The 72089-nt window shown below is 40.5% G+C and overlaps 1 protein-coding gene across 1 annotated transcript; it reads right to left on the bottom strand.

The window, feature by feature from the left end:
* Window positions 1-29054: 29054 nt before the first annotated feature.
* Window positions 29055-63413, bottom strand: cdyl (chromodomain protein, Y-like). The gene is made up of 7 exons (XM_017699285.2): window positions 63116-63413; window positions 51148-51946; window positions 48761-49032; window positions 41466-41638; window positions 38903-39113; window positions 34118-34261; window positions 29055-31262 (listed from the first exon to the last, which is right to left on the bottom strand). The coding sequence occupies exons 1-7, from the start codon at window positions 63140-63142 to the stop codon at window positions 31107-31109; spliced, it is 1782 nt and encodes a 593-aa protein (XP_017554774.1). The 5' UTR covers window positions 63143-63413; the 3' UTR covers window positions 29055-31106.
* Between the last annotated feature and the right edge of the window lie 8676 nt (window positions 63414-72089).

Here is a 72089-nt window from a genome sequence, read left to right as displayed (position 1 = left end):
ACAAAAGTAAGCGTGTGTGTTTTAAATGAACTGTAAACACAAGAGAATATTTTACATATATTATATTATAAACAATAAACAGATTTTTAACCCAGGCTACACCACCAAGGAGCTTTTTAACTACCTTAGCGACTTCGGCCTCAGTAATGGACAAGCCTATTCCTGTGTCCCCAGACTCTGCCTCCTCACTGGAGAACGTGTCGGTGGGATTGAGAAGGTCCTCAAAGTATTCCTTCCACCGTCCAATGACGTCTTCAGTTGAAGTCAGCAGCACACCATCTCCACTATATACAGTGCTGGTGGCACACTGCTTTCCTCTTCTGAGTCGCCTGACGGTTTGCCAGAATCTTTTTGGAGCCAACTTAAAGGTACTTTCCAAAGCCTCATCAAACTCCTCCCACACCCGGTTTTTGCATTCGCGACGACTGAAGCCGCGGATCGCTTGGCCTGTCGATACATGACAGCTGCCTCTGGTGTCCCACAGGCCAACCATGCCCGGTAGGATTCCTTCTTCATCTTGATGGCATCTCTCACCTGGGGTGTCCACCACCGGGTTCGAGGATTACCGCTCTCTCAGGCACCAACTACCGTGATGTTCTATAAGAACTAATTTAAAATTTTAGCAGGGTTGTGTTTAGTTTTTTATGTGTTTTTAGAGTTGTGCTGCATACATTTTTTAAAAAAGAATACTTCACTGAGTATTTGATTTCATCCATCCATCCATCCATCCATCCATTTTCTAAGCTGCTTCTCCGTTAGGGTCGCGGGGGGGGGGGGTGCTGCAGCCTATCCCAGCAGTCTTCGGACGGAAGGCAGGATACACCCTGGACAGGTCGCCAGTCCATCGCAGGGAAGACAGACAGACACAGACACTCACACCCAGGGGCAATTTAGCAAGTCCAATTGGCCTGACTGCATGTCTTTGGACTGTGGTAGGAAACCGGAGAACCCGGAGGAAACCCACGCAGACACAGAGAGAACATGCAAACTCCACGCAGAGAGGACCCTGGTCACCCGGCCGAGGAATCGAACCCAGGTCTATTAGGTCTATTAAAAAATGTTCAGCCTTAATTTTCTTTTAGTATAGTAAAATAGTATTGAAATCATTCCAAACCTTTGAACAGTGATTTCGAATTTTTAAACAGTAGTCTATATAGGGCTATATATAGCTGGGCACACATTTTGAATTTTGCACTTTATTTGAGCCCTGATTTGCCTCCCCGATAACATGTAAGACTGACATGAAAATCATTGCAAAATCATTGAAAAGCAAGAATGTGACTGTTTCTATAAGTCTTAAAACAAAGTGCAGTCTGTATCTGGAGTAGCTCATCACCTATAGCAGGGTTTGGTTTTTTAATTTTTTTTTAGAAAAGTGGAATTCTTTCTTCTCTTCTTGCTAAAAGCATTGTTTGACTGTTGTCCGATAGATTCAAGAGGACTCACCCGCAGAAAAGGCTGGTTTGGAGCCATTTTTTGATTTCATCATATCCATTGGTAATTCTCGTCTTGTAAGTACATAAATTAAACCATTTTTTACATATTTTTTTCAACAAAACTTTTAACAAATCTACCAGGTAGTTTGACACAAGGCACTTTCTATGCACTTAAAGGCCAATATTTGTTCAAATTGTATGATTAAATTGAACAACTGTATGTTCTGTGTTGTTGCCCTCTATATTCAGAATTTTCATTTTCAACAAATCTGTTACAGAACCCTTTACAGTAGGCTTTTCTACACCTACTACTGTTGTGTTTACCACTTTCAGGTGTGTTAAAGATAGACTGATCGTTGTTTTGTGAGGCCAAAGCCAATTACTGATTGTCTATTAGCACGATTAGCTGATGCTAATTCAGTTCAGGGGCTGGGGCCAGATGCAATGCAATCCTTGCAATGAGCTCATAATTTTGATCTAACAGATAAACAACAAAAATAAAAATAAATAACACAGAACAGTGCCATAAGCACAACCATAAAGTGCCATAAGCGTATTCTGTGACTCTCCGCCAGTTTACACTGTTTCTGGAAATTTTTGTAGCTGTCCATCTGACAAAGCAGATGCGATGCCATTGTAATCAGTTTTAGATGCACATCTTACGCCCGTCAGACTTAATAATAATTAGCTAAAATGTGATGATCATGATGGCCTAGTAGTTGTCAAGGAACTTCTGCATTGTCCCTACAGTTTGTGGAGGTTATGGTTATAATGAAATTGCTTTTGATTTTATATCTGCTTGTACTTCATGGAGTTTGTGATATCATGTATTTGAATAAATTGTCCAGGATCTTTTGGAAGAAAAACAACCACTTAAAGTACAACCCCAATTCCAAGGAAGTTGGGACATTGTGTAAAACATAAATAAGACAGAATATGATGATTTGCAAATCCTTTTCAAACTATAATCAATTGAATACACTACAAAGTCCAAGATATTCAATGTTCAAACAGAAACTTTGTTTTTTGCAAATATTCACTCATTTTGAATTTGATGTCTGCAACACATTCCAAAGAAGTTGGGACAGGGGCAACAAAAGACTGGGAAAGTTGAGAAATGCTCAAAAACACCTGTTTGGAACATTCCACAGATGAACAGGTTAATTGGAAACAGGTGAGTGTCATGATTGGGTATAAAGGGAGCATCCCTGAAAGGCTCAGTCGTTCACAAGCAAGGATGGGGCGAGGTTCACCACTTTGGGAACAACTGTGTGAGCAAATAGTCCAACAGTTTAAGAACAATGTTTCTCAACGTGAAGGAATTCAATCAAGGAATTTAGGGATTTCATCATCTACAGTCCATATCATCATCAAAAGATTTAAAGAATCTGGAGAAATCTCTGCAAGTAAGCGGCAAGGAAGAAAACTGAAAGGACCGGCCGTTTTTGGTCCGTTCATGAAGAGGAACCAGAGAGTGGATCACCTGTCCTGTGAAAAGTCTCAGTTGCAGCGGGAGCGCTCGGTGCAGGAAGACAGAACGACTCTCTTAATCAATCAAAGAGTTTATTAAGTCTTCTGCACAAAGAAAGAAGGGCACTCCTTCTTTTATACAAACACGTCCTGCCCTGTTGCGTACAAGCAAACAGGGTGGACCCAAATAAGTTGTCTAACAGTCATGAAATGCTAGGCTGACACTCACGGACCACCGGAACTGCCCAAAGGAGGGGGGCTTCTGCTCTGTGTATGATAATCTTACCTACGAAAGAGAACAAATGGTTCTGGACAGAATGTTGTCCCGATAAGAGGAGCAAGTTGTTTGTGCAAACTGCCAAGGACAGTAGCTATGCTTGCTGCAAAGTCTGCTTAGAGCAGAGTTAGAGCAGAGTTAACCCTTTCATTCCCCTCTTTTATGCCTCACAAACTGGTGAGGCATAACAGGGCGAGTCACAGTGGTGCGTGAGAACACACATACATATGGTTGGTGCTGGAGATGAGAGGCTGGTATACGGGCCGCGGGGGTCGCATCGCAGAGGCCAGCGCGTAGACCCTTTCCATGAGGCATCTGAAAAAAACAAGGACCCAAACACAACAACAGCAAAACCATACAGATAATGGGGACAGCCATGGCAAAATAAGGAGTAAGTAGTTAATAAGGAGTTAGTAAGGAGTTAGTAAGGAGTTAGTAAGGACATATTTAAGAATGTACTGCAAACATGTAGCAAGATCTGTAGTGTTGCGAGTTTTAGAACAAAAATCCTGCGATAAAGAAAGAGAATAATTAATGTGAGGGTAATCATAATGAGTAACATTCAAACAGTCAGGAGACAGACAGGTGTGTGCTACAGCCTGCAGAGTAGCAGAGAGATCCTGAGGGGCCGTGACCATGGAGTGCTTGTTCACACTGGAGGGCATCAGGTGACACACGTAGCAGGAGTCATTGGTGTACTGCTTGGCAGTCCAGTTAGCATACTGCCAGAAAACGTTATCCATGGGGGATCCGCCAGCACGTTCCACCAGGCACAGGATTAATATTAGCTGCAACATACTTCTGTAACACAGGACAGGTTAGAGATAGGAAACAAAAATATTTAGACGTCTAACATGTATATACATCACTGCGGGGCTGACTGACATCTGGAGGCATGAATCCACTGTGGAAAAAGATCGGTTAATACCCCCGTGCGTGTGACAGCGAGTACAGTAGTGGGTTCAGAGAAAGGGGAGTCTGAAAAACACTTTCTCTCAAATTTCTTGACCAATACCTGATCGCCCGGCTTAAAAGCATGGGTTGAGACCTTGGGAGGGTCTGTGATAGTTTGGTTGACCCTCTCCCAGTATTCATTCAGAACAGTTAACAACCCTGCGGTGTACTCGCTGCGACGCACATCCAAGTCCGCCGTTCCCCCCAGAGCCGTTTTCTGACGCCATGGGAGGGGGAACGGACGTCCCATGACAATTTCATACGGCGACAGACCACCCAGAGTGTCTGTGCGCGCCATCCGCAGTTTGGCCAAAACTACAGGTAAAACCTTCACCCAATTAGTGATATTCTGCGTCTGCATGGCCTTTCATAACCGCCCTTTTATAGTCCGATTAACCCTTTCGACCATACCCGAGGATTGAGGGTGATAGGGGATGTGGAAAGCCCAGTCTATGCTCAGGTGCTTCGCGAGCATCTGTGTGACTTTGGAGGTGACCGGTGTGCCTTTGTCGGAGTCTATTCCTAAGGGGACACCGTAACGTGGTATGATTTCTTGGCATAGTTTTGTCACAACTGTATTTGCATTTTCTTTATTGCATGGGAACGCCTCGGTCCAACCAAAGAGTTATCTACTAAGACCAGTAAATATTTGTGAGGCCCTACAGTCGTCATGTGTGTGAAATCGATTTGCCATTCTTGAAAAGGTGTTTCCGGTTTAGGAAGAACTTGATGCGGCCCGCCCGGTTTTGGGTTATTCTGTGCACATGTAAGACAACGGTCTAATATGCGATCAACAGCAGAGTTCAAATTGTGAATGCAAAACAATTCGGACATGTCATGCTTTACCCCTCTTCGTTCCCGATGCGAAATACCATGAAAATCGGGAACGAGGAACAGAACACAATGTGCGGGCAGGCACAGCCTGCCCCGGGCGTCGCGCATCGGTTTGACGGCTGGATCGTAGCCCGATGACATATCAGAGTCCGAGCTGGTGGCCTGAATACAGTCAAGATCAAGACGAGGAAGTAAGTCAACCTTGAGTGCAGCACAGGAGAAGGAAGCCGAATTCATAAAAGGGCAAGTGGGGCCATGAAGAGCTCCGCGTTTTGCGGCAGAGTCGGCGGTATTGTTACCAACAGAGTCGGGGTCGCTACTACGCTGGTGAGCGCGAACTTTAACAACGGCCAGTCGGGAGGGCAGGAAGCTAGCCCTGATCAGGTCCTCGATAAGCGACGCATGGGAAATGGGTTTGTTATCAGTAGTAACGAAACCGCGTTGATGCCAGATTCCCCCAAAATCATGAACTACGGCGAAAGCGTAACGGCTGTCCGTGTATATAGTGACATCTTGGTCTTGAGCCATCCGATGATGGCTCGGAACATGATCCATCAACATAAAATGCTAGGCCAGAAGGCAACGGGGTGGAAGACACGAATAGAAGTTTCACCGGCCAGACGGGTCTCGCAGTCATGCACGTCTAGAGTGGGACTGGAGGCGTCATGTGGTAACAGAAGTAAACGCATTAAAGCGGAAGAGACAGTATCTAGTGAGGAGTGCGGACGCACAGTGAGGTTTTCGGTGTTCAACAAAATGTTCTCATAGCCTGCACGCCGCTGAGCAGACAAGTGCTGTGTAGAACAGTTATTTAGGAGCTGACAGACCTGATGAGAGGTGTGTAAGGTCAAGTCATGACCTAAAACGATTTTTTCAGCATCCTGTACCATTAGTGCGCACGCCGCGACCGCTCGGAGACAGGACGGAAGGCCTCGGGCCGTAACGTCCAATGTTTTAGAATAATATGCGCAAGGGCGCAAACCTCCCCCGTGGGGCTGAGCCAGAACCGCAGCAGCAGTGCCCCCCCGACTCCGACACCCACAGGTGAAATGGCAGAGCGTAGTTGGGCAGGCCCAAGGCTGGTGCAGACTGCAGTGAGGACAGTAGAGCAGAATATGCACAGTTCATGGCTGTAGTCCATGTGAGGCGATGAGTCATGGCCTGTTCGTGAGTGAAGGAGGCACGCAGTGTTTTGTCATGCGCGGAGCAGTCAGGAATCCACTGTCTGCAGTAATTGATGAGGCCGAGGAAAGACATCATAGCCTGCTTGGTGGCGGGCTTGGGAAGCTGCGTGATGCATGACACTCGGTCAGCGGAGAGGAGGCGTTGACCTTGAGATAGTTCATGACCCAGATATTGGACCCGGGGTAGGCAGAACTGCAGTTTCTTTAGTGAAACCTTGAAGCCCAGGGTAGCCAAGCGCATGAGGACCAGTTTAGATGCCTCAGTGCACGTGGAGCTGTCAGGGGCCGAAATCAGAAGGTCATCTGCATACTGCAGGAGCACAGCACCCCCGGGGAGGGAAAGGTCAGAAATGAGGTCTCGGAGCAACGCGGCGAACGCCGCAATCGAGTCGCAGAAACCTTGCGGCAAACGAGACCACGTGTATTGGCGTTGGCGATGAGTAAAAGCGAAAATCGGCTGGGTGTCAGGTTCAACAGGAATGCTGAAAAAAGCAGAACTAACGTCTAAAACAGTGAAAAATGCGTGTTGACACGGAATGGAGGTCAATATCGAAGAGACATCAGGCACAATTGGGGCGATAGGCACGATGGCGTCATTAAGGCGTCGAAAATCTTGAGTGAATCGCCAAGAACCGTCCGGCTTGGGGACTGGGTTAATCGGTGTGTTATACGCACTTTGACATGGGACGACCACACCTAAAGAGAGAAGTTTCTGTAGAATAGAGTCTATACCACACAGTTTGTGCTCGGGCAAAGGGTATTGTTTAACATAAACAGGAGTGGGGCTTTTTAGAGTAGCCTCATATGGTTTACAGTCAACCCTGCCAACATCATCCCTATGTGCAGCCCAAACAGTGTGTGGTATGGAACGCAGAGGCTCAGGAACCTCTGTGGCGTGTGAGACAGACAGCCGAGCAGACACAGGTGATTTAAAGGATTTATTGGCGATGTTGAGATCGCGATTGAAATCTCCCGTGGACACGGTCATGCGCAAACCAGAAAAGGACAGGGATAGACCAAGTTTACTCATTAAATCCCGCCCCATAAGGTTAAAGGGACAATCTGGCATGAACACGAAAGAATGAGTAAATTGCACTGCGTCGCATACAACCTGAAGTGGGGGCGTATACGGAGATGAGAAGGGCTGTCCTGTAATACCCACAGAGCTAGTGATTCTAGATGATAAAGGCCCCTCATAGCGAAGAGAGCGTGGCGCCGGTATCAATGAGAAAATTATAATCAACACCAGATACATTGAGAGACACAACAGGAAGGTCATGATTCAGATGGTTAGCAAGGTGAAGAGCACATTTTGGTAACAAAAAGTGCAGCTGTCCTGTTATTTATCTGTCTTTTCTTAAACCTAACTTGCCTGGCACTGCTGTGGATTGAAGTCCATATTTTTAAAAAAATACACAGTAGTGATCAGACAATGCAACATTCTTAATAGAGGCTGAAATGTTAAGACCCTTTGAGATAACCACATCCAAAGTGTGACCATGGCAATGTGTGCTTCCAGTCACCTAAATATTCAAAAGATGTGAAATCACCAAGTGGTAACTGCTTGCATTGGAAAGTATCATTAAACAGCATTGCTACACTTCCGCCTTTCTTGCCGGTGCGTGAAACATTTAAATAGTTAAAGTTTGGTGGAGCCGTCTCAGTTAACACAATATCAGCACTATATGAGTTTAATGTCTCTGTTAAAAGCATGAAATCAAGCCTGTGAGTTGTAATTAAATCATTAATTATAAAACCAACATTGAATGCCCTTGACCTTCGATCCCTCAGGTGGCACTGCATTAAAAACTGTCATCATTCTGTAACAGATATTACCACATGGGCTCAGGAACACTTCAGAAAACCATTGTCAGTGAACACAGTTCGTCGCTCCATCTACAAGTGCAAGTTAAAACTCTGCCATGCAAAGCGAAAGCCATATATCAACAACACCCAGAAACGCCGCCAGCTTCTCTGGGCCCAAGCTCATCTGAGATGGACTGACGCAAAGTGGAAAAGTGTCCTGTGGTCTGAGTCCCCATTTCAAATTGTTTTTCGAAATCATGGACATCGTGTCCGCCAGGCCAAAGAGGAAAAGGACTGTCCAGATTGTTATCAGCGCAAAGTTTATGCATCTCTGATGGTATGGCATGTGTTAGTGCCCATGGCATGGGTAACTTGCACATCTGTGAAGACACCATTAATGCTGAAAGGTACATACAGGTTTTGGAGCAACATATGCTGCCATCCAAGCAGCGTCTTTTTCAGGGACGTTATTGTCTTATTTCAGAAAGATAATTCCAAGCCACATTCTGCACGTGTTATAGCATATGGCTTCGTAGTAAGAGTGCGGGTACTAGACTGGCCTGCCTGCAGTCCAGACCTGTCTCCCATTGAAAATGTGTGGCACATTGTGAAGTGCAAAATACGACAATGGAGACCCCGGACTGTTGAGCAACTGAAGTTGCACATCAAGCAAGAATGGGAAAGAATTCCACCTACAAAGCTTCAACAATTAGTGTCCTCAGTTCCCAAACACTTATTGAGTGTTGTTAAAAGGAAAGGTGATGTAACACAGTGGTAAACATGCCCCTGTCCCAACTTCTTTGAAACGTGTTGCAGGCATCAAATTCAACATGAGTGAATATTTGCTAAAAACAATAAAGTTTATCTGTTTGAACATTAAATATCTTGTCTTTGTGGTGTATTAAATTGATTATAGGTTGAAAAGGATTTCCAAATCATCATATTCTGTTTTTATTTATGTTTTACACAATGTCCCAACTTCATTGGAATTGGGGTTGTACTTTACACTGGAGATGAGGTACTTTTCCACATGGCCATCTTTATATCTGCGTTAAACTCACCTCTGGTGTTTGTTGCAAAAAACCTCTGTTGTCACCTAATCTGACCATAGAACATGGTCCCACTGAAAGATCCAGTAACCTCCAGCAAACTGTAGGCACTTTGATGGGTAGTTTGTCCTTGACAGCAGAGGCCAGGTCCTTGACGGCAGAGGCCTATTTCTGGCAACCCCAAAACAAATTGTGGTTATAGAGATGGTGTCTGTTTGTGATTTGGGAGATGTTATGACCTCAAGACCTAACTAAATTCTGTAATTCCCCACCTATTGGAACCTTGAAGGTTCTTTGTCCACCAATTTTTAAAAAATTTCTATATACTTAATAGGGATTAATTGTTATGGTTTTTTTTTCAAGGTCAATAATACAATAATGGTTATTAGTAATTAAAGGATACCGATAACCAATTTTTGGGGCTGTGTGCCACATGCCCGTTCCGGCGGGCCCCGACGATAGCCTCGAGAGCTGGCAGGAAGGCACAGCCCAAGATCCAAGAGCAAATGAAAACCTGGTATGACAGGATGATAACGGCAAGGGAATGGTTGACGGTGCACGAGTTCCGAGTCACGCCTCCTGGGCATTGCCTCTGGTCTGGACAAAGCCTCACAATCGATCCCGGTGGCTGAGCCATGGAGCAGGGGCTGTGACGGGGGAGGTGGTTCAACGAGTTCATTAGAACAGTTGCTTTAGACATTATAGGCTGCAAAAATAGTAGTTAAACATTTTCAAGGTATCTTTAAGACAATAAGTAGATGAAACAAATAACTTAAATGATGTTTTAATTGTCAGTGACATAAGAAAACCCAGAGCTTGAAAAAGCAGTTCAAAAACCTTAAAAAATTATACAAATATGTTCTCTTTGCACAATTTATATATACACAACAGATATGTCACACCAGCATCCTTTTGTGATATAGGTATTACTCCTTGCATGCTGATGAATAGTTGTCTTCATTCACATACCCTAGTTTTGCTTTGATTTGCTTTTGCTTTTCAGAAAGTCTGAGCATAAGTGTTCTGAAATCGCTCTGGTATCGCTCCATACTGTGAACCAGACAGTTTTTTTTTTTTCCCTCTTCCTCACACTGACTTTTTCTGACATGATTGCTTGCAATGACTCTACAGCTTGAACATCACTGGTTGCTGCAAATGCTACAGCTAATGCACATAATTTGTCTTGACCCATCCATTTTACTGAATGAATGATAAAGAGGATCAGGTCAAAAGCATGTGTGTTTGTGTACCCTCAGCGGTTTTCTAGATAACCTAAGTTGTTTTTTTTGAAAGATCCATAGCAGTAATACAGTCAACTGAAATGAATTATCTTTTTTTCCCTTGTTTTTAACCTTGTGAACTAACAAAAAGAGAAAGGGGTAGGAGGAGGAATAAAAAATATTACTTTTCTGAATTGTCTATATTGGTATTGCATAACACATTATAGAATTTTCTACACACAGCCCTTAAGTGAATAGTGTCTCTCAATAATATTTCAATAGGTGAGATAGCAAAGCCTCCTATAAAGTTCTTTAACATGGTATGTGTAAAATTTTGTATCTGTAGGTACCTTAGAAAATCAGACTCCGGAATGTCAAACTTATCTCTAAGCTCTTGGAATGAGAGGATATCCCCGTTCTGCACTATGTCTCCAATCACTTGTATCCCTTTTAGTTTCCTGCCACTAAGCCCAGAGTTGAGACCCGGGGGGAAATCTGGATTTTTATGTAGGGGAGTTAATAAGGAAAAGCAGTTACTGAATCTTTCTAGTCTCCTTACTTGCTTCCAAGTATAAACCATGTTCTTCAGTATCACATTGTTTCTTGTTATCTCTGCAACAGTAGCCTGAGATATACACTGCTCAAAAAAATAAAGGGAACACTAAAATAACACATCCTAGATCAGAACGAATGAAATATTCTCATTGAATACTTTGTTCTATACAAAGTCGAATGTGCTGACAACAAAATCACACAAAAATCATCAGTGGAAATCAAATGTATTAACCAATGGAGGCCTGGATTTGGAGTCACACACAAAATTAAAGTGGAAAAACACACTACAGGCTGATCCAACTTTGATGTAATGTCCTTAAAACAAGTCAAAATGAGGCTCAGTATTGTGTGTGGCCTCCACGTACCTGTATGACCTCCCTACAACGCCTGGGCATGCTCCTGATGAGGTGGCGGATGGTCTCCTGAGGGCTCTACTCCCAGACCTGGATTAAAGCATCCGCCAACTCCTGGACAGTCTGTGGTGCAACGTGGCGTTGGTGGATAGAGCGAGACATGATGTCCCAGATGTGCTCAATCGGATTCAGGTCTGGGGAATGGGTGGACCTGTCCATAGCTTCAATGCCTTCATCTTGCAGGAACTGCTGACACACTCCAGCGACATGAGGTCTAGGATTGTCCTGCAGTAGGAGGAACCCAGGGCCAACCACACCAGCATATGGTCTCACAAGGGGTCTGAGGCCCTCCAAAGAAATGCCACCCCACACCATTACTGACCCACTGCCAAACCGGTCATGCTGAAGGATGTTGCAGGCAGCAGATCACTCTCCACTGCGTCTCCAGACTCAGACTGTCACATGTGCTCAGTGTGAACCTGCTTTCATCTGTGAAGAGCACAGGGCGCCAGTGGTGAATTTGCCAATCCTGGTGTTCTCTGGCAAATGCCAAGTGTCCTGCACGGTGTTGGGCTGTGAGCACGACCCCCATCTGTGGATGTCGGGCCCTCATATCATCCTCATGGAGTTCTAACCCTTCTAACCATTTGTGCAGGCACATGCACATTTGTGGCCTGCTGGAGGTCATTTTGCAGGGCTCTGGCAGTGCTCCTCCTGCTCCTCCTTGCACAAAGGCAGAGGTAGCGGTCCTGCTGCTGGGTTGTTGCCCTCCTACGGCTTCCTCCATGTCTCCTGGTGTACTGGCCTGTCTCCTGGATGAGCTACACTACCTTAGCCACTTGTGTGGGTTGTAGAGTCTGTCTCATGCTACGAGTGTGAAAGCACCACCACCATTCAAAAGTGACCAAAACATCAGCCAGAAAGCATAGGTACTGAGAAGTGATCTGTGGTCCCCACCTGCAGAACCACTCCTTTATTGAGTGTGTCTTGCTAATTGCCAATAATTTCCACCTGTTGTCTATTCCATTTACACAACAGCATGTGAAATTGATTGTCAATCAGTGTTGCTTCCTAAGTGGACAGTTTGATTTCACAGAAGTTTGATTTACTTGGAGTTATATTGTGTTGTTTAAGTGTTCCCTTTATTTAGAAGATTATGAAGATTATGATTATGAAGATTATTAGAAGCCGCCTCAGAGCTAATCCAAGTTGAATTGGGATCGTTGATAAACCATTCTAGAATATATTTAAGCTGTGCTGACAGCTGATAGAGTTTCAGTAAAGGTGCTGCTAAACCTCCCAGTTTCGAAGGTAGACTTAGAAAGCTATACCTTAATCTTGGTCTTCTTCTTCGCCAGATAAAAGAAATTAGGGTACCATTTATTTGCACCAGATTTTTTCTTGATTGAAGGACTGGGATCATTTGAAAGGTATACAAAAACCGTGGTAGGATATTCATTTTAATTAAATGAATTCGCCCAAACAAAGATAAGGATAAATTGCGCCATCTGTCTAAGTCACTTTTGACAGCCAAAAGAAGAGGAGCGAAGTTGAGTTTGAAGAGATCTTTTAGCTGGGGAGAAATTTTATCCCTAAATACGTAAAACCTGACGGAGACCATCGGAATGGATGGGCGACGCTCGGATTTATATCAGAAGAATTCTTGAGAACCATGGCTTCACTTTTAGAGAAATTAATTTTGTACCCAGAGAATGCACCATATGTATTAATGATCTCTAGTAATCTAGGAATCGACTGCTTTGGAGAACTTACAAATAATAGAACATCGTCAGCATATAAGGAAATTTTATGCTTGTGATTCCCCAGAGTAATACCTTGAATGTCCATATTCTGCCTTATGGCTGTAGCAAGAGGTTCCATAGCAAGTGAGAATAATAACGCACTCATTGGGCAGCCCTGTCTAGTACCACAACCGATGTTGAAATTTGTAAACCAACAGCCATTTGTTATAACAGCTGAAGATGGGTAAGTGTAAAAAATCTGTATCCATTTGATGAAATTATCCCCCAAATCAAATTTAGACAAGGAAAAATTTAAACTAGAAATGTGCCTTTCCTGAAGGAAACGCAGGATACTTGCACAGCGGATACTATGGAAGTCGATACAAGGAACAAGGGTTGAAAAAAATACATATGGAAGAGTGCGGGTCAGTAACGCGGTGGATTTGACCTTGTGGACCTGCGCTGAATAAGTACATGTATATTAATCTGCCTCCTCTAATTTTGTGCTATGTTAACTGAAGTTCCACCTTAAATTTAGTGCCAACTTAAAAAGGTTCCACCTTAAATTTAATGCTATGTTATTTCAAGTTCCACCTTAAGGTTTGTGGCATCTCATAAAAAGTTTGACCTTAAGGTCTGTGCCTCCTTAAAAAGTTTCCAGCTTAAACAATGCACCACCTGAAATTTAGCACTATGTAATTTCGAGTTCCACCGTAGAGGGTCTGTGCCACCTTAATTTCAGTGTTATGTTAATTAAAGTTGCACCTTAAATTGTGTGCCTCCTTTAATTTTGTGCTATGTTAACTGAAGTTCTACCTTAAATTTAGTTCCATCCTAAATTCTGTGCCATCTTAAATGTAGTGCTTGGTTAATTGCAGTTCCACCTTAAGTCCTGTGCTACCTTAATTTTTTTTCTATGTTAATTAACGTTCCACCTTTAATTCTGTGCCTACTTTAATTTTGTGCTGTGTTATCTTAAGTTCCACCTTAACTACAGTGCCTCCTTAAAAAGGTTCCACCTTAAGTTCTGTGCCACCTCAATTTTTTTCTTTGTTCATTAAAGTTCCACCTTAAATTCTTTGCCTCCTTAAAAAGGTTCCACCTTAAACACTGCCACCTTAAATTTAGTGCAATGTTATTTCAAGTTCCACCTTAAGTTCTGTGCCACCTTAATTGTTTTTCTATGTTAATTAACATTCCACCTTAAATTCTGTGTCTACTTTAATTTTGTGCTATGTGAACTGAAGGTACACCTTAAGTACTGTGCCTCCTTAAAAAGGTTCCACCTTAAATACTGTGCCATATTTAGTCCTATATTAATAGCAGTTCCACCTTAAATTTTTTGCTATTGTAATTGAGCTTTCACATTAACGTGAGTGACATGCTAATAACCGTTCCACCTTAAACATTGCGCTATGTTAATTGAAGTTCCACCTTAAATTGTGTGCCTCCTTTAATTTTCCGCTATGTTAACTGAAGCTCCACCTTAAATTTAGTGCTAGCTTAAAGAGAGTTCCATCCTAAATTCTGTGCCACCTTAAATTTAGTGCTAGGTTAATTGCAGTTCCACCTTAAAGTCTGTGCCACCTTAAAAGATGCTATGCCGTAAGATCTGTGCCACCTTAATTTTATTGCTGTTAACTGAAGTTCCACCTTAAACACTGCCACCTTAAATTTAGTGCAATGTTATTTCAAGTTCCACCTTAAGTTCTCTGCCACCTCACAAAAAGTTCCATCTTAAAATCTGTGCCTCCTTAAAAAGGTTCCACCTTAAACACTGCCACCTTCAATTCAGAACATCATTTGAAGTTTCACCTTAAATTCTGTGCCACCTTAATTTTGTTTCTATGTTAATTAACGTTCCACCCTAAATTCTGCACCTCCTTAAAAAGGTTCCACCTTAAACACTGTGCCATATTTAGTGCTATGTTAATAGCCGTTCCACCTTAAATATAATGCTATGTTAATTGAAGTTCCATCCATCCATCCATCCATTATCTTCCGCTTCTCAGGGGTTCGGGTCGCGGGGGCAGCATCCTAAGCAATGACGCCCAGACCTCCCTTTCCCCAGCCATCTCCACCAGCTCTCCAAGGGGGATTCCGAGGCGCTCCCAGGCAAGCTGGGTGATATAGTCACGCCAGCTTGTCCTGGGTCTTCCCCGGGGTCTTAAGGGCCTTGCCTTATGGCTCAGCTCTTTCTTTACTACAACAGACCGGTAAAGAGCCCGCATCACTGCTGACCCAGCACCAATCCGCCTGTCAATCTCCCGCTCCCTTATACTATCACTCGTGAACAAGACCCCGAGATACTTGAACTCCTCCACTTGAGGCAAGAGCCTATCCCCGACCCAGAGAGGGCTCTCCACCCTTTCCCGCCTGAGAACCATGATCTCGGATTTAGAGGTACTGATTCTCATCCCAGCCGCTTCACACTCGGCTGCAAACCGATCCAGCGATAGCTGAAATTCGCGGCCTGATGTCCCCAATAGGACCACATCATCTGCAAACAGCAGCGATGTGACCCTGAGGTCACCAAACCGGACACCCTCCATCCCCTGACTGCACCTAGAAATTCTATCCATAAAAATTATGAATAGAATTGGTGACAAAGGGCAGCCCTGATGGATTCCAACTCTCACTGGGAACGAGTCTGACTATGCGAACCAAACTCCAGCTTTGTTTGTACAGGGCCTGAATGGCTCGTAGCAAAGAGCCATGTACCCCATACTCCCGAAGCACCTCCCACAGAATACCCCGGGGAACACAGTCGAATGCCTTCTCCAGATCCACAAAACACATGTGGACTGGTTGGGCAAACTCCCATGAACCCTCCCATGAACTCCCATGAACCCTCCTGGAGAGGGTGAAGAGTTGGTCCAGTGTTCCACGACCAGGGCGGAACCCGCACTGCTCCTCCTGGATCCGAGGTTCGACTATGAGCCGGACTCTCTTCTCCAGTACCCCTGCATAGACCTTACCAGGGAGGCTGAGGAGTGTGATTCCCCTGTAGTTGGAACACACCCTCCGGTCCCCTTTTTTAAAAAGTGGCACCACCACCCCAGTCTGCCAATCCAGTGGCACCGCCCCCGATGTCCATGCAATGTTGAAAAGTCGTGTCAGCCAAGACAGCCGCACAACATCCAGAGCCTTGAGGAACTCAGGGCGGATCTCATCCACCCCTGGAGCCTTGCCACCAAGGAGCTTCTTAACTACCTTAGCGACTTCGGCCTCAGTAATGGACAAGCCTATTCCCATGTCCCCAGACTCAGCCTCCTCACTGGAGAACGTGTCGGTGGGATTGAGAAGGTCCTCAAAGTATTCCTTCCACTGCCCAATGACGTCTTCAGTCGAAGTCAGCAGCACACCATCTCCACTGCTTTCCCCTTCTGAGTCGTCTGACTGTTTGCCAGAATCTTTTCGGAGCCGACTTAAAGTCACTTTCCAAGGCCTCAACAAACTCCTCCCATACACGGGTTTTTGCCTTGGTGACAACTGAAGCTGCAGATCGCTTGGCCTGTCGATACCTGCCAGCTGCCTCTGGTGTCCCACAGGCCAACCATGCCCGGTAGGACTCCTTCAGCTTGACGGCATCTCTCACCTGGGGTGTCCACCACCGGGTTCGAGGATTACCGCTCCGGCAGGCACCAACTACCTTGCGACCACAGCTACAGTCAGCCGCTTCAACAATGGAGGAGCGGAACATGGCCCATTCTGAGTCAATGTCCCTCACCTCCCCTGATATCTGGTCAAAGTTCGGTGAGTGACGGAGGTGTGAGTTGAAGATCAATCCGACAGGTTCTTCTGCTAGACGTTCCCAGCAAACCCTCACTATACGTTTGGGCTTGCCTGGTCTGACCGGCATCTTCCCCCACCACCTGATCCAACTCACCACCAGGTGGTGATCAGTTGACAGCTCAGCTCCTCTCTTTACCCGAGTGTCCAATACACATGGCCGCAAGTCCGATGACACGACTACAAAGTCAATCATTGAACTGCGGCCTAGTGTGTCCTGGTGCCATGTGCACTTATGGACATCCTTGTGTTCAAACATGGTGTTCATGATGGACAAACTGTGGTTTGCACAGAAGTCCAAAAACTGAACACCACTCGGGTTCAGATCAGAGAGGCCATTCCTCCCAATCACACCCCTCCAGGTCTCACTGTCATTGCCCACGTGAGCGTTGAAGTCCCCCAGTAGGACAATAGAGTCTCCAGGAGGAGCACTTTCAAGCACCCTTCCCAAGGACTCTAAGAAGGCTGTGTACTCATAAGCACAGACAGCAGTCAGGACCCGTTCCCCAACCCAAAGGCGTAGGGAAGCTACCCTCTCGTCCACCGGAGAAAACCCCAACATACAGGCACCGAGTCGAGGGGCTATGAGAAAGCCCACACCTGTCCGCCGCCTCTCACCATGGGCAGCTCCAGAAAAGAATAAAGTCCAGCCACTCTCAAGGAGATTGTACCCAGAGCCCAAGCTGTGTGTTGAGGTGAGCCCGACTATATCTAGCCGGTATCTCTCAACCTCGCGCACCAACTCAGGCTCCTTCCCCGCCAGTGAGGTAATGTTCCAAGTTCCAAAAGCCAGTTTCAGCAACCGAGGATCAGAACGCCAAGGCCCACGCCTTCAGACACTGCACGATCCACAACGCACCGAACCCCTACTACTGCCCCTCCCATTGGTGGTGGGTCGATGGGAGGGGGGACTCATGTAACTCCTTAGGGCTGGGCCCGGTCAGGCACCATGAGTAAATGCCCGGTCACCAGACGCTCACTGGCGAGCCCCTCCCCAGGCCTTGCTCCAGGGTGGGGCACCGGTAACCCTGTTCCGGGCAGGGTACACAAGTCCTGTTTTTGTGTTTTCATAGGGGTTATTATGGATCACACTTTGTCTGACCTGTCACCTAGGACCAGTTTGCCATGGAAGACCCTACCAGGAGCTTTTGCTCCAGACAACATAGCTCCTAGGATCATTCAAGCACCCAAACCCCTCCACCACGATAAGGTGGTGATCCATGGAGAGGTGTTAATTGAAGTTCCACCTTAAATTTATTGTTATGCTTGTTCCACCTTAAATAGATGTTCCACCTTAAAATTCTGTGCTATGTTGGTGCAGTTCCACCTTAAAAGCTGTTAACCCTTAATAGAGCTGCTGAGAATCAGGCTGGGAACTGGTGAGACATTGAGCTCCGTGCGTGGTTTGGAGGTGTTGTGTAACAGAGGGGGCCATTGTGACATCATGTCTGGCAGTCTGCCAAAAGCCTCCCCACTCATTTTCAATGGGACAAAAATTCCCACATTCCCACAGCGGATACTATGGAAGTCGATACAAGGAGCGAGGGATGAAAAACGTTCATATGGAAGAGTACGGGTCAGTAACGCGGTGGATTTGATCTTGTGGACCTGTGCTGAATGAGTACATGTACATTACTCTGCCTCCTCTAATTTTGTGCTATGTTAACCGAAGTTCCACCTTAAATTTAGTGCCAACTTAAAAAGATTCCACCTTAATTTTATTGGTATGTTAATTAAAGTTCCACATTAAACACTCTGCCACCTTAAATGTAGTGCTATGTTATTTCAAGTTCAACCTTAAAGTCTCTGGCATCTCTGAAAAAGTTCGACCTAAAGGTCTGTGCCACCTTAAAAAGGTTCCACCTTAAACACTGCGCCACCTTAAATTTAGTGCTATGTTACTTGAAGCTCCACCTTAAGGTCTGTGGCATCTCTGAAAAAGTTTGACCTTAAGGTCTGTGCCACCTTAAAAAGGTGCCACCTTAAACATTGAGCCACCATAAGTTTAGTGCAATGTTATTTCAAGTTCCACCTTAAGTTATCTGCCACCTCACAAAAAGTTCCACCTTAAATACTGTGCCACCTTAAATTTAGTGCTATGTCATTTCAAGTTCCACCTTAAAGTCTGTGCCACCTTAAATTTATAGCTATTTTAATGAAAGTTCCACCTTAAATTCTGTGCCTCCTTTAATTTTGTGCTATATTAACTGAAGTTTCACCTTAAGTTCTCTACCACCTCACCAGAAGTTTAATCTTAAAATCTGTGCCACCTAAAATGTAATGCTATGTTAATTAAAGTTCCACCTTAAATTGTGTGTCTCCTTTAATTTTGTGCTGTGTTAACTGAGGTTCCACCTTAAGTTCTGTGCCTCCTTAAAAAGGTTCCACCTTAAACACTGTGCCATATTTTGTGCTATGTTAATAGCCGATCCACCTTAAATATAGTGCTATGTCAATTGAAGTTCCACCTTAAATGTATTGTTATGCTAGTTCAACCGTAAATTGAAGTTTCACCTTAAAATTCTGTGCTGTCTTGGTGCAGTTCCACCTTAAAAGCAGTTAACCCTTAACAGAGCTGCTGAGAATCAGGCTGGGAGTTGGTCAGACATTGAGTTCCGTGCGTGGTTTGTAGGTGTTGTGTGAGAGAGGGGGCCATTGTGACATCATGTCTGGCAGCCTGCCAACAGCCTCCCCATTCATTTTCAACAGGACAAAAATTCCCACATTTTGGGCCGCTGTTCGGAATCCGTGCATCCGATCAAAAAGCTGTATACAAGCACGCATCACACAACCGGGCCGGACAATCTGGAGTTGGAACGGCATTGATATCTCGAAAAACTGCGGGACTAGTTACGTGGCAAAGAAACGGCAGAAACATAAGAATAATAAAAAGAAAAAAATAATAATATAAATCGGATAACAGTATAGTATAGTATATATAAATATATATATATATATATAACTAGAAATGTGCCTTTCCTGAAGGAACCGCAGGATAGTTGCGCAGCGGATACTATGGAAGTCGATACAAAAAACGAGGGATGAAAAAACTACATATGGACGAGTACGGGTCAGTAACGCGGTGGATTTGATCTCGTGGACCTGCGCTGAATGAGTACATGTACATTACTCTGCCTCCTCCAATTTTGTGCTATGTTAACTGAAGTTCCACCTTAAGTACTGTGCCTCCTAAAAAAGGTTCCACCTTAAACACTGCCATCTTAAATTTAGTGCAAAGTTATTTCAAGTTCCACCTTAAGTTCTCTGCCACCACACCAAAGGTTCCATTTTAAAATCTGTGCCTCATTAAAAAGGTTCCACCTTAAACACTGTGCCACCTTAAATTTAATGCTATGTCATTTTAAGTTCCACTGTAAGGTCTGTGCCACCTTAATTTCATTGCTATGTTAATTAAAGTTCCTCCTTAAATTATGTGCCTCCTTTAATTTTGTGCTATGTTAACTGAAGTTCTGCCATAAATTTAGTGCTAGCTTAAAGAGAATTCCGTCCTCAATTCTGTGCCACCTTAAATTTAGTGCTAGGTTAATTGCAGTTCCACCTTAAGGTCTGTGCCACCTTAAAAGAAGTTCCACCTTAAGCAATGCGCAACTGTAATAAATAGAAGGTGCAAATAAAAGGGTGCAAATAACAGAGCATGAACCACAGCAGCATGAGTACAAGGTAGAAGGTGTACATCTTAATACTGGTAATGTATTGACAAATTGACTGTATTGATGTATGTATTGATGTATTGATTAAAGCGACATGTATAAAGTGACATGTGTAGGGGTGATATTGTGAGGGCACTGATTCAGTACAGCAGCAGAGATAAATAAGTGGACATGAAGTGCCATTGCGGTGACGTCTAATTGCAATTTAAGAGTCTTACGGCTTCAGGGAAGAAGCTGTACCTCAGTCTGGTTGTTTTACTCTTAATGCTCCGCAACCTCCTACCTGAGGGGAGCGGGACAACAAGTGTGTGTGCTGGGAGAGTGGGGTCCTTCATGATGCGAATGGCCCTTTTTCTGCATCTGGAGGTGTAAATGTCCATGGTGGTGGGAAGGCTGACTCCAACAGTCCTCTGTGCAACCTTCACCACCCTCTGCAGAGCTTTTCTTTCTGCCACAGAGCAGCTTCTGTGTCACACGATGATGCTGGAGCACAGAATGCTCTCCACCACACATCTGTAAAATGAGGTGAGGACTGAGCTCCCGAGTCCAGCACACCTCAACCTTCTGAGGAAGTAGAGGTGCTGATGTGCCTTCCTGATCAGGCTGGAAGTGTTATTTCTCCAGGTAAGGTTGTTACTTAGGTTTACACCCAAGTACCTATAACTGGAGACCACTTCCACTGCAGATCCTCCGATTTGTAGGGGGAGGGGAGGGATGGTGTTGCCCCTTCTAAAATCCAGAATCATTTCCTTTGTCTTCTTCATGTTGATGCAGAGATTGTTCTCACTGCACTATCTCTCCCAGTGTTCCATCTCCTGCCTATAGCCAAACTCATCACTGTTTGTGATGCATCTAACCACTGCCGTATTGTCCGCAAACTTTATAATATGACAGCCTGGATGGATGGCTGAGCAGTCATATGTGAGCAGTGTAAACAGGAGGTGGCTCAGCACACAGCCCTGAGGGGAGCCGGTGCTGAGGATGATGGTGGAGGAGGAGATGTGGATCCTCACAGACTGTGGCCAGTTAGTCAGGAAGTCCAGGACCCAATTGCAGAGAGAGGTGCTCAGTCCAAGTGTATGGAGTTTGTAAGCCAGGGTCTGGGGAATCATGGTGTTAAAGGCAGATGTGAAATCCACAAAGAGCATACAGACGTAAGAATCCCGGTGGGTGAGGGAGGTGTGGACCACAGAGGAGATGGCATCCTCTTTGGATCAGTTTTTCCGGTACGTGTACTGATGTGGATCCCCAGTGACGTCAATGTTGGCTTTAATGTGGGTCATAACCAGTCTTTCAAAGCACTTTGTGACTATTGGGGTGAGGGCTACTGGCCGATAGTCATTCAGTTCTGTCACTATGGAGCTCTTGGGGACTGGGATGATGATGGTGGTCTTCAGGCAGGTGGGGACAACTGCCTGGATTAAAGAGGAGTTGAAGATGTCTGCACAGCACTTCAGCACACGCCCCGTAATGTTATCCGGGCCAGCAGCTTTGCAGGGATTAATCTTCTTCAGGATCCTCCTTACCTCAGTTTGGGTCACATTGAGGGTCTGTTCTCCAGGTGCTGGAGTGAGTCTGGTGCTGGGGGATGTGTTTTGGTTCTCAAAGCAGGCATAGAACTTATTGAGAGCATCAGGCAGTGAGGGGTCCCTAGTGCATTGTGCATCTCTGGTGTTGTAGTCTGTGATGCACTTGATGCCCCACCACATGCTCCGTGGATCCTGGGAAGAAAAATCACCCTGGATCTTCCGAGCGTATGCAGCTTTGGCCCTTTTTACGCTTGCCATCAGCTCACGTCTAGCTCTCTTGAGTTTCTGTGAATCGCCAGACCTGAAGGCAGCATCCCTGACTTTCAGCAGAGATCGGACCTCTGCATTCAGCCAGGGTTTCTGGTTCGGGTAGCGAACCAGAGTGGGTCTGGAACATCCCAGCGAGGGATGATAGGCAGGGACCAGTATGATGGAAATGTGATCTGAGAGGCCAAGGTGGGGGCGGGGCACGTCTCTGTATGCGTCACGTATGTTTGTATACACACAGTCCAGGGTGTTATTTCCCCATGTTGGTATGGTGACGTGCTGATAAAACTTCGGCAGAGTGTTTGTCAGGTCTACGTGGTTAAAATCCCCAGCCACCACGTAAAATGACTCCGGGTGCTTGTTCTGAAGCAAGCTGATGTGCTCACGTAGCTTCTTCAGTGCGTCATTAGCTTTAGCACCAGGCGGGATGTAAACCGTAATGACGAACACCGCCATGCGCTGACAAATTAAATAATGCGGCCAACACTTTACAGTGAGGTATTCTATTGCCTCGGAGCAGTGACTGTTAAGCATAACACAGTTTGTGCACCAACCTTTGTTTACACACACGCATAAGCTGCCCCCGCAGGCTTTCCCTGATAGATGGTTGCGGTCCGCGTGGAAGAGCAGCCGGTCGGCGATCTGGAAGGCTGAGTCCGGCATGGTGTTGTTTAGCCATGTTTCTGTAAGACAAAGTACAGAACAGTACCTCATCTCTCAACACTCATCCTCAGTCGCAGAAGGTCCAACTTGTTGTCCAGGGAGCGGGCATTGGCCAGGAACAGTGACGGAATCGGCGGTCTGTTAGCATTAGCTTTTAGCCTCACTAGCACACCGCCCCGCTTGCCCCTCTTCTGCCCTTCCTCTTGACCTTTGTCCTCTACACTCTGCTCCCCCACTTCAGGGTCCATTGTAGCTGCAGTCTACCTAGTGTAGCTCTGAGATTGCGGTCCATAGTTGCTGTTTCTACAGCCAAACTGTCCTTTATTATAAAGAGTTCGGTTTGGCTGTATGTCACACACTTAAGGCGCCTGAAGTTAACACTAAAAACGGGGGTCTCTCCGGGAGTGTGAGAAGTGCACCGTCATCTTGGAGATCACAAAGCAGCTTTACAGAAAAATCAGCATTACAGAAAGAAAGTCTGGGTCCAAGCCTCCATGAGCAAACCAGTGGCGACAGTGGCAACGAAAAAATCCCTATGGGCAGAAAGAAAACTTGAGAGGAACCAAGATTGAGAAGGGGAGCCCATCCTCCTCTGATAGACACTGGATAGCATACCTTGTCAGTATTATATAGTATAGTATATAGTACAAGCGGGAAAAACAGGTGGAGCGATAGTTAATTTGATTAGTTTATGATTGCTGCAGCAACTGCGTCTGAGGATGACGATTGCACAGCATTGTACAGCATGAAGCTCAATGGTGGTCAAGCCGGTCCAGAAGGCTGGCGAGCAGTGGGCACCTGATCAAGGTAGAAGAGGCAATAGCATCAGAGGCACAAAATGGGCAGCTGTTCAACTCTGCATAGAAAGGAAAAACACACAGAGAGTTCTGTAATGAGTGACTGTTCACAGATTACAGTATTAATAGAGAAGCAGAGACTCTGTCAGGTCTAGATCTGAGAGGGAAAACTAATTACCAAAAGCTTGACTATACAACTAAGTTATTAGTGTAGATTTAAAGACTGAGGCTGTGTTCCGAAAATTATCAGGAAGAGTATACCAAAGCTTGTGTAAGAAGGCTCTCCCCACTTGATGCAAGTTTAAAAATTCTAAGTAATAGTATTTGTAATAGGATGTAGATCTTGGGGCCTGACTTTAAGAGCTCTTGTCCCATGTTAGTGTTTCAAAATGAAATGTCTAATGTCTCAGGTCGGAAGTGCCCTGGGCTTTGGCCTTCAAATGACCATTTAATTATTATAGTTCCTATTCTAAGAGATTGGGGTGTTGCTTTATTTTAATGGATTTTGTGTTGGTGATATGATGCTGGGACCTGACCTTAGAGCTCTTATTCCAATTTTACAAGGCCAAGGACTCAGAGCTTCCATTCCACATTTTATTCTTTACAGACTCAATGGCTTGGTCTTTGGTATCAGATCCTTGCCTGCATTTGTTGGTGATATGATGCTGGGACCTGACCTTAAAGCTCCTATTCCAAATTTGACTAGACCAAGGACTCTGAGCTTCCATTCCATATTTTTTCCATAGTTTTGACAAGAATGTAAAAACCCCCCAGTGAGCAAGCCAGGGGCAACAGTGGCAAGGAAAACTCCCTCAGAACTGAGGAAGAGACCTTGGGAGGAACCAGGCTCACTCGGGGGGACCCGTCCTCCTCTGGTCAAACAACCTACAAGTGATTATACTACTAATATTAATAGCAGTAGTATTAGTAGTAGTAATAGCTAGGAGTCTATGAAAACATCAGTGTAGGGTGGGCAGCTAGTCCAAGGTAGGTGGCAGTAGCTGGGGCGTGGGCAGCTGGTCTGAAGTGGGTAGCAGGAGGGCTTGACAGTCAGTCGTCCTTCAGTGTCCGGCCGGATATGTGGGCGGTTGTATATTCAGAAAAAAGGCAGGGAGAGGGAATTCGTTTTATTCTGTCTGTTTGTACGTAAAACAGGGAATGTAAACATTTACAGAGTGTGGCTAATGACTCCAGCAGATCTGACTATGACAGCTTAACTAAAAGGAGAGAACCAGAAGGAGACACAGACACGAGAGCACTCTGAAACAGTTTGGTATCCCTCCGCTCCACCGTCCACAAACCTGAGTGACCGTGTGCGAGCAGCAGGACGACAGCACCAGCGTCTCAGTTTAGTATAATTCCCTGTGTCCATGGGTTCCAGAGTTTGGGGGCTTTATAAGAAAAAGCTCGTCCCCCAGCTGCAGCCTTATGAATTCTAGGAACTATTAATAAGCCAGCACTCTGTGATCTGAGCAGTCGTGATGGCTTGTAATAGGAAATAAGGTCATGCAGGTACTCAGGAACAAGCACGTGTAGGGCTTTATATGTCAATAAAAGAATTTTATAATCAATATGGAATGTAACAGGCAGGCAATGAAGTGATGATATCACTGGACTGATATGATCAAATTTTAGTTTTAGTGAGGACCCTGGCTGCAGCATTTTGGATTAGTTTTGGAAGTTTGCTTAGACTCCTGCTAGTCTAGCCTAGAAGTAATAAAGGCATGTACTAGTGTTTCTGCATCACGCAGGGATAGGGCATTTCTTATCTTGGCAACGTTCCGAAGATGTAAAAAAGCTGTTCTAGTGATGCTGCCTGTGTGTTGATCGAATGATAAATTTGAATCAGTTATGATGCCAAGATTTTTTGATGCTGAGCCAAGTGTAACTGGAAATTCAGCGAGATTTAAAATTAAATCTGGTAATTTATTTCTTGCCAATTTTGTACCCTGAATGAGAACCTCTGTTTTGTTACTGTTTAGTAAGAGGAAGTTCCGTAACATCCAGCATTTCACGTCTTTTACACAGTTCTCTATTTTCTTTAATCTGTATTTGTCATCAGGCTTGGCTGATATGTACAGTTGTGTATGAAAGTTAATGCCATGGTTACTTATAACTGTGCCTAACGGTAACATGTATAGTGTAAATAATAATGGTCCTAAAATAGAGCCTTGCGGAATTCCAAATCTTACTTTTGAATAATTGGAAGATAAATTGTTACACTAACAAACTGATATTGTTCTGTTAGGTAAGATTGGAACCATGATAGGGCTGTCCCTGTGATTCCAACCATGTTTTCTAACCTTTCTAGGAGAATATTGTGGTCTATTGTATCGAAAGCTGCGCTGAGGTCAAGTAGCACTAACAGGGATACGTAGCCTTGATCAGAGGCAAGAAGAAGATCATTAGTTATCTTAGCTGTCTCAGTGCTGTGATGTGGCCTGAATGCAGATTGGAATTTTTCATATATATGGTTCTTATGTAGATGTGAACTAAGTTGTTGGGCCACAGCTTTTTCTAAGAAGGTCAGTTAGAAATAGGCCTATAATTTGACAATATGCTAATATCAAGATTTGGTTTCTTGATCAGAGGTTTGATAACTGCTAGTTTAAATGTTTTGGGAACATAGCCCAGACTAAGGGACGAGATTACTATAGTTAAAAGAGGGTTTATAATAACTGGCAGTACTTCTTTGAGTAATTTTGAGGGAATTGCATCGAGTGTGCAGGTTGTGCAATTTGCAGAGGAGTTCTAGTTCTAGTTCACCACATTCATTTACTAATCTATTGTAATAATATATAGGTCTTGGGGCCTGATTTTATTTTATTTTATTCTCTCATCCCATCTTAATGAAATGGTTTGTACTGGGCATTATTTTGAAGATTTCATTGCAATTTCCTATGTTCCTTGGCCTTGCTTTAGAAGTGCACTTATAAGATCCTGGGCTTTGGGCTCCAAATTACCATTCAATTGTTACAGTTCGTATTCTAAGAGATTGGGACGTTGCTTTATTTTATTGGATTTGTTGTTGGTGATATGATGCAGGGACCTGACCTTAGAGCTCCTATTCCAAATTTTACCAGGCCAAGGGCTCTTGGCTTCCATTCCACATTTTATTCTTTACAGCCTCAATGGCAGATTGCTCCCGCGGCAATAAGTAATGTTGGTATGTGTTAACTTGAAGGGAACATGCCAGTATTACATGTATTAAGTATATATTTTTTCCTTTCTTTCAACAACAGTAGGGTCTATATGGGGCTTCTGAAGGAGTACTCGACCAGTGAAGTGCCACTGTATGTTTTGAGTGACTAATCTCAGCTTCTCCAGCTCATCCAAGGGTGGAGTATGATTGCCAAGTAAATAGGTATGTGTTGTTTTGTTGGGGATAGATTTTTTATTTAGATTAACAACTGCAGGTGTAATTTTGGTCTCCATATATACACTTTATGGCATGTATATGGGTGTTATGTATGTTAATAACAAGGGTGCATAAAAAACTCTCTGCTAGATAGAAATTTTTTTAAAAAATCTATTTATGTTTAAGCTCAGTTTTAACTTCAAACATGTCCATTCTGAAAGACATTGAAAGTAATTGTTCCATGTGTCTTAATTTTTTTTATAATTCTTTATAAATATTGCAATACTGAGTAACATCCTGCATAATAATTTTGTTCTAGTTTCAAGTTTATTTGTATAGCACTTTTTACAATGATGTTGTCACAAAGCAGCTTTACAGAAGTTTGAAAACATACAGTTACAACATATATCCCCCAGTGAGCAAGCCAGAGGCGGCAAGGAAAACTCCCTTAGACTGGAGGAAGAAACCTTGGGAGGAACTAAGAGTCACAAGGGGAGACCTCTGCTCCTCTGGTCAAACAGTATTTACAATTTAAGAAGCTAAATACCAAATAAAAGCTAAGAGGATCTGTGTTTGAAGTTTGCACTGGTAGAGGCAGTCTCTGACTGAGACGTTATGAAAAGTGTGAATGAGCTGAAACAGTCTCATCCTATCTCAATGCTGGTGCATCCGGATGGCACAGATTTCTAAAAAGCATATTCATTACGAATAAGATTAATAAAACCCTCAACCTATAATAAGCATTAAATTGTCATCTAAATTATTTTTAGGAACAGTATTCACCATGTGTCCAAAACTAACTGGTGCATGCTCAAATAATAATAATCACCTTATAAAAAATACCCAATTAATTTATGTCAACATGAGTTGGTGGGATTAAACAAGTGGCAAATATCGCACAGTACAAAATTATACTTATATAGCTTTATTACATGGGAGGGCTGATGCAATTTACAGCTAGAAAGAGCATAAGAACAATCCAAAAAAAGCATTCAAAATAGCATTATAACCTCCAATTATTAATACAGAAACTGCAAATGCATTTCTGTAAAAAGATGCTGAAAGAATATCAGGACAATCGTTATTAGGGGCATAGACATTCACAACAGTCATTCTTTGTGTTCCAAATTTTCCATTTACTATAATATCCAGACCATCAAGACCAGAAATGCAAATCCAGAATCTGGACTTGTGTTTTTGTTTTACTATTCAGTGATGAACAAAAGAGAATGCGTTCCCTGTTTGAGTTTTGGTTCTTTTCAAGATTTCTTCCGTTTTCTCTTAAGAAGTTTTTTATTGCCACTGTCGTCTTTGCCTTGCTCAATGGGGCATACCTGGCCAAAACTTGATTCAGATTCTGAAATAAAAAGCAGGCCTGGAAAGCTTAAAAATCTAGGAACGTCAGTCAGTCTTCCCTTCAAACACTAACCAGGAAAATCTTGGCTATTTCCCCCCATATTTTATTACTTGTCCCAATTTTTTGGCTGTTTTCAAGGATGATTTATTTAAATAAAAGGTAGGAAAGCTTATATAGCCTATGAACCCCATTTGACCCTATTTAGTCACTGTCGATATCTTGCTTACAAAACATCCTTTTAAGATATTTTAAATCACTGGCAATTGGGATACCTGTCATTTTACGTGGCCAACTCATGGCTGAGTTGCTGTTGTTCCCAATCGCTTCCACTTTGTTATAATAACACTCACATTTGACTGTGGAATATTTAGTAGCAAGGAAATTTCATGACTGGACTTGTTGAACAAGTGGTTTCTTATCATAGTACCACACTGGAGCTCCTGAGAGAAACCCATTCTTCCCCATAGCAGGCATTGCCCCTTGAAAACAGGTCTGCCCCCAACTGTAAAATTCATGAATCAGTTTATATATATCACCATAGTGTTGTTCAAACAAATATGTGGTGGCCCTGCAGAAAAGTGAGACATTTTTCATCTTAAGACTGTTAGTTTAAGGTAATTCATGTGGGTTGACTAAATGTTGGCTCCACATCCATTTTATTGACTTCTCACTCATGGGTTGCCACAGTCTGAGTTAACCAGCTTTCTAACCAGGATGGTGCCCATCACTTCTTGTTAGAATGGGTTTCCAAATGATTCTTTATTAGGATTCCTATTAGCTTCCACAAAGTGGTTGCTAGTCTTCCTGGGTTCCACATAAGAGCAACTGCAATAATAATAATAATAATAATAATAATAATAATAATAATAATAACAACAACAACAATAATAACACTGAAAATTTCTTTACAATCAACCTGTATCAAAAACAAGACAATAGCAAACAATACACAAGAATTAATCAAATACTCAACAAGATAATCAATAACCAATAATAACCTAAACCAAAAATCAACAATATCGCAATAATCTGAGGTTCATCGAATATCATTTAATTGCTTTTAAAAGAAAATATACTTAGAATCTGGCACATTTCAAGTGCAATACCTACTGGAACTAGAACATGGCAGCAGTCATTATGTACAAAATGCTGCATGCGTGAGCATTCTAAACTTGTAACTTGAGGTGCATATTCAAGTACACAGACCTAAAATTGGCCCTAAATCCCATCCATGTGTATGCATGAGACACTGACTCTGACAGCTACAGCTATAGACTGATAAGACATTTCTGTCATGTATGACTAGAAACTATTGGAGGTGAAGGCTTACTCCAGCAGCAGGTGACATCCTATCTGCATTCAGGAAAGACCAGCAGGAATTGCCCTGCTGCTTACTTGTCTTTGGGTAGTCTCTTAACTTTGTAGCCACAGAACTCCCCACAGAGCTCAATGGCTGTTGCTCACTTCTGTTATGACTTGTCCTTCAAAAAATATTCATGAAGTGCGCAGGTGTACATACATACACATACACACACACACACTTACTTTGTCTACAGTGAAATCTTCTTGACCTTTATTACAGCAATCATTGTTGAGTTGTTATAGATTATGTTAAATATTGAAGGCACAAAGTAATTTCTCTGAAGGTTAGTTCACAGAATTCTACCTCATACCTAACACAGAGCTATAAAATGAAGTATTTAATTTCTTTAGCATAAACATTTTAGATCTTCCTAATAGTATATCACAATGACACGGCCATAAGAGTAACTGTCATAAGTACACAAAAACTATAAGCCTGCAGTATTACAATCTTTTTTTTAAAATCAGGAACAGTAAAATGAAGAAAAAGAAGGCAGATTCCATTCATAGGGAATTTTTAAAAAGTTTCAAAAGCATTTTAATTCACTATATATTTTCAATCGAGAAATTGGACAAGGAAAATTATTTTAGAGTAGAAAGCATTATACTTAAGTTATACATTACCAGTTTTCTCCCCCCCAAAAAATCTATATATCACGTTAGAGACAAATTCTAATATAAAAAAATGAATAATAAAATAAATGAAACAATTAGGGGACTTATCAAATGAGAATTAAACAGAAAATGTACTGATTCAATGGGAAAAACCAATTCAAAGGGAAAAACACATAAGAAATAATAATTCCCAAATACTGGGAGTTCAATAAATACTAAATATAAAGATATTATAAATAAATGTCCACATTTCATACCCGCAAGTTTGACAAAGCTATTGTACAAACATATGACTAAAAGATTTATTTATTTTGTACAAGAGATTTGTTTTATTGGAAACTAGTAAATAATGTGTGGATGAACAGAGCTCAAGACAGAATATAAACATAGGTACTCAATGATTTTAAACATTTTCTTAAAAGGACAAATGACAGAACTGTTTTCAGTCCATTAAACCTGTTATCAGAAGGCATTTAGTGGACAGAGCCAAATCATAAAATGCTTCTTCAACTATTTTAATGAATGAATTTTTTTTTTAACTGAACCAAGCTTACATCTAGTAACATGTATATTGGATTACACATTACAGTCATTATCAGGGTACAAGGCACCTTGTTGTCTACTGAAAGAAGAAGAAAAAAAAAAACATTTGTACTTGGTAATGGCCTTAAACTCCCATATTTCAGTAAGCTACTGAATAAAAGTGGTCAATATTGGGATTTACCATGATGCTGTTTTGTTGCACTAAAAACTGTCTAAAATCCAGGCACTTGTGAATGGTGTCCAGCATATAATGGTTACTTTCAGCAGTCCTTTCACTCATTGATCTTCTTCTGAAGGTATTTTAGTATAGAGTCCATGCCCTGAGGAGAGCCCCAGACCCTCTTTAATGCTTCACACTCCCTCTCATTGGCCTGCTCGAGGGCAGCCCGGTTAATGTTCCGCACCAGTGCTTTGGACTCCCTCAGAACCTAGTGTTGTCATGGCGTCATCAGCATGAAAATAAAGTAAAATGAAACAGGGGAAAAAAAAAAAAGAAAAAAGGCAAATGACTTATGGATGAACATGCAGTGTGAAGCTATACAACTAAAATTATTAATTCACTAAAAAAAAAAATGTTTTTTTAATTTTCACTAAGTCAAGTCAATCTCTGCTACTGAAATCCAGTACTAGCATATATGATATGTAACAAAGGGACACTGCAATCGTGCATGTAACAAGCTAACGTTTCACACAAATGGCATATGGATTTGTTTTGTTTTAGACGTCTAACTTTCAATGAAATGCCAAAAGAATGAAAAATGGGGGAGGAATATGAAGTTAAGGGCAAATGTATAAATACATCCATATGAAAATCTGATAAATGGGAATATATGTCCTTATAACCCCTATAACGGCAGATATTTTTAATCTTACATTTCTTAATATTTATATGAACATGAATATACACACACATTTCATGCAATGCAGGTCTAAATACTATTTTGACAAAAGGTAACACACTATAAATGCCAGTCAGATTTTATTTTCTAAATACATTCTGGAAATTCTACATGAGCCTAATAGTACAAATATACAAATTATACATGTTACACACACACACACACACACACACATACATGTTGTAATATCTATCTATCTATCTATCTATCTATCTATCTATCTATCTATCTATCTAATATATATATATATATATATATATATATATATATAATAATATATATTATAATATAATATATATAATAATATAATATATAAATATTATAATATATATATATATATATATATATATATAAATAAAATACACACATATATACAATACACACACACACACACACACACACAATACACATATACATGTGTGTGTGTGTGTGTGTATATATATGTATGTATGTACGTACGTACGTACATATGGTACACACACTGCTCAAAAAAATAAAGGGAACACAAACAACACAATATGACTCCAAGTAAATCAAACTTCTGTGAAATCAAACTGTCCATTTAGGAAGCCACACTGATTGACAATCAATTTCACATGCTGTTGTGCAAATGGAATAGACAACAGGTGGAAATTATTGGCAATTAGCAAGACACACTCAATAAAGGAGTGGTTCTGCAGGTGGGGACCACAGACCACTACTCAGTACCTATGCTTTCTGGCTGATGTTTTGGTCACTTTTGAATGTTGGTGGTGCTTTCACACTCGTAGCATGAGACAGACTCTACAACCCACACAAGTGGCTCAGGTAGTGTAGCTCATCCAGGATGGCATATAGCAAGAAGGTTTGCTGTTTATGTCAGCGTAGTGTCCAGAGGCTGGAGGCACTACCAGGAGACAGGACAGTACACCATGAGATGTGGAGGAGGCCGTAGGAGGGCAACAACCCAGCAGCAGTACCGCTAACTCCGCCTTTGTGCAAGGAGGAACAGGAGGAGCACTGCCAGAGCCCTGCAAAATGACCTCCAGCAGGCCACAAATGTGTCTGCACAAACGGTTAGAAACCGACTCCCTGAGGATGGTATGAGGGCCCGACGTCCACAGATGGGGGTTGTGCTCACAGCCCAACACTGTGCAGGACACGTGGCATTTGCCAGAGAACACCAGGATTGGCAAATTCGCCACTGGCGCCCTGTGCTCTTCACAGATGAAAGCAGGTTCACACTTGAGCACATGTGACAGACGTGAAAGAGTCTGGAGACGCTGTGGAGAGCGATCTGCTGCCTGCAACATCCTTCATCATGAAGGAGGTTTGGCAGTGGGTCAGTAATGGTGTGGGGTGGCATTTCTTTGGAGGGCTGCACAGCCCTTCATGTGCTTGCCAGAGGTAGCCTGACTGCCATTAGGTACCGAGATGAGATCCTCAGACCCCTTGTGAGACCATATGCTCGCCCTGGGTTCCTCCTAATGCAGGACAATGTTAGACCTCATGTGGCTGGAGTGTGTCAGCAGTTTCTGCAAGATGAAGGCATTGAAGCTATGGACAGGCCTGCCCGTTCCCCAGACCTGAATCCGATTAGGTACATCTGGGACATCATGTCTCGCTCCATCCACCAACGCCAAGTTGCACCACAGACTGTCCAGGAGTTGGCGGATGCTTTAGTCCAGGTTTGGGAGGAGATCCCTCAGGAGACCATCCGCCACCTCATCAGGAGCATGCCCAGGCGTTGTAGGGAGGTCATACAGGCATGTGGAGGCCACACACAATACTGAGCCTCATTTTGACTTGTTTTAAGGACATTACATCAAAGTTGGATCAGCCTGTAGTGTTTTTCCACTTTAATTTTGCGTGCGACTCCAAATCCAGGCCTCCATTGGTTAATAAATTTGATTTCCATTGATGATTTTTGTGTGATTTTGTTGTCAGCACATTCAACTTTGTACAGAACAAAGTATTCAATGAGAATATTTCATTCATTCAGATCTAGGATGTGTTATTTGAGTGTTCCCTTTATTTTTTTGAGCAGTGTATATACACATACATATGTATGTATACACACACACACATTTTATATATATATATATATATATATATATATATATATATATATATATATATATATATATATATATATATATATATATATATATATATATATATATAATACCTATATAAATAGAGCTGATAAAATACACAATGGTTTTAATGTTATGGCTGATCATTGTATATCCACGTTTAAATACTACAGTTACGATATTAGTAATCCTGTGTATGTACTTATTTGGCAAATATTGATAATCAAAATATTATATTTTTTGACATGGACATACAAATGCTATCAAATTAACACTTCATTGTAAGTGAAGTTGGAAAGAATGACTTACAACTGAATTACAAGAGACTAGCTCCCTAATGCGAGCCATGACCTCCTGAGTGAAGGTGCCTGGCCAGAGAACCTGGGACACCAGACCTTTGGCACAGGCCTCCTGGGCTGTCAATTTCCTCCCACTCAGCAACATCTCGTTAGCCTAAAAGTAGGGGAGGGCACAGTTCAATTAAGCTTAATTGAAAATGAACAGCATATATTGTTTTCTCAGAGTAAATATGGTCATGAGAAATACAAACTAAAATTCAAAAACTGGGACAGCAGGTAAAATGTAGACAAAAAGTAGTGATATAATCTAGTTTGGTCTGTATTCAAACAAAAATGGTGCAAAGTCAAGACATTTAAAATTGAATCTTAACAACTCAATAGTTTTTGTACGATCATTTTGAAATTGATGTCCGCAACATGTTCCAAAAATCTTGGGACACGGGAAATTTAAGATTTAAGAATAAAGTCCAATGTTGAAAAAAAGCAGGTGATGCATGTTTGGGAGGAGGAGCATCCAGGAAAGGCCTAGGCTTTATGAGCTAGAAAAATTGGAGGCTTGTCACATTGTCAAAAATGTATTAACAAAAAATTAAACAATTTAAAAATAACTATCCTCACTGAGACATTGCAAAAATCTGTGAGAAATCTGTGTGTAAAACCACAAGGCCAAAAACCACAACTAAATGCCCATGACCTCCTATCCTAAGTTGGCAGTGCATTAAAAACGGCATACTTTTGTGATGGATATTGTCAAATGAGCTCAGGAAAACTCTGACAAGCTGTTGTCAATAAACACTGTTTGTTGCTGCATCCACAAATGTGAGACAGTACACTGAGCACAGTGGAAGTCTTTCAAAAATACCGCTGACTTCACTGCGCTCAAGTAATCTAAAAAGGACTGATGCACAGTGGAAATGTGTGCTGTGGTCTGACGAGTCTAACTTTGGTTATTATTAATGGATGTTGTGCTCTCTGAGCCAAAGAAGAAAATGAGCATCCATGTTGTTACCAATGTTCAAAAGCTAGCATCTGTCATGGCATGGGGAGTATCAGTGGGTAACTTTCACGTCTGTGATAACACAATTAAAGCTAAACACGTTTTGAAAGCAACATTTGCTATCTTCTAGTGAACATCTTTGCCAGGGACGTCCATGATTAACATGGCAAAGCCAAGTCCCATTCTGCATGTGTGACAACAGCATCAGCATCAGCATGAAGATGTTAGACTGGTGTGCCTGCAGTCCAAACCTTCTCTCATTGCAAACACATGGCAGAAAAGCTCAAAATGCAACAATACAGGAGCCGTACAGTTGCACAGCTGAAAAGAAAAACAGAAGAATGGCAAAAAAAATCCTCTTTCAAAACTGGATCAGCTTAGGTCTTCAGTCCCCAAATGATTGTTTATCAGCATTTCACATACTGTCCCATCTTCTTGGAATTGGGCATGCATCAAGACATAGCTGTTTACTGCTAAATGTCAGGTAAAGATATGATATTAAATATATAAAAGGGATGGGAAAGCTAAGCTGCTTATCTTAAAATTTACAGTATATTGCCTTAGATCAAAGATTCTACTATATTATTTTACAAGCACAATGATTTTAGAAGAATGGTGAGAGAAAGTAAAAGCTAAGCTGCTTATCTTAAAATTTACAGTATATTCCCTTAGACTGTCAAAGATTATACTACACTACTTATTTTAAAAGCACAACAATTTTAGCCGAATTGTGACAGAAAGTAAACATAGTTAATTCTGCTGTTTTAAGACAAGACCAATTAGAACACTTGCAGATCAGTAGTGAATTGGCAATATTAAAATGTACAATCTTGACTTCAGTGATAAGAAGAAACGTTGGCCAGCCTCTTTGATGTCATCGGTAAGGGTGTGCATTATCATTATTGTAGGCAAAATGTGTAATGTTAAAGGACATTGAATTTTAGAAACCAAAATTTTACATTGGGTTGTTTTTTTGTTTAAGGAAAAGATCATTAAAAAAAAATAAAAAAAAATTAATTTAAATCTTAAACTTAAAAAAAAAAAAAAAAAACAACCATTAGAAAACATTAAAAAAATTAAAAACTACATTTTATACAAAGGAAAAATGCAAAAAGTTTGTAGACGCCTGCTCATGCAATGCTTCCTCTGAAATCAAGTATTAATAAGGGTTTTAAGAAAAGACGCTAAAACATTGCCGTGAGGATTTGGTTGTATTCAGCAAATGGAACATTAGAGAGGTCAGGTAATGATGTTGGATGATTCGTTCTGGACCACAAATGCTTTTCCAAATCATCCTACAGATACTGGATATCACTCCATCACTCCAGAAAAAGCAGTTCCACTACTTCACAACCCAATGTTGGGGAACTTTATCCCATTGGTCTACACTCACCATTGGGTATAGCTACATTAGGCTCATACGTGACTTATTCAAGTCACGCTCTATTACCCATGCTTTTCTGTGGCAAATACACAACCTGTGTGCACACAAATAAAAGATTACTTTGAACATACAGCGCATTATTAATGAGTGTTAAAATTCTGGTGTTACGCCTGGTGCTGGTGTTGTAATGTTCCTGTCATGAGCCTTGTGCTGCCATTTTGCACATCTTCTGTCTTGTGTTGCATTGTGTGCAGGTATATAATTGATCACACGAGGACCCCCTATATAAGAGGTCCTGAGCCACTGCCTGGGAGATGTTCAGGGCTCTCTCCCCTCTGACATAATCTGGAAAAACACTTGTCCAGACCAGCCTCACTTGTAAATTTTATGAAAACTTTGTTAGACTTTGTGAAACTCTGAACATTTGTGAGATAGAGAATGAGTGCCATTTGTTTTCTGTCAGTTTCTCTCCTGGCTTTTAAAGCAAAGATATAGGTTAGCTTTTTGCAAGTTTGTTTCTTTTGCTTTCAGATTTAGTTAGGTTTTTGCAATCATTACTACTTCTGTTTGTCATTTTGTTAAGCATCTTGTAAACTTCCATACTTTTAAGAAAGTCTAAAGAAACCTGAAATTTTCTGGTTTCAGAGGGGTGTCTAATAACTGATCTAATCTGACAACTGTTAATATCAGTCAAAATGTTACATTCATTATATGATTTTAATTTTATACTACAGTACTTAACTGTAGTATAACAGCACTTTACTGACAGATATGATTGTCGGTTCTCAGGTGCTGTTCTTAGACAGCAAGAACTCTTAAATAATAACCCTTAAATAATATAAAAATATTGTATACTCTCAGAAATAAAAGGTACTGTGCTGGTACATTTTTCATTCATAAAAGTACAAACAATATAACTGTACAACCCAATGGCACAACAATGGTGTGTGGGGTGTGTGGAGTCAACTTGAAATGCAACTGCAATGGAAAATGGTACCATTATGGTCCCTACCCGAGAAGTACTAAAGACGAACCCTTAACGGTCCCACCTCACTGACAATTTAGTACCTTTTTTCCATGAAAGTGTAGTTCTGGCTGTGGAGCTACCCAGAATTCTTTGTGGTTCATGCTTCTGTTTAATTACCTCACTTTTCAATAGAAAGCTTCTTTTGTTGTTATTTTATTCTTAACATTTGATATGGATACATGTCACATGTTTGTTACTCTGAAAACGATGTGAGATATTACTTATTATATTTTCAGGTACCAAGTTGGCTTCAGGGATGCACTGTTTAAATATATCCAAGATTATATACCTATATTATAAAAATATATGTTTTATGCCTCATAATGTTTCTTCTGCCTTGTGGTTCAAGGATCCTGCTTTTGTTGTAATTATATCTTACTTCCAGTAAAACATACTGTTTCAATCCAAACAAGCATGGTCATTTGTTAAATGCAGACATGCTGTATATGTATTAAGAGTTAATTAATTTTTGAAAATTTCATTGTGTTTCTTTCATGCCTTATATAAGAGAAAAGCTGCTTATCATGCAGTTTTAACTAGCTTACTTTATTTGCACCAGTCAAATAAAATACATGAAGGATTTTTTCCCAAATGTGTTTTTCTTTCATTATATATATAATTTTGGGAGTAAGCTTTACCCATCTATCATTGATAAATGATTAATACTGCGGATTAATTTTAAATCCAGTATTCTCCCTTACTTTAAAAAAAAAATTGGTTGGAGGGGTGAGAAAACGAAAAATACAGACAGCAATTATTAGTTTGTGTGTTAAATTTTGTAATGTACAAGAGCTGTTTTCTTTACCTTAAAGCTGTTAACATTTAATTTTATTTGATTGTTGATGTTGTAAGCCAGTTGTTTGATCAGATTAATAGATGAGTGGTAAAAAGTGCACTATCACAATCTGTCTGACAGATAGATATTGTATTGTTATGTGGGCTATATCAGTATGTCATTTTGTGCATGCAGCAAACTAAATGTAACTGTAGGTACTCATGAATTAGAAATGCACATATTTTCCAAGGCTTAATCTCGAATGCAATACCAAAGTTTGGACAACCTTCTATTCCTAACTGTACTGCAAAATTTAAGTACACACTGCAACATAAAACACCGCACCCCTAAATGCTAGAGTGTAATTCAAACATTTTGTGGGCTTGCTTTCTTATATTCCAAAAGTGCTAAATATATGGCCATTTTTAATACATTTTTAAATGCATTTGACAAATATACTGTGAATATTTTTCAAAATGCAGTTTATTCTCAGACCAAAGTGAAAGTAATAATGAAATAAAATTGGTAAACTGGCAGTAATGGAATTAATCCTAAGACATTAGTAGAACTATATACCTTTTTAGTGGACAGACAAGAACAAATTGTACTAACCGAAGCAACTCCCATTATGTGAGGGAATGTTATAGAGGAGCAGGCATCTGGTGTCTGGCCAAAGGTTGAATAAGGAGTTTGGAACCAGGCCTTCTCATTGGCCCAGATAACATCACAAAGGGGCAAGATGGAAGCTCCAAGTCCAATAGCAGGTCCATTCACAGCAGCAATAATAGGCTTCTTGAATTGGATAAAAGTGTTCACAAAAGTCCTGAGGACAAAAAAAAAAAAAAAAAAATGTACATTATGTGTAATGTTTTTTAGACAATTAACACACAATTATTAACAGCATTATAATTATTTGCAAATTATTACTTATGTATTATTTTAGACATTCTTGTCCTGAAGAAACGAGAAGCATTTTTAAGAAAGTACACTCAACATTTATTCCATTCTTCATACAGAATAATTTGTGAAATATGATTGCAAAATGCAAATAGCTCCTGCCTAAACTGTCCTGAAAAAAGTCTATGGGAGGCCAAATACGTAAACCACAAATACAGAATTACACAGAGTTTAATGCTTGGTGGTGATGACTTCTGTACAAAGCTTAAAATTATTTAGATGAAGCAACCTAGGTATTCATTAATTTAGTATAGTGAGGTGCTATGCACCTGCTTCAAAACTTTCTACTGTCTTAGTTTATTAACTGTCAACGGCTAAACTAAAAAATGAATTCCGGTCAAACGACAGAGTATATGACATGGAAGATCAAAGGTTCAAGTCCTTGATATTGCAGGAATCCCACCACTAACCAAGGACTGCAAGATTCCTAATGCCACATTCACCTACCATTGTCAACTTGCTGAACAGTGTGTATTATTTTATCTTATGAGACCATTAGTAAAAACAGTGTCTTGTTTAAATTTTTAAATCATTCAATTTTTAAAATACCAGTTCTGTCAATCCAAAGTGCAAATGTTCCACTATATCAGTTTCTAATGTTTTGACATGACATTATGATCTTTTTAGTTGAACCTCAGATTGAGGAGGAACAATGCGGATTCCGTCCCAGCCGTGGAAAAATGGACCAGCTTTTCACCCTCTCGCGGATTGTTGAGGGGGCATGGGAGTTTGCCAACCCAGTCTACATGTGTTTTGTGGATTTGGAGAAGGCTTATGACCGGGTTCCCCGAGATATCTTGTGGGAGGTCCTCCGAGAGTATGGGGTACTGGGGCTATTACTCCAGGCCATTTAATCTCTATACTCCCAGAGTGTGAGCTGTGTTTGTATACTCAGCATTAAGTCAGACCCTTTCAGTATTAGCGTTGGGCTCTGGCAGGGTTGTGCCTTGTCTCCACGCCTGTTCGTGATATTCATTGACAGAGTGTCAAGGCGTAGCCAACACGTGGAGGCTAGAGGGTGGTGTCTCCACTGTTTGCAGACATTGTTGTTCTTTTGGCTGAATCACATGGTTGCCTCCAGCGCTCACTGGAGTGGTTTGCAGCTGAGTGTGAAGTGGTTGGTATGTGGATCAGCACCTCCACATCTGAGTCCATGGTCTTAGCCTGAAAAAAGGATGGCATGCTCACTTCAGGTAAGGGGAAAGGGCTTGCCCCAGGTGGAGGAGTTTAAGTATCTCGGGATCTCGTTCACGAGTGATGGGAAGAGGGATCGTGAGATTGGCCGCAGGCTGGGACAGGCGGCAGCAGTAATGCGGTCACTGTACCGGACTGCAGTGGTGAAGGGGAAGCTGAGCCATAAGGCAAAGCTCTCTGTTTACTGGTCAGTCTACATCCCGACCCTCACCTATGGTCATGAGCTGTGGGTAATGAGATCACGAATACAAGCGACAGAAATTAGCTTTCTTCACAGAGTGGCAGGCTACACATTATTTGATAAGGTGAGGAGCTCGGCCATCTGGGAGGCGCGCGGAGTATAGCCGCTTCCTCTCCCAGTGGGGGCACGGCCAGGCACAGCCTACCGGTATAAGGCCCCGGGTCGTCCTAGGACCCACTGGAGGGATTACATCTCCAAGTTGGCCTGGGAGCGGCTTGGGGTCCCTGGGAATGAGCTGGAGGAAGTTGCAGGGGACAGGGTCATCTGGGATTCTCTGCTCTCCCAACTGCTACCGTGACTATCTGGTTTAAGCGGTCAACAACGATGATGATGATCTTTCTGCAAACTCCATCTGACCTCTGCATCACTTTGCAATTGAATGCTTAATCACCACTCTCCTCCTGCATCACTTCTCCATTTTCTTTGTTTGTTATTATGAAATGAGTCAGCAACTACTCAAAGCATAGCCTGTAGGCTACTTTTTCTACATACACATCTTTAATCAGCATTATCAATCTCACACTCTGCACACTTTCTGAACACAGCATTATACATTGTCAGGACGTTGGCTTCACTGTATCTCTACAATGCAAGAAAAAGACAACATCAAGACTATTAACACCAAGAACCAGCTTTATCAACAGTACTTAATGAAACCCCGAACACCCACGGCCATATACATCTTACTCCCACTGCTTTCCGTACTTTGCGCTGAAGCTACATTTCTACATTAATAAATCATTAATGTCATCAATTAGTCATTGCAGGAATATTTATTTTTACCTGATAGTTTCTGCCATTTTGATGCTTTCTCTCTTCCGGTCATCTGTGAGTCGTCTGATAAAATAGATGAAGTCCAGGCCAAAACAGAACACACTGCCAACAGCACTCAGGAGGACCAACTTACTGTCATCAGCTGATGCTGTGGCCATGGCACTCTGAACCTCCTTCATCACCTGTAGTATCCATACACCAGAGAAAACATTCAGGATACAACACTCATTGCTAATAAAACAATATATGCTTATTCTAAAATGCTTAAACAATTCACAATAAAAATGATACAAGAAATAAATTAAATGTACCCTATCGCTTGGAAATCATTTGGCACATACAGTTTTATGCAAAAATCTTAAACATCTGAAGAAATAAATTTAAAAATCTGTTTATAATCAAGCAGCTTTTTGGATATTTTAGTAAGTGCAGCAACTGCTGACACAGGCACAAATGGAAAGTTTGCTGGTCCAATTCTGGCAGTGAGGTACATAGCCCAGCAATCAAATGGTGAGTATTTGCTCATTTACACACTAAATGGATCAGCTGTTACAAGCTAAACAGGACAGACAAAGACACTGTCTGCTGCATTCTTTCTTTTAAATTTTGCTTGGTGAGTCAGTTCTGGACATAGCTCTTAATGGACATAGTTCGTAATCGAATCTATATGATATGATTCATCACTTACCCCAAATGCAGCTGATGAGCCAAGACATGTTTGATATCTGATGTGTGCTTTTTTTATAGTGATCCTAGGTTAATGTTGTTAACAAATACTGGAGTGTCAATGAACCGCTTCTCTGTAAACACATGCCTTTAACCATAAAGACTAAAACCGAAACTACATTATCACCCACATAACGTTCTGCTTTGCATTATTCCACTTTCAAACTGAACAGCAAGGGGCATGTCATGTGTCAAAATGTCACTGCATAGGTATTGAATTTGTTTGTTTGCATAGACAAGGGGTTGCTACTGGAGCGACTGTTGGATGTTGCATCTCAAATAATGATAAAACTTTACATAAAAAAAATGTTGCATTCCATTTTATACAAACAGTAAACAAAGAAATCTAGGTGTAGCCCGGTACAATCCACTAATTCCCTAATGATGCATAAACATGCAAGCTGTAGCTTTTGGCAATGAACCACAAACTAGCAAGAATGCCTTTCAGTAAAAGTAATGAGCAAAATCTCAACGCAGACCTCATTTTTCAACTGAAGATTACAAAGTTGGTTGCAAACAGGATATCCTAAAATCTACAGCTGTTCCAAGTTAACTTTTACGTACGAGAATTGAATGAGGTAAACCTTTTCAGTCTGTTTTGTATTCTTCTAGCTACTGTCATGCCACATGCATCTAGCATGCTATATAAATGTAGCTTTACACAGTCTGACTGTAAAACTACATGTTTTATCTTCAACGCCAATTTAAGTGCTAGCATCAATAGCTCACACTACCCGCAGCATAGACACTCTACTCGGGTGGCATCCTCAACCTGACATTCAAATCCTGTCATACAAGGAGCTGCAGGTATATCTGGCAAGCCACTGGTTGATCCAGCATTGAGCAGATGTATTTCTTAATTTGTACACTCAAGTTCAAACATATATGGTTGAGGCTCATATCACGAAAATGTGGGGTAAGGGATAAAGCATTTTTTCACCAAAATATTCCTTTGTACCCCTCAGTATTCATCACTACATGGCAGACTGTACTGCTGACCTGTCAGGGAATTTGAAAGGGTCAGAATCTGCTTTTATATTAACAAAAGTTAGTGGTTAGTGTACTGACACAGTACACTAAAACAAAAAAGATCTATGACTTTGTTAATGATTATTAATAGATGTATAATTATTATTACATACACATCACTTGATGTAATTTTTTCATCATTCATTTAGTGACAACAGTTATTAATAATTATTCTTAATATTGCAGCCTAATTAGCTAGTTATAAGTTTTAAATAACTAAATTGCTATTAATGATATTTATCAATATATCATTAGCCATATAATTTATCTGATTTTATAGTTAATTATATGTTGAAGTATTAAACATTTATTTGTGCACACAAACACTTCCTAATCATGATGAATAACTCCTTATTAACTCTCTTGTTTAAAATGATGAGTAGTTATTCATAATCCTGCTACTTTGTGATGCATAAAGTTGTCCTTGGCTTAGTTCAGGGGTTAGCAACCCATCGCCATTTTGTCAAGTTTTGGGAGCCACATTTCATGTGTATTTTATTGAAGTAACGTGTCACCATTTTGGCTGTAAATATGTCTAAGTATGTGCTAACACACTAATGCAGTCGCACGCCATTCTGTAATCTACATTATGCCCATATTATGACCTCTGGGTCTAAGCCCGATTTCTCTATGGCAAGAATGAATGGGGTTTTATAAAAAAAAAAAAAAAAAAAAAAAAAAAAAAAAAAAAAAAATAAAAATAAAAATCACCTCTGTGTTAAATAATGAAGTTCAGAACCCAATACATTTTGTGCCGTGTACATTTTTCTCCCGAATGTCACTGGATCCTCTGAATTATGAGGTTTTTAAAGAGCCTTAATACCAATACTGCTACATGAGAGCTGAAGCTACTGCGCATCAATTTGATGGTCACTAAACTACACAAAAATAAGGCAGGTTATAGCGGTGTTCTGATGAATTGTGCTACCTTATCAAAATGTTCTACCGTAGCGCGTATTTACAGGTGTACCCGTAAATAGAATCTCTGGGCAGGATTAGGACTGGGTGATATGGTCAAAAATGTTATCATGATAAAAAAAAAAAAAATAGATACAGATGCATATCACAATAAATGTCAAATCATTATTTCTTTCTTCAAAGTTTGATGGCTAAGTTTTGCCTCCGAATGGTTAATTGCTATTTTTAACCACACTTTACGGTCAGAATATGACAAAAACAAGCCAAACAATGGAACATTTCACAAATTTGTCAAGGGATAATGGGAGAAAGCTTCTGGTTAGCTGCTTTGACCAGCTGAAAATGCATGGCTGTAATTTTTGGAAATTTTAAAATTTAAGAAATAAAACTTTTCAAAGTCATTAGACTGTTTATTTTCTTGATAGCATCAACTTAATATGAACAGCAAACTTAGCTGGCTCAGTATGTCAGTGATGAATCACACCGCCTTACTGCCATCACTCCTACCGCATCCATGTCAGAGTATTTGAATACTGTACATCACAGCATTCAAATAAGCCATCAGACATCTGGGTTTCTCTATCACAGTAGTTTAAGAGATGGCAGAACCACTCGGTGTTTAAAGCATTAACTGCTGTGTGATTTTCCCGCACCAGACAAACAGTGTCCTACTTTTAGGAAAGTTTAAACTGAAACTGGTGCTTTTTTGTCTTGTTTGATCTACAGTAACATCAATTCACCATGCTGGATGAGTGAGAGACAGCTGCTTCAAGTTAACCAGCTGCTAAAACCAGCTAGCCTGGGAAGCTAGCATTCTTCCACTCTCCAGTGCCACACATAAAGCATCCTCAGTTTACTTTTGTTACAATCAGTGCAGTGCTCTCTTTCTTTCACTTTTGTTGCTTGAGAATGCACTAATACTAAAATATGACTGTTTGAGTGCAGTAGTTATGAGGAGCAGACATTTAACGCTGCTAAAGACTTAGGATGTTAGGAAAGAGGTGAGTTTGCTGTAGGCCAGTATATTTACGCTACTTATCTAGTCACTCACACTTGCTCACAGGAGAACAGATCGCCAATCACTCCATTCAAACACAGACTATATAACTTCATCTCTCAGACATTACTAAAGTATATTTGTACTCATTCCACTCCTGTCAAGGGGGAATAGAGCAACCTCCACATATCATGCTTTTTAACTCTCCATGAAGCTGAAGTGAGTTACTTTTTCACCAGCTGCTTGTTCAACTTTTCTAGTTCCACCTTCAGTTCTGAATGTAACTGCTGCACCATTTAAGTTGGAAAGGGAAAGTTCAAACAAGAAACTGGCGAATGTACTGAGAAAATGTCCTCACAAAAAGTTACCAGCATTAAAATAACAATTAGGATACTTTGATAGTCTTCTGATAGTCAATTCAGCACACAGTAACATTAGTTTACTTGTAGCAATATTAATATTTCAACACTTTAACAATCTTGTAATTCAAAGGATCCAGTGGTATTCAAGAGAAGAATATTCACAGAAAAAGTGTATTGGGTTCTGAACATTAACACAGGGTGCGACAGAGGCAACTTTTCAAAAACCCCATTTATTCTGACCATAGAGAAATTGAGCTCAGACCAGGGGTTCCTAATAAGAGCAACTACAAAATGATGATACGACTACAGTGGTCTATGACCTATATATAGCCTAAAAATATAAACGAAAGCACAGACTTACTTTGCGCTGCTTTAAGCTTTAGCTATAGCTGCTTTTCTCACATCTTCCGCAGCAAACTATTCTGCAAAAGGAGAAGAGTTACTTGTAAAACGTCTCTTAACGTTCAACTTTTTACGAGGCTGAAGTCAGCTTCTCATTCGCCAATTTCCTGTTTGAATTTTCCCATTCCCCCTAAATATGAATTAAGATGGAATGTGAAAATTCAAACAAGAAGCTGTCTTCTGCCTCTCGACTTTTTAGTGTTTGACAGTTTCTCGTTGCATATTAAACCTATCAGGAAGCCAGCTGGAGTATGCAAATAAAAAGGCAAATGAGTCAGATCGCCTCAAAATTATTGACATTCCTCTTCAATCTCTCTTTGCTGTTTTGTTAGCTGCTAAGCAGGTGAGACTTGTCTGTGTGGCTGTGTGACTGCCAATCTTCAGGATCAAAGGGTGAATAAACAGTTAAGACATTTAACCCCAGCGATTAAGACCATTTATTGTTCAAACTTTGTTAGAACAAAATGTAGGGCTTTATTTTACTGCAAACAATGATTATTTTATTTGCACATAAAAATCTAATTCTGCTGTGGAGCCGCAACAAGGCGGTAAAAAGATCCACATGGCTTTGTTAAACCTTGTTAAATGCTTAGTATATCGCTGCTATCGGAACAAAACCTCATATCTTCAAAATGGTAACTTTACAGGAGAAGGAAAAAAACCTACTTTACACCTTGAAATGTACGTCAGTGGAACCAGAATTTTTTACAAGTCATTTTGGGTTATTTCTTTTGGTCCATTTATCATGAAATTACACAACGTAAAGTGTACCATGTATATTTCAAATTATGTCAAAAGCCGAAAAACAACAAGAATGAAGATATAAGGTTTTGCTCCGACAGCAGCAATATACTGCTTTAAACATTAATCATAAATTAGTCCAATATTATAAACTGCAACTAAACTTCATAATGTTGTTGTACATATACACAACATTTCCAGAAGTATTTACTCATTCATTCAAATCATTGACCTAGGCATGCAGACTGCTTCTACAAACATTTGTGAAAGAATGGGTTACTCTCAGGAGATCAGTGAATTCTAGCATGGTACCGTGATGCTACCTGTGCAACAAGTCCAGTCATGAAATTTCCTTGCTACTAAATAATCCAGACTCAACTGTCAGTGGTATTGTAACAAAGTGGAAGCGATTGGAAATGACAGCAAATCAGCCACAAAGTTGTAGGCCACATAAAATGACAGAGCAGGGTCAGTGGATGCTGAGGCGCATAGTGTGCAGAGGTTGACAACTTTCTGCAAAGTCAATCACTACAACGTCCAAACTTCATGTGGCCCTCAGATTAGCTAAAGAACACTGTAGAGAACTTCAAGGAATGAGTTTCCAAGGCCGAACAGTTGCATCAAACCCTTACATCACCATGTGCAATGCAAAGCGTTGAATGCAGTAGTGTAAAGCGCCGCCACTGAACTCTACAGTAGTGGAGATGCGTTCTCTGGAGTGACATTCACTCACATTTCTCCATCTGACAATATGATGGATGACTCTGGGTTTAGCGGTTACAAGGAGAACAGTAATTGTCTGACTGCATTGTGCCAAGTGTAAAGTTTGGTGGAGTGGGGGGATTATGGTGAGGGGTTGTTTTTCAGGAATTTGGTGTGGAAGAATTTGACTGGCCTGCACAGACTCCTGACCTAAACCTGACAGAACACTTTTGGGATGAATTAGAGTGGAGACTGCGAGGCAGCCCTTCTCCAACATCATTGTCTAACCTCACAAATGCGTTTCTTAAAGAATGGTCAAAAATTCCCATCAACACATTCCTAAATCTTGTGAAAAGCCTTCACAGAAAAGTTTAAGCTGTTATAGCTGCAAAGGATGGCCCAACATCATATTAAACTCAAGTTCATATGCGTGTGAAGGCAGATGAGCGATTACTTTTGGGAAAACATTATATATAAATGGTCACTGCACTAATGTATTAATGAAAAACATTTGCAGTGCTACAAAACACAAAAATGAAACTTATTGAAAAAACTGAATGCAAAAATTCTCTTTATTCAGACCCATTTTGAATGTATAATGCATTCGCATGCATGAAGGTTAGGGTTGGGCAAGTTGAGGTGCTAAATCTAGCTTTTAGCTAGCATACTAACTACTACATGCTACTAAAAAGGTTTGTGTTAATCAAGGACACTGTCTTGATAAGACAACAGATTCATTTGCTTACTAGAGGATCCAGATAACCAAGGCACAATTCAGATAGGCATAGATAACTGCTAAAATCATTCCATGAGAAGACTATCGGGGCAAGGCATATTTGGAGTAGAGGCAGACAGCCTGTTATCAAACATATTTACTGTAAGTAAACTTGGAACAGAGTGTCTTGTTGCATTCAGTTTTCACTTATGTTTTAATTGTCTTTGTCAAGTGTCAATGTTTTTAGTGTATGCATCACAATGCAGCAAAATAACTACTTAAAGCAATTACTATGTTTTTTTGTCAGGGTTATGAGTATTAATCAAATGATTAACTATTGTTAATTAGGTTTTAACTTTCAAAATATTTTTACTGTTATCAAGATAATGCTTAATAATTCATATGTTAGCATTCATTATTATAGTATGATTGATCATTAGCAAAGTCTTAGATGATTATTAGTTGCTATTTATTAGGACTTATTTTTAAAAATCAAATTTGCCATGATGTCTATATTAACCTAGGCATTCATGTGTAGCAAATGTCTCATTATTATTAAATTACATTGATTTTAAACTTCTGACTGGTAGTGTATAAATGTAGTTAACACACTGTATTACTGTAAAAAAAAAAAAAAAAAAAAAAAAAAAGGGGGGGGGGGGGGGAGGAAAAAATGCAATTTTCTACCTGTGTGGAAAACGTTTAAACTCACATCAGGATTTAGTGAATTGTTCTCAGAGGTCTTAGTAGAAAATAAAATATGTGTGAAGCCATCCTGTTTCTTCACCACAATGTCCCTATAGCGATATGCACTCTCAGTCTGTCGAACGCTGAAGCGCAGGCGTTTATCAAATGTAGAACGTTCCTCAACCCTCCGTTTTCCTATTAGGCCTGTTACACCTGAGCCAGTTGCTACCCCTGCCACACCTCTCTGGAAGCTTGCCACCCCATTGGCTGAGGAGGCCTCCATAACTGTAGAGGGACCTTTGTAAAAATAGCAAGAAATTTGAATGTTAAAAGCATCATCTTCATTTGAACAGCATCATCTGTATTTTTTTTAACTGCATTTTAGGGATGTGGAATGTACGTTTACAGAAAAGTGCCAAAACTACTAATAATGTCTTAAATATTTGGACATTATTAGATACATCACTCCCTAAGCATTGTGTAACATCCTTAAAGTAGTTGCTGCAAAATCTCTGTAAACCAAAGCTTGAAAATCTCTGGTCAAATTACATATTTTGTTGATTTTCTAAGTGAAAATAAGTTAACAACACAAACTTAAATGTTTTTATAATAATATGTAGGCCATATTTTTCCCCAAATAGGTTAAAGTCAGCAAATGAACAGTAATTGTGTGTTACAATGTGCAGAAGTGTGTTCTCTGCAGAGAATGTGTTAACTTATTTTCACAAAACATGTCATTTGACCTGGGGTGCAAAAATGTATACATAGGACTGCACACAATTTAATAAAAGATTTCCCACCTTCTACTATACTGTGCAAATTCACCCTTACGTTTATTTAATTTCCAGTCAAAATAGCTTTTAAGTATTATTAATTTTTCAATGTCAGAAAAAAAAAAAACGAAAATATACAACAGAAAATAATACAAAAGCTTCAAACACAACACTGCATATAACATAAAATCCATCAGTATTTCATTTGTGCAGCTTCACATTTTGTGAGGCTGACGTGAATAATCTTGAGTCCGTCCTCAGTGGTCAATATTGTATTCGAAAAAGTTTGTCCCTTTCCACTTTAAAAAAAAATATAATAATAATAATTTCCAAAAAATTATTAAAAGGGCTCCCGAGCGGCACATCGGTGATGCTACAACCTTTCATGGCAAAAAGAGCACAAATGGCCATGCTCTGTGTGCAGAATGGCCCTCCCACTCCCTTAATCTACCTGTGTGATTCTACCCAGCACAGGCGTTTGTTAGCTGATGCAATAGAACTGGCAGTTAGTGCTCTTCTCCAAGCGCATTCACGAATAACATGATTAAATGTTCTAGTTGCCCACTGAAGGCAATTAAATCACACAGGCTGCTTGCTGAATGCCACATTGAGCTCTAAGATGATTGGATCACCACATATAGCATACGCTATGATGTATGAATTTGGGAGTTAGAAAAGAAAAATACACTTTTTTTTTATATGGGAAGCTAGGATATCAGTTTCCAGCTAATAGAAATGGATTAATTATATCATTTTAAATGACATTTGTGATGTGTATTTAGTGTTTTCAGTGATGCATTTTGCAATTTCTGTAAGTTGGGGTCTTTTTGAACAAACAGCCTAAATCCTGATGGCCTCATCTCTGTTCCCCTGATGGTGCCCATGAAAAGCTCGACCATTTACCTTGAAAAACTGAAAGAGTTAATACAACAGGAGGAGCACTAACTAAGCACATACATACCTACCTTCCAAATAGCTATCAGGAAAGCAATGCATTTTAGATGAGTAATACCAAAATTATCTATGGAAAAAAAAACTGAACTCTCAAAGAATAGATATAATGATAAATTTTGTTTGAGATTTCATTTAATGAGCAGAGACCAGCCTACCTGCAAACATTCTGTATAAGACATTCCCCATTCTATATAAGGTTCTGTTAAATATGCCTTCTGTTTTTTATTGTTGTACTTGCATAACTTACTTAACGGCTGTTTTGATGGGAAATTAAATAATAACGGGTTAGTATCTGAGTTTTGCACAGTACTGTATGAAAATTGTGATGGTAAAATGTCAGTTAAAACAAAAACAACAACAAAAAAAAAAATCAATCACATATAGTCAAAATACAACATTACGACATTATGATTCATGACGTGTAGGATATGGCAATGTTTTATTTGACTAATATTTTAAAGGTCCAAATGGGCACAATGCACCCGCATTTCTTTGGAAAGTGTTGCAAGCATCAAAATTAGATGACTGCATATTAATGAAGACGAGGAAGCATGTGTGTGTACACACATACATACAGACTTTTACGTTTAAATTTTCAAATACTGTGAAGCACTGAAGCTAAATTAAGGAGGGTCAATTTTACACATCATTTATCAACATTCAAGTATAAAACGTATTGCCATACTTTTCCCATTCAGTGTACGAACAGCAGCAGGCGTAATTGGGACTTGAGGTGGAGGGAGAGCCGTCTGTATCCTGGGCCGTGTGCCCATGCGTGCCCGCTCCTGTCCTGGCACTAGTACAAGTCCTACAGACTTCTCTTGCAGTGCCACAATATCAGGCTCCTGCCCAACTTGGTCCAGACTATGTGCTGCCTCACTAGGAGACTCCTCAGAGTCAGCCCGACTGTTCATTGGGCTTTTTGGCACTAGGATTTTAATTCCAGACTTAGCCAAGTCCATACTACAGCGTAAAGTGCTCACAGTATGACCTGAGCTTGGTGCTATGCTTGCTGACTCAGTAGTGCTGCTGAGGCTGACACCTGCGGAACACTGGAATTTTTGGTTAGTCAACAAAGGTTGTTTCTCTGTGTCTGCATCAGAATTGGAGTTCTTATTATCTAATGAAGTGTGTGGTGGGGGCAGCTGTTTTGTAATACTGGTAGAAGGCATGCTTGGGGAGGATGGAGAAATCCTTCCCAAAGCAAGGTTTACACCACTGTTATGTGGTTGAGCCCTGTTCATCTGTTTGCGTGCATTATTGCTGCTCAGACCCATACTGGGAGACCTGCGTGTTGAGCGTAGGCTTGTTCCGTCTCTCTGCCTATCACTGTGCTGGCGGTTAAATTCACTGATGAATTCGATGCAGCTTGCCAGATTACCCTCTGGTTCCCAAGTGTCTCCTTCAAAGCCATAGCCTCTCCAGCGGACCAAATACTCCATTTTCCCTTTCTTGTTTTTACGTTTACCAACAATTCTCTCAACCTAAAAAGAAGGAAAAAAGATAATATACAGTTTAGTTTACATATCCCTATTTCTAATCAGAAAACAAAAGGAGTAACAAGAGATACATAAAACATGACCTACAAAAATGGCTGTTATTCTTAGATGATTTAACCAAAGTAGAAGAACCACTGTAAAAACAGTTTGCGAATTATTTAGATATCTGCATGAATGGCTCCTAACATTCATTCAAACCGGACACAAATGTTAAATATCCTAATTAAACACGTTTTACACGATTGATCGTGAATTTCTCTAACCAAAACTATTTCAAGTATATTTCTGGACCTTAATGACCCAGTTCATATAACACCACAGTATTTCAGTGAGGTTTATTTACTACTATGACAGATGTACATCACATTTTGCAAGTTATGCAGAAATCCTATGGCAAGCAGTTTTTGGAATTTTTGTAGTGATAATTGATGAGTTTCCCCATTCATTATTGATATCTAAATGGACATTTTTACTAGAAAATGTTTAATTCTTGAGGTCAAAAAAGTATCTTTCACTAGTAAAAATTCATTTGTTGATATCAAGACTAATTCCTACTAGAAAAAAAAGTTTTTTTACATGTAATAAATTAGAACTAGTAAAATTATATTGTTGATAAGGCTAAACCGTTTTAGCTTTTAATCCTTTTTTCTTGATACCAGGAATTCAAATGTCATATCCACTAGTAAAGTTTAAATCCTTGATATCAAGAAATGAATTTTTACCAATAATAATTAAAAGGTCACTAGTAAAAATTGAATTAGTAGTAGTGAACATTCCTCAAGGAGGTTCTGGACAATTGCGTGGCGACTCAGGAGCGGTCAGGGTGGCTGAGCCCAAGCTGTATTTGGCACAGGGTGGGGAAACTAACTTCAAATGAGGATATTGTTGGTCAGTGGAAGGAGCACTTTGAGGAACTCCCTTACGGGAGTCAGGGCCAGAGGATTCTGGCGTGTCAAGTCCCATTTCCCTGGCGGAGGTCACTGAGGCAGTTTGCAAACTCCTCAGTGGAAAGGCAAGTGATACTTTTTTTACTTTTTTGATCCCACAACCAGGGAAATTCAACCTCCGCATTTAACCCATCCGTGAAGTGAAACACCACATACACACTAGTGAACACACACACACTAGGGGGCAGTGAGCACACTTGCCCGGAGCGGTGGGCAGCCCTATCCACGGGGCCCTGGGGATCGAACCGGCAACCTTCCGGTCACAGGGCCAGATACCCACCTCCAGCCCACGACTGCCCCCAAAGGTATTGGGGGTGGATGAGATTCCTCTGGAGATGCTTAAGGCTCTGGATATTGTGGGGCTGTTGTGGCTAACACGTCTCTGCAAAATTGCATGGACCTCACGAAGAGTACCCTTAGACTGGCAGGTTGCCATTTTAAAAAAGGGGACCGGAGGTCTCTGTTTACAGAGGTCTACATCCCAACCCTCACCTATGTTCATGAGCTGTGGGTAATGACCGAAAGAACGAGATCACGAATACAAGCGGCAGAAATGAGCTTTCTTCGCAGGGTGGTGGGCTACACTCTATTTGATAGGGTGAGGAGCTTAGCCATCCGGGAGAAGCTCAGAGAAGAGCCGTTACACCTCCCCACTGAGAGGAGCCAGCTGAGGTGGGTTGGGCAGTTTTACCAGTAATAATTAACGAGTTTCCCCATTCATTTTTAATGAGGGAAACATTTTTACTAGTCAGAATTAAATTAAAGATTAGTAATTTTTACTAGTACAAATGTAATTCCTGATATCAATTATTTAGTTATTACTAGTAAAAAAAAATACTAGTTCAATTAGAAACAGTAAAATTATATTTTTGCCAAGTAAAAATTAAATTTTTACATATAAAATTTAAATTATTACTAGTAAAAAATGTAATTTTGGATAACAATACAAATTAAGGTTTTCCAAGTAAAATAACAATTGATGAGAGTAAACAGAATTATTTACTTGTATGTGAGCTTTTAAATGTTTACATATTCCTTTACATATATGGTAGCTTATATTTCTCAGTCTTTTTTTATGAAGAACTTTCGATTTTGCCATCTGTAAAATTACTTAAAGCGTTCTGGCAACCATGCCAAAAGAGATTCTTTAAGTGTCGCGTGGATGTCACATTGATCAAAGAAAAGAGATTCTTTTATTTTGCAAGACAATAATCAGGAATTCAATTTTTACTAGTAAAATTAATCACTTTTGATATCCAGAATTCAATTTTGCCTAGTGGGTGTGTCTCCACAGACCCAAGGTGGCCAATTCTGCAGCCTGCTTAGAATTTTAAGGCTTTCAAAGTAAAATGACAATTTGATGTGTGCTTTTAAAGGTTTACATATTCCTAAACATTTACATTATTTTATATTTGAGTCTTGGTTAATGAAGAGCTTTTGATTTTGCCATCTGTAACATTACTTACAAAGCTTTCTGGAAATCATGCTCCCATTAAGTGTCATATACATGTCACTGTGGAGAAAAAAGCAGATTCTTTGAAAGACAATAACATTTTAAATGTTTTTAAATGTTTGAATGTACTGCATGCTAAAGTGCAAGCTTTATTTTTCCTGATGACTTTAATGTAATTATATATTTAATGGTACAAGCGTTTTTATCTTTTAATCCTTTTTTTTCTTGACATCAGGAATTCAATTCGAACATGTAAAAATTCAATTCTTACTAGTAGGAATTTTATTTGCACTAGTAAAAATTATATTTCTTGATATCAAAAATAAAAATTGCACCAGTTAAAATTATATTTGATATCAAAAATCTAATTTGTACAAATTACTAATTTGAAAAAATTCAAATTAAATTTTAACATGTAGAACTTATATTTTAACTTGTAAGCATTGCATTTTTACTAGCACAAATTGAAATATTACATGTTCCAATGTTAATTAGCTTGATTTGCATATGGATGTGAAGGCAGAGATGATCTGCATTGTGCTTTTCTTAAAGAGACAATGGAAACTACCATAAATATATCATGTTTAAGTAATCAGGAAAAATAAAGCTTGAACTTTAACATGCAGTACATTGACATTTACATTTAAAACACATTTAAAATGTTATTGTCTTTGAAAGAATCTGCTCCTTTCTCTACTTATAAAAACTGTATGGTAGGACCGAATACCTTTTTTCAAGGCACTGCATATTTTGGTTCACTTAGGTAACTAACAAAAGAAATGCAAAGTACTCTTTCTGTTAATTTCCAGTTCACTGGAGACAGCTTATCTTTGTATACTTCTGACTGTAAATGACACAACTGCTTGCCATAAACTACATTATTTTCACACAGAGTATTTTATATGTTGAGCTCTAAATCAGAAATCAATGACAAATCTATAGCAAAACTATTTAACCTTACTAACCACAAAGAATTAATTTACTTTATTTCCAGTTTGGTTATGTCTCAGACAAGTGCTGATTTTGCACTGTTGGCTATACATTATACTTCTTGCACCATCAGACCTGTTATGCTCTAAGTATTTGTCTTAACTGCACACCACAGACTTCAGCCTTTATTTTTTTTTTAATTTTGTTCATAGCTCCATTGTCATACACTATACTATAATAAATCAATGGCACTACATTCTGAATGTTTCCTTCAGATATGAGGAGGACCCTGCTACTCATGCAAAGCTGTTGGCTCTGACATTACCCTTGATTGTGTACTGACATCCAGAAGTGTACCCCTGAAGATATCTTAAATATCTCCCTGGCACAGGCTGCTGTCCTCACCTGTTTCAAATTAACCACCATCACCCCAGTGCCAAACAAGTTTCCAGTCTTACCGATTATCACTATGTTACAGCTAACTCAACTGTTATGAAGTGTTTGGGGTAACATGAAACAAACCAATGTTACAGTACTGTATGAAACAAAGCAGTGCTCCATTTCACTACCAGCCACAGCACACCACTCAGCACTTTGCAATTGCAGAACTAAATTCAACCCAGAAATAGACCACAAATGTTACATTTAAAAAGGCAGTCAATCTATAAACTTTAAGATAAACAGACAAATGCTAATTGCCTGCTGTCTCAGCTAACATTACTAGCCTTGTCACACTGTTTTCTACCTGCTATTCGGTTTTTGAAGAGCTTCTACAAAATGAAATCACTAACTGACATTAGTTTTATTAAATCTATATGAGTGACAGGACCTGCAGTTTGAAGTGTATTTGTTAGGGTTGCAGGAAAAAACCAGATTCTTAGATGTATCGGGATGTGTACGTTAACTATTCTGAATCAATTCACAAATGTCAAAATCAATTTTCTAAAGTTTAATTTATAACATAACGTTGATGGAACACAAAGGGCGGAACATAACAAAAACACAACTGGATGAGCGAGAAATCCAACTGGCTCCCTCTGCATTAAAAGCCAGGTTAGGTCAGGAGTCACAACCCAAATGTTAAGAAGAGCCATTCTGTCCTTTCAACAAGTCAGACAACCTTGAGAGCCACAGCATTTAATGTCCAGTATGTCTCAGGGTGTGCTAATGTCCTAGCACAGGCTAAAAAATTATGAATGAAAACACAGACTTACTTTGCTCTGCTTTAAGCTTTAGTTCAGCTATAGCCAAAGGCTGAAGTCGCTTCTCATTCTCCAGCTTCTAGTTCAAATTTTACTGTTCCACCTTAAATTCTGACTGAGAATGTAAATGTGGCACCATTTAAGGTGGAACAGAAAAATTCAAAAGAGAAGCGACTTCTGCTTAAAAACTTTTTAGTGTTCGACAGTCTCTCGCTGAAGATTTAACATTCCAGGAAACCAACTAAGGTCCTTGCGAATAAGTCTCCAAATGTTTGTCTTAGCTAAATCTCTCTCTGCCCTTTTGTTCGCTACTAGCCAGAAGAGACTATGTAGCCAAGAGACCTGCAGTCTCGTTGAGAAATGGGGCTTTCGCTCTATGTTGCACACATCCCGTCTCGCAGATATTTTGCTGACACAGCGATCCCTGACTCTTTACAACATGACCAAATCCAGAGTTATAAAATCACTAAATAAAAAAGGGCAGGACAGCTGTAACATGCTGCATGGACATCCATCATCACTGAATCTTATTTCACCGTTAACTTATTTCATCGCGGCCCTCTGAATCGTAATCGAATCAAAGTGTGAGGTGCCAAGAGATTTTCACCCCAAGCATCTGAGGATTTCTGTGATATTTTCTGTATAGTATCACTTTTCCTCATGCTAGACATGTAGCAGCACTGTTGTTAATCCTATCATTTTTTTTTTTTTTTGGAAAGCAAGATCAACAATATCTGTCATCTTCTTGCACTATTCCAGACATATTCTATTCCAAGCGGTAATACAATGGAGTCCAAAGGTGTTTACTACTCAAGCAGTAAAAACTGTGCAGCACTTATTTTTACCATTTAGTCCCTTTGACATAACACCTAACATCTTAAAAATTTATAGGGACCTCTCGTCCCTTATCTGCAACGTGATGTCCACTACTGCTACTTTTAACTGTGGGATGCCTCAGGGTTTCATCTTGGGGCCAATATTATTCTCTCTCTACATTCTCCCTTTAAACTGCTTAATACAATGTTTCCCTTTTATGCTGATAACACACAGGTGTACCCATCATTAAATTCAATGATTTCAGCCAGTGAAACAATCTGAGTGACTGGCAGTTATCACAAACTGGATGAAGGTTGATGATTCTCCTTTTTGTATAAATGCCTTATTTGTACAGATACTGAAGAAGTTGTTTATGCATTTATATCATAACATCTGTATTACTGCGTACACTATTTACCTGTCTGAGTCTGAGGGACAAAGATCACTGGCTCTATAAGGATGTTGCATTATGATTTCAGTTCTTGCTAGACATGCGTTGGGATTGTGTCTTGAATTAAGGGGTCCAGCTCAAAAGGGCTGCAAATAGGCCTAGGTAACTTTTTACACCCCTGGCAGATGACCAATGCGCACACTCCGTCTCAATTGCTTCTACCAAAGCAGCACAGAGAATCTATTTGCCTACTTAAAAAATTCTGGGAAAAAACATCATAAAAAAGCATTATTAGCATTACTGGAAAAAAGAAGAAAAGAATGTCCAAAAAAAACCCATTTGATTCTGAATGGCTTCCTGATGCACAGAGAGTGAATAGAGACAGCACATACAAGACAATCACAGACAGAGGTCCAAGCTCTGGCAGTATCAAAGTAAACATTACAGTTCCTTGTGCAATAAACAGGCTTAGTTTAAACTAGTTGTTAAGTAAAGCAATGTCAAATCTGAATTAATATTTGTTCAAAAAATGGGCCAATACTTATGCACGGAAAATCCAGTTTCATTACATCAAAAGGGTCAACAGTGTAAGTGCGCAAGAGTAAATTGGTAATGTATTTGCTATTTATTACTGCTTCATATACAATTGTGTTCCATGTACTTTTACATAAAAACAAACTCAAACCTTTTGATTCATAACATCGAATGTTAAGAGACATTTTACAAGAAACTGTTTAAGTTTCCTGCCAAAGGTACGAGAAGCACAGCTGAGTTTAGACTTTAAGCAAAGTAAGTCTACGTTTTATAATATACACTGCTCAAAAAAAATAAAGGGAACACTAAAATAACATCTTAGATCTCAATGAATGAAATATTCCAGTTGAAAATCTTTATTCATTACATAGTGGAATGCACTGAGAACAAAATAATAAATCAAGGTAAATCAAAATTATGCCATGGACGTCTGGATTTGGAATCATACTAAAAAAAAAAGTGGAAAATCAAATTACAGGCTGATCAAACGTCAGTGGACATTCCTCAAGACAAGTTAAAATGAGGCTCAGTAGTGTGTGTGTGGCCTCCACATGCCTGTATGACCTCCCTACAACGCCAGGGCATGCTCCTGATGAGGTGCCGGAAGTTCTCCTGAGAGATCTCCTCCCAGACCTGGATTAAAGCACCGGTCAACTTCTGGACACTCTGTGGCACAACGTGGCAGTGGTGGATGGAACAAGACATGACGTCCCAGATGTGCTCAATTGGATTCAGGTCTGGGGAACGGGCAGGCCAGTCCATAGCATTCAATGCCTTCATCATGCAGGAACTGCTGACACACTTCAGCCACAAGAGGCCTAGCACTGTCATGAATCAGAAGGAACCCAGGGCCCACTGCACCAGCATATGGTCTCACAAGGGGTCTGAGGATCTCATCCCGGTACCTAAGGGCAGTCAGGGTACCTCTGGCTAGCACATGGAGGGCTGTGCGGCCCTCCAAAGAAATGCCTCCCCACACCATTACTGACCCACTGCCAAACCGGTCATGCTGGAGGATGTTGCAGGCAACAGAACGTTCTCCATGGCATCTCCAGACTCTGTTACGTCTGTCACATTTGCTCAGTGTGAACCTGCTCTCATGCGCGAAGAGCACAGCACCAATGGCGAATCTGCCAATCTTGGTGTTCTCTGGCAAATGCCAATCGCCCTGCATGGTGTTGGGCTATAATCACAAGCCCCACTTGTGGATGTCGGGCCCTCATATCATCCTTATGCAGTTTGAGCAGAAACATGGATATTAGTGGCTTGCTGGGCTCTAGCACTGCTCCTCCTGTTCCTCCTTGCACAAAGGAGGTGGTAGCGGTCCTGCTCCTGGGTTGTTGCCCTCCTACGGCCCCCTCCACGTCTCATGGTGCACTGACCTGTCTCCTGGTATCTCCTCAATGCTCTGGACACTGTGCTGACAGACACAGCAAACCTTCTTGCCACAGCTCGCACTGATGTGACATCCTGGATGAGCTGCACTACCTGAGCAACTTCTGTGGGTTGTAGACACTGCTTCATGCTACCTCTAGGGGTGAGAGCACTGACAAAATGCAAACATGACCAAAACATCAGCCAGAAAGGATGAGAACAGAGAAACGGTCTGTGGTCAGCACCTGCAGAACCACTCCTTTGGTTGTCTTTCCATTTGCACAACAGCAGGTGAAACTGATTCACAATCAGTGTTGCTTCCTAACTGGCCAGGTTGATTTCACAGAAGTGTGATTGACTTGGAGTTACCTTGTGTTGTTTAAGTGTTCCCTTTATTTTTTTGAGCAGTGTGTACACACACACACACACACACACACACACTATATATATATATATATATATATATATATATATATATATATATATATATATATATATATATATATATATATATATTAGGATTCAGATCAGGGCGTGCTCCATCTAACTTTCTAACTCATTTTTAAATATTTCGTGTCCATAAGATAAATTAAATGCACATTTGATTAACTTAGCAGCAAGCAAAGAATTACTTCTGAAAACATGATTCATTCTACAATATATATTGTCAATGGAAATCTTTTAGCCACTGAATGTTTTTTGTCTGGTAAGGAGGAAACTTGAGTAGCAGCCTCTCCTTCATATGAGCTATAAGTTCATAATTAATAAGTCAGTATACAATGGAACGCTTTGGAGCAGCCACACATGAGAATACCTTTTAGATAGAGTGGCATTTGCAATTTTAAGGTTAGTATCAAACCTCCTAAATGCTTTGGCAGCAGGAAACTATTAACGCCTCACAGCAATTTTCCAATATATAGTTTAAAGCCTTCCCAGAATAGTAGAAGCCGTTAATGTGATATCCTTGATTTCAGAAGAAATGCTGGAAGAGGAGGTAAATGTCCATAAAAAAAAAAAAAAAAAAAAAAGTTATACTTTACTCTGCAAACAGCGAATAAGACTTAACCAGACTATAATAACTTACATAAACACAACATTTCTACACATTTTTATTCAGCTAAGCTTTCACAAAAACTAATTCCACTCCATGCAAACGTGTGTAAAATCAGACCATTTCAAATAAAAAATTATAGTATACCACTTATACTAGCTACTTGTTCTTATGTTAACATTAGACCACATGTGGCTACACATATATGGTTATCACATTAGCTACTTCACATGTCTTTGGGTTATGCTGTACTAAAAGCAATCCTGTGATATTTATAACTACATCTGTTACAGAATCAGACTGGATTCGTTCTTTTCTAATCCAGTACTTCCTGCTGACATCAGCTTGATATCGATACTGTGCATCATGTTGGCATCACCAACAATTTTTTGTGAAAATAATTCTATATTGTATTCCTTTATGTTCATTATAGCAACTTAATCATGTCAGCTGCACACACCGAGATGGATTCTGACAGCCAATAAAGGAGCCAGCAGGTCCTCATTATTACATAGAAAAAGTTCTCACACATTTATGCTTGAAGTCATTACAATTCTTTGGCCTAGCATGGAAGCCATCTGTAAAATTCCAAAGCATATTATATGCAAATGTTAAACAGTGAAATACTTTAATTTTATTGAAGGTACAACTTGTTTCCAAAAAAGTTAGGACACTGTGCAAAATATAAATAAAACAAAATGCAATGATGTGCAAGTCAGACAAACCCTATATTTCATTGAAAACAGTTCAAAGAAAACATATCAAATGTTTTACTTTTATTGTTCTTTGAAAAGTATGTGCCTATTTAGAACTTGATTCCAACAACACGTTCCAAAAAAGTTGGGACAGGAACAACAAAAGGCTGGTAAAGTTGTGTAATGCTAAAAACACCTGGTGGTTGATTGGCAACAGGTCAGTAACATGACTGGGTATAAAATGAGCACCTCAGAGAGGCTGATGTTTTCAGAAAGAAGGATGAGGAGGGGTTCACCACTCTGTGAAAGACTGCATGATCAAATAGTGTAAAAATTCAAGAATAATGTATCTCAACATAAAATGGCAAAGAACTTTACCTTTTTATTATCTACAGTACATAGTAACTTCAAAAGATTCAGAGAATCTAGAGAAATCACTGTATGCGAGGGACGAGGCCAAAAACAAAAACAAAACTGCTGATCATGATCTTTGTGCCCTCAGGTAGCAATGCATTAAAACAGACATGATTCTGCAGTGGAAATCAATGCATGGGCTGAGAAACACTTCTGAAAAAGCAGTGTCTGTGAACAGCGTTCGTCACTGCATCTTCAAATGCAAGTTAAAACTCTAAAACGCATAGCAGAAACCGTACTTATTTCAGCAAGACAATGACAAACTACATTCTGCATGTGCTACAACAGCACTGCTCCATATAAAAAAGTCCAGGTGCTAAACTGGCCTGCCTGCAATCCAGACCTGTCACCCATTGATAACATGTAGCACATTGTGAAATGAAAAATACAACATAGGAGACCCTGAACTGCTGAGTAGTTGAAGTCCTATATCAAGCAAGAATAGGAAAACATTTCACTTTCAAAACTACAGCAGTTGATCTCCTTTGTTCCCAAACGCTTACAATGTTGTTGAAAGAAGAGGTGATGAAACATGCCCCCCATTCCAAGTTTTTTAACGTTGTTGGTATCGAATTCAAATGGGCGTAAATTTAAATTAAAAACAAATCTGTTTCAACATTTCATATGTTATCTTTGTATTGTTTTCCTTTAAAATATATTATAAATAAAACTTATTTACACTCTACACAGACACAGCATCCCAACTTTTTTGGAAATGGGGTTAGAAAAGTTTAGCCTCTAATTCAGTTGTATTTCTGAATTTTAACGCTGGTTAGTCAAAGATCCTTCTCGGCATAAAACGCCGCTCTCTGGCTAGCCACAATAACTGACCTGCCGGTTAGAACATAAGCAAACACTCCACCTCTGGGAACCTCTACCATAAGCTGAACAACAAAGCACATTTATGCATAAAAAGTTTGAGGACCCTGCTCTACGTACATCCCCGGAGGTCATAACAGTCGATGGCCTTATAAAAAAGCAACGAAGTACGAAAATGCGAATATTGGGGGATAAACCTTTGCGTTAAATGCACTTATTTCAACACTTTCACGTATGAAATGTGTTTGCGCGGACTAAATGGATAATAAAACGTTGTGAATCAGTATCACGACAACTACATCGTAATGTGCAAATAAAAGGTGCTTACACAGCAACGTGTAGTCACCAAACAGCAACTAGCTAGCAACCAACCAGTACTGCAGTCTATTGCCTTGTCGTGTCAGCTAGCTTCTGTTCAATCCACTACACCTACAGCCCTGGTGGATACACAGACAGACAGAAGTGCAGAGATAGCAGTAAAGCTCAACCAGGCGGGAAGTAACACAGAAATGTAACACAAGGAATCACCTCATAGAGCTCCTCTGAGGCCATCATGGCCTAGTAATATTCGATACTGGAGTAATCCGATTGGTAGTCTTTCTCCAACTCTGCTGCTGTCTAGCTACTTAGCTAGTGTAGTTCTTCTCTTGCTTTCTGACACGTCTGAGATTGGCCTGATGCACTGGGAGAATCTTCTTTTTTCTTTACAAGTGAGAAAAATTTTGGTCCAGGGTAAAGATGAGCCAAAATGGTCTTTCGAAACTTCTGAAGCGACGCTGTACCGACAGAATGATCCGAATACTAGCAAAGTGGACCAATCACGTGATCATGACGTGCCTTCGTTTAGCGGGTGATTCGTGCCAAAACATTCGCCGATGTCCAATTCTTTAAAAAAAAAAAAAAAAAAAACCTTTGCTATCTGACGCACTCAAACTTTGGTCAAAACCTTACTGAAAAATAATCATGTTAGACAGCACTAATGAGTAGAAAGAAATAGAAGGATACTAAATGAAGTAGGCTATAAACTCATTCGTTAACAATGAAATAAAACTAAAATATTTGCACAGCCAGTGTGTGTATGGTAAATTGACCTGATAAAATATTTATCAGGTCCACTTACCATATACATGATATAGGTGCACTTTGTAGTACTGTATATACTGATCAGGCATAACATTATGACCAAAGTATGCAGAGAAACAGATGATCTACTGTAACTGTAGAACTACAAAGTGCACCTATATAGAAAGTAGAGCTGATAAAAAGGACAATGAGCGTAGAAACAAGGAGGTGGTCATAATGTTATGCTTGATCGGTGTAATTTTACATTGTAGTACTTCAGGTTTTGTGCATAATTTGTTAATCCCATTTACCTTGTTCATTAATGGTCAGGATCCCCACATAAGATCACTGGGCTGGGTGATGGATTGTTTTCAGCACTGCAGTGACACTGACATGGTAGTGGCACTGGAGTGATACGGGAGTTTTAAATAATGTGTGCATTTAGTGTGTCAGATATACTACCTTGTTAGTCCACTGCAGTGGCTGATCTTTCATTTGTTGCTGCACTGTTTGAACACCTTTGGGATAAATTAGAGCAGAGACTGCGAGCCAGGCCTTCTCATCCATCATCAGTATCTGATCTCACAAATGCGCTTCTGTCAAACTGTCAAAAATTCCCATAAACACACTCCTAAGCCTTGCAGAAAGCCGTCCCAGAAGAGTTTCAGTAGTTATAGCTGCAAAAGGTGGGCCGACATCATATTAAACCCTGTGGATTATGAATGGGATCTCAATTTCATATGCCTGTGAAGGCAGACGAGTGAATACTTTTGGTAATATAGTCTATTTTGCCTGTGAAGGGCTTGCGATCTGTTCAGGGTGTATCCTGCCTTCCGCCCAATGACTCCGGCACCCCCTGTGACCCAGAAGAAGCAGCTGAAGGTGAGGAAGTGTATTTTGCAATATTTCTCTATTTTAATACAACATTTTCCATTGTAAATAAACCAATCTAACTGACAAAAGGACAAAGAAAGATTTCCAATATTTTTAGTGACCAACTTAACTGGATTTTGTAAATATGAACAAACTTCATATGAATTCACATGAATTCAGAAGGTTTCAGCTGGGGGAAGAGCTTTTTCTTATAAAGCTCCCAAACTCTGGAATGATCTTCCAGACACAGTCTCAATCTTTAAGACTAGGCTGAAAACTCACTTGTTCAGTTTAGCTTTTGGTAGCTAATGTTCCCCCTTAGATAAAGGCAGCAGATCCAGGGGTCCATGGACACAGGGAATTATAGTAAACTGAGACGCTGGTGCTGTCGTCCCGCTGCTCGCACGCGGTCACTCAAATTTGTGAACGGTGGAGCGGAGGGACGCTGAACTGTTTCAGAGTGCTGCCGTGTCTGTGTGTCCTTCTGGTTCTCTCCTTTTAGTTAAGCTGTCATAGTCAGATCTGCCGGAGTCATTAGCCACAATCTGAAAATGTTTACATTCCCTGTTTATGTACAAACGGATAGAACAAAACTAATTCCATCTCCCTGCTTTCTTTCCGAGTATACAATCCCCCTTATGTCTGGCTGGACACTGAAGGACGACTGACTGCTGAGCCCTCCTACTACACACTTCAGACCAGCTGCCACCACCTGCCTTGGACGAGCTGCCCACCCTATGCTGATGTTCTCATAGACTCCTAGTTATTCCTAACACCAATATTACTGCTATTAATATTAGTAATATAATCACTTGTAGGTAGTTTGACCAGAGGAGGATGGGTCCCCCCTGGTGAGCCTGGTTCCTCCCAAGGTTTCTTCCTCAGTTCTGAGGGAGTTTTTCCTTGCCACTGTTGCCCCTGGCTTGCCCACCAGGAGGTTTCTGTACATTCTTACAGTCCTGTTGAAACTTTGTCTTTTCTGAAATTCTGTAAAGCTGCTTTGTGACAACATCCGTTGTAAAAAGTGCTATACAAATAAATTTAATTTGATGATTTGACTTAGAATCTTATTTCTGCAATACACAAAAAAGTTGTGACAGAGATACACTACAGACAAGAGTATGGGACACATCTCCTAATCACTAAATGCAGGTGTTTTATTCAGTCTCATTGCCACAGGTGTATAAAATCAAGCACCTAGCCATTGCAGTCTGCAGTGTGGTACTGTAATTGGATGCCACTGTTGCAACAAGTCAGTTCATGAAATTTCTTCCCTCTTAAATATTCCACGATCAACTGTCAGTGGTATTACTGAAAAGTGGAAGCATTTACCACAGCAACTCAGCCACAAAGTGGCAGACCACGTAAAGTTACAGAGCTGGGTCACCGAGTGCTGAGGCGCACACTCTGCTTCTCAATAACTGCAGAGTTCCTAACCTCCTCTGGCATTAACATCAGCACAAAAAGCATGCACTGGGAGCTTCATAGCATGCGTTTCCATGTCAGAGCAGCTGCATGCAAGCCTTACATCACCAAATACAAGGCCAAGCATGGGATAGAGTGGTGTGAAGCACACCACCACTGGACTTTAGAGCAGTGGAAATACATTCTGTGGACAAATGACAAATCACACCTCTCTATCTGGCAGTCTAGTGGGTAAATCTGGGTCTGGCGAATGCCAGCAGCAACTGTAAAGTTTGGTGGAGGAAAAATAATGCTGTGTTGTTTTTCAGGGCTTAGACCTGAAATATCAATGCTTCAGCATGCTACGATATTTTGGACAATTGTATGCTTATGAGTGAACACTTTGTGTGAACAGTTTGGGGAACACCCTTTTCTGTTCCAACTGTGCCCCAAAGCAAGTGCACAAAGTAAGGTCCATAAAGGAATGGTTAGGAAGAACTTGAAAACCAGCCATTAGGGGTGTACTTTGTGTACTTCTGGTGCCGGTCCCAAGCCCAGATAAATGGTGAGGGTTGCATCAGGAAGGGCATCCGGTGTAAAACTTGTGCCAAAACTATCATGCGGATCACAAATATGATTGCCATACCGGTGCTGTTGACCAGCAGGGTGCCGGTGGAAAATGGACTACTGTAGGTCGAAGACCATCAAAGAGGAGAGGAGGAAGGTTGGTTAGAAGGCAGCGAGAGAGAAGGAAAGGCAGGAGTGTGGAGGTAAGAGTAAGGACTCTGAACATAGGGACAATGACTGGTAAAGGCAGAGAGTTTGCAGACATGATGGAGAGAAGGAAGGTAGATATTCTGTGTGTCCAGGAGACCAGATGGAAAGGAAGCATGGCTAGGACCATTGGAGGTGGATTCAAAATGTTCTATCATGGTGTAGAGAGGAAGAGAAATGGAGTAGGGATAATCCTAAAGGAACAGCTTGTGAAAAGTGTTCTGGATGTAAAGAGAGTGTCAGACAGGATCATGAGCCTGAAGTTGGAGGTTGATGGTGTAATTTTGAATGTGGTCAGTTCATATGCACCACAGGTTGGTTGTCAGTTAGAAAAGAAAGAGGAATTTTGGAGTAAGATGGATGAAGTGGTAGATGGTGTCCCTAGAGAGGAGAGATTAGTGATTGGTGCAGACTTCAATGGACATGTTGGTGAAGGGAAAAGAGGGGATGAAGAGGTGCTGGGTATGTATCGTGTGAAAGACAGAAATGCAGGTCAGATGGTTATAGATTTTGCAAAAAGAATGGAAATGGCTGTGGTGAACACGTATTTTCAGAAGAGGGAAGAACACAGGGTGACATACAAGAGTGGAGGGAGGTGCACACAGGTGGATTATATCCTTAGCAGGAGATGCCACCTAAAGGAGATTGGAGATTGTAAAGTGGTACCAGGGGAAAGTGTAGCAAGGCAGCATAGCGTGGTTGTCTGTAGAATGAGATTAGAAACAAAGAAGAGGAAGAGAGTGAAGACAGAGCCAAAGATTAGATGGTGGAAGCTGAAGGAGGAGGATGGTTGCAGGCAGTTCAGGGAAAAATTGCAACAGGCCCTTGGGGGCAGTGAGGAGCTACCTGAGGACTGACTGAGCTGTAGTTTCCAAGGTGGTGAGAGAAACTGGCAAAAATGTGTTGGGTGTTTCGTCTGGTCAGAGGAAAGAAGACAAGGAAAGTTGGTGGTGGAATGAGGAAGTCAAGGAGAGTATTCAGAAGAAGAAGGCAGCTAAGAAAAAGTGGGATAACCAGAGAGATGAAGGAAGTAGGCAGGAGTACTGTGAGGCTAGTCGCATAGCGAAAAGGATGGTGGCAAAGGCATCAGGCCTATGATGAGCTGTATGAGAGGCTGGACAGTAAAGAAGGAGTAAAGGACTTGTATCGTTTGGCTAAACAGAGAGACAGAGCTGGAAAGGATGTACAGCAGGTTAGCCTGATAAAGGATAGAGAGGGAAATGTACTAGTGAGTGAACAGAGAGTGTTGAGTAGATGGAAGGAGTACTTTGAAGAACTAATGAATGAGGAAAACGAGAGAGAGAAGAGGACAACGGGGGGAGAGATAGTGGATCAGGAAGTGCAAAGAATTAGTAAGGTGGAAGTGAGGGCAGCTTTAAAAAGGATGAAGAATGGAAAGGCAGTTGGTCCAGATGACATACCTGTGGAGGTATGGAGATGTTTAGGAGAGAAGGCAGTGGACTTTTTAACCAGGTTGGTTAACAAAATCCTGGAGAGTGAGAGGATGCCTGATGAGTGGAGAAGCAGTGTACTGGTCCCCATTTTTAAGAACAAGGGTGATGTGCAGAGCTGTAGTAACTACAGAGGTATAAAGTCGATGAGCCACACTATTGAAGGTATGGGAAAGAGTTGTTGAAGCAAGGCAAAGGCGAGAGGTTCAGATCAGTGAGCAGCAGTTTGGTTTCATGCCCAGAAAGAGTACCACAGATGCAATTTTTGCATTGAGAGTGTTGGTAGAGAAGTACAGAGTAGGTGAGAAGGAGCTACATTGTGTCTTTGTGGATCTAGAGAAGGCATATGATAGGGTGCCAAGAGAGGAACTGTGGTACTGTATGAGGAAGTCAAGTGTAGCTGAAAAGTATGTTAGGGTCGTGCAGGACATGTATGAGGATAGTGAGGCAGTGGTGAGGTGTGCAGTTGGAGTGATAAATGGTTTCAAGGTGAAGGTAGGGTTACATCAGGGATCAGCTTTGAGCCCCTTCTTGTTTGCAATGGTGATGGAAAGGTTGACAGATGAGGTCAGGCAGGAGGCTCCATGGACCATGATGTTTGCAGATGACATTGTAATCTGTGGTGAGAGTAGAGAGCAGGTGGAAGAGAATCTGGAGAGGTGATGGTTTGCACTGGAGATGAGAGGAATGAAGGTCAGTAAATGGAATACAAGACAGAATACATGTGTGTAAATGAGAGGAAGGCAGGTGGAAAGGTGAAGATGCAAGGAGTAGAGGTCGTAAAGATGGATGACTTCAAATATCTTGGGTCAACCATCCAGAGCAATGGACAGTGTAGAAAAGAGATGAAGAAGAGGTTGGAGGCAGGATGGAGTGGGTGGAGAGGGGTGTCAAGGCTGATGTGTGACAGAAGGATAGCAGGAAGAGTGAAAGGGAAGGTTTACAAGACAGTAGTGCATCCTGCTATGATGTATGGTTTGGAGACTGTGGCTCTGTCTAAAAGACAGGAGGCTGAGCTGGAGGTGGCGGAGATGAAGATGCTGAGATTTTCATTGGGAGTGACAAGGATGGACAAGATTAGAAATGAGCAGATCAGAGGGAGAGTGAAGGTGGAGCACTTTGGAGATAAAGCCAGAGAGGCCAGGTTGAGATGGTTTGGACATGTGTTGAGAAGGAATTGTGGTTATATTGGTCAAAGAATGTTGAAGATGGAGCTGCCGGGCACAAGGAGAAGAGGTAGACCTCAGGGAAGGTTTATGGATGTAGTGAAGGTGGACTTGGAGATAGTTGGTGTAAAAGTAGAGGAGGCAGTGGATAGGGCAAGATGATCTGCTGTGGCGACCCCTAAAGGGAGTAGCCGAAAGAAGAAGAAGATGTGTAGAAGAACTTGACTGGCCCACAGAGATCCCTGACCTCACCTTTGAAATGAACTAGAAGTGAGATTGCAAGTGTATGACCTCACAAATGCTCTTCTGGATAAATCAGAAAAAATCTTTGCATCTTGTGTTGAGAAATGTTTGTAAATTGTAAATTGTGTTTGTAAAATTCTCTTACAAAGTTTGGCACAAAGTGATGAGCCATGATCCATCTTTGCTTGCAAAGACTGAGCCTTTGATGGATGCTTTTTTAATACTCAATAATGAAAACCTGACCTGTTACCAATTCACCTTCTTATTGTGGAAATGGTGTAATTTGAATATATTGGCCCTGTTCAAACCAACTAAGTGGGTTGCATGCATTAAAATGAAAAATTAGTTAATATTTACTAAATAAATTTGGTCAGCCAAAAACATAAGGTTCATTAAATTAACAAATCACAAATTTTTGTTCTTATTGCACTTTACAAACTGTCACAACTTTTCTGGAAGGAGGGTTAGTATTATCAGCATAACAGTTTAGTGAAAAGTATAATCTTTTAAATAGTTTTAATTTAAAAAATTCCTTATATGGCATATGTCCCTCTTTTGTTTTAATGGCAGTGTGCTCTTCAGCTTGTATGGTCTCCACAGGTTTGTGCAATAGCCTGTGATGAACAAACAGATCAAATCTACTTGAGAGTTGTCTGAAAGACATGATTTAATGAAAAAAAAAAACCCTGATTAGGGGTGGGCGATATGGATGTAAAATAATATCACAATATTTCAGGGTATTTTTGCGATAATGATATTTTTGACAATATGACAAAAAACTGAATAACAATTAATTTCAAAAACATGCTATTGCAACAAAATAAATGTTATCGTTTTAGTTAGTATAAACATGTTTCAAATATTCATTAGACACAAAAAAAACTGGTTCCAATTGAGATATTAATCAGATTATTAACAGATTATTAGGATGCATGTAAACATGACTATCAGTTGAGCACTCTTTGCGTATTAGCCACATTTAATAGAGTACGGAATGGAATACATCCATGTAAAAACCACAATCGGAATAGTCTAGTCCGATAGAGGCCATTTGGAATACAATTTCTATCTGATTGAACGAGGTAAGTAATCTTCTAAATACTCCGTTAAATAGAAGAATAATATCCATGTAAACGCCTGAATCTGATTACACTCCAATCGGAACATCTAAGTACGTTCTGTGCATGTGCGTTGCGTTACAGCGAAAGGTTTATACTGTTCAACATGGCGGAGCAGAAACTGGTCTGCAGAGGAGACGAAGTTTATGCTCTAAGCTTTAAAAGACGGCGGTGGGATGGACGTCCAGTTTATGTGTCTCAGAACACGACGTCTTCCTCTCGACATCCTTTTAAAGCCATTAAAAATACAAACGTGCCAATTGGACCTCACGTGTTGTTCGCTGTTATGGTAACGTTTACTCTAAGCGCTACTCCACACATGGATGTCATTTTGCATCGGATTAGAGCATATAAACACCTCAGTCTGAATCTGTAATCCGATTGTATTCATTCGGATTGGCAAAAGTCTTTGCGTGTAAACACAGCCACTTTTGATTTTCCTCATACTCTACTGAGTGCTTCTGCTTGATGTGGTGAAACAGATTAGTTGTGTTTCCCCCTTTTGTTGTTACAGGCTTCTTGAATATATTGCATATTACTGTGATCTGTTGTACATCTGAGATTTTATAACCAAACCATCTCCACTCTACTGAAGTCGCAACAATTTTTGGGAGAAACTCCACCACAGAGCTGCTTTGCCTCATACTTCTTTCTGTTCCAAAATGACTCACGCAATGAACGTATGCCATGCGCATGACGTCATTACGTCAACAAGTCAGAATACCGCTGTTATAATGATATGGATTTTTTTAGCATTTAGAAAGTTATACTGGTATTATCACGAACGATATGATATGATACACCCCTATCTCAGATATCTGGACCCAACTGTACGTGTGCTGAGCATCACAAGTGTAGTTACATGTGTATCTGACCACTATATGTCAGTTAAGGTAGATATTTTGTCTTCAAACTAAGTTTAAGACAAGAAGCTTATGGCAATTAGATTCTTTTCTTTTATTGGGTGGTTTATACTGCTAAGCCATATATTTTGCTTTTATTAAGAAATCTTATAAATTGGCTATGTAATAAAGACAACATTGCATTTTGTTGTTTAATTCATCTGTGCTGTTCTTCACTTTTGAAAATATCTGTTTATATTAGCCCCTCCTGGATCGGGGCCTTGTCATGGTGGAAGGGCTTGTGTGGTCTAGGGATCTTCAGAGCTAAGTCATCGGGAGCAATATGTACAATACATTTTTTTGGTAAGACACAATCATATCATTGTTTCTCTCCAAGAGATCGGTGTACATAGACATAATTCGATTAAAAGAATATCCTTTAGCTCTGTCACATAAAAAGAATATGCAGTGTTGTCCATAGCAAACTGATTCAAACCTTTTGAACTTGTTTTGAGTTATGTTTTATTTCAAGACAGTTCTTCTTTAAAAAGGAATAAATAAATTGAGGA

The sequence above is a fragment of the Pygocentrus nattereri genome, chromosome 19 (assembly GCF_015220715.1).
Source record: "Pygocentrus nattereri isolate fPygNat1 chromosome 19, fPygNat1.pri, whole genome shotgun sequence".
Taxonomy (NCBI): Eukaryota; Metazoa; Chordata; class Actinopteri; order Characiformes; family Serrasalmidae; genus Pygocentrus; species Pygocentrus nattereri.
The sequence above is the reverse complement of the archived record's forward strand: the minus strand, read 5'-3'. Positions and strand labels throughout refer to the sequence as shown.

Bases quoted from the DNA above. Each gene is read 5' to 3' on its own strand.
- cdyl (XM_017699285.2), bottom strand. From the start codon at position 63,142: ATGATGGCCTCAGAGGAGCTCTATGAG. The intron at 49,033-51,147 runs GTATGGCAATAC...ATTTTTACAAAG, and splicing joins TCGTACACTGAATGGGAAAA to GTCCCTCTACAGTTATGGAG. The intron at 34,262-38,902 runs GTTAGTACAATT...CCCTACTTTTAG, and splicing joins ACATAATGGGAGTTGCTTCG to GCTAACGAGATGTTGCTGAG.